The sequence below is a fragment of the Staurois parvus genome, unplaced genomic scaffold, assembly GCF_062004578.1.
Source record: "Staurois parvus isolate SC_StPar_1 unplaced genomic scaffold, SC_StPar_1.0 ptg000388l, whole genome shotgun sequence".
Classification (NCBI taxonomy): Eukaryota; Metazoa; Chordata; class Amphibia; order Anura; family Ranidae; genus Staurois; species Staurois parvus.
In genome coordinates, this window is record NW_028318184.1 from 4,040,693 (window position 1) to 4,112,781 (window position 72,089).

Sequence of the window (72,089 nt, forward strand, 5' to 3'; positions counted from 1 at the left end):
AATAGTTCCCCCAATCTACCAAAATAATCCAAACAATGTAAACCAAAAATAATATAACGCACCTAAAATAACATGCGTGATAATAAAGTACAAAAAAATCACATCAGTAGCTAACCCTCAAGGGGCATACAATCTAAGGTCCCTAACTCACATTCATACATACACATATTAGGGCCAATTTATACAATTCACCTACCAGCATGTCTTTGGAGTGTGAGAAGAAACTGGAGTACCTGGCGGAAACCCACGCAGGCACAGGGAGAACATGCAAACTCCAGGCAGGTGGTGCTGTGGTTGGGATTTGAACCAACGACCCGAGTACTGCTAGGCAGATGTGCTAACCATTTAGACACTGTGCTGCCCATCATTAGGTATATGATTGGATGTTGGCAGCTGTACCTCCATTTTTTACTCTTTATATTATTCTAGGGACTTAGATAGGAGCGCAGGAGGTTACTTCACTCTTATAAGTTGTGGCTATGTCTTGATATTGTACCATTTAGAAAATGGAAAACAAAAATATATACAGTATATAAAAAAAATTCCAGTATATATACCATCATTTGTAGATGCTCTAATTTTCGCACAGACCAATTAATATACACCAGTTGCAATTTTTGTTTTTTTGTTTTTTTACCAAAGACATGTAGCAGAATATGTTTTGGCCTAAATTTATAGAATAAAGAAATCTAAAGAAATTTGATTTTTTTTTATTGGATATGTTTTATAACAGAAAATTGAACATATTGAGGGTTTTTTTTTGGTCTTATTTCATTTATATAATAAAAAAAACCCTCAGTGGTATTATTATTTATTTCAGGTACTTATATAGCACTGTCAATTTATGTAGCGCTTTACATATATATTGTACATTCACATCAGTCCCTAACCCTCAAGGGGCGTACAATCTAAGGTACCTAACTCATATTCATATACTAAGGCCAATTGAGACAGTATCCATTTAACCTACCAGCATGTCTTTGGAGTGTGGAAGGAAACCAGAGTACCTGAAGGAAACCCACGCAGGGACAGGGAGAACATGCAAACTCCAGGCAGGAGGTGCCGTGGCAGGGATTCGGACCAACAACCCTAGTACTGCCAGGCGGAAGTGCTAACCATTTAGTGCTGCCATAACCATTCCGTGCTGCCATACAGTACCATCAAAAGAAAGCTCTATTTCTATGAAAAAAAATTAACTAAATTTAATTTGGGTACGGTGTTGCATGACCAAGCAATTGCTAGTTAAATTTGTGCAGTGCTGAATAGCAAAAAAAAAAAGCAGCCAGATCATGATAGGGGTAAAACCTTCCAGACCTCAAGTGGTTATACTGTAGATTTGTTTTACCTCCATCATGAAGGGATTAGGCTTTGTGTTCAGCAAGGTCCCATTTGATTGGGGGGGGGGGATATTTTCTTGCCCCCTTTTTCTTTTAGCAGAACGACAGCAAATCTCTCTATCCCGCCCTATATATTGTTATTAAACTGAATCTGAAGCAGAACTTTTATGCTTTTCTGTGTTTTGTTTTCAATCTTTAAAAACAGTGTCAGTCACGTTAAAAATCCACATTGAAAGGATGCTCTAGGCTGTTTAATAGTTCATAAAGGGAACATTAAGTCTTTTCAGCATTTTCTAAGAGAAAATTAAGTTTTTTGGGAATATATTAATGCGTGTTGATGTTTTAAAACATGATTACATAGGATGAAAAAAAGACACAAATCCATCTACTTCAACCAAAAGAAAAAAAAAATGAAACCTCCATACAATCATATACCTTCAGCTGATTTAGAGGAAGGAAAAAAATCCTATGAAGCATTACCTTCTTGGGGGGCTGCTGGATTTTGTTGGGTCCCCCTAAACTCTGCACAGCCAGGCAACACGCATTTTCCACACTTTCTCCCAGCATCAGTATAACAGTCTTTGAGCTTGTATTTGTTGTTTTTATTAGGGGTTAACAACTTGGATGAGGTCTAGGGGTATATGGGATGCCCAAGGAACTGTAGAACTTTGAGGACAACTTCTTTGCAAACTGTACAAAAAGATCAACAACAGTTTTAGTAAGGAGCACTGAGTCCCCTTTGGTGAACCTCCCCAGATGAAATTCTCCTCATCCACCCATCTGTCCTGAGGGGATCCCTGGGTAAGCGATTCCAAGCGCTATAGTTCATTAGTCCCAGTGCGAACTAGTTGGGTATTGCACCTGACCGCCCTCCCCCTTCTTTGGTGGAGGGAGTGTAGAAATACTCGCATTGTCCTTTTCTTGTAGCTCAATGGGTTGCAGCTGCTTTCAGGCCTAACTCTGGGCTGGCTCCTTCCCTGCTGACAGGTTGTCTCTCCCAGGCAGACTGTAGGGCAGTGGAGATCTTTCTGTCTTGCTCCAGCCTGCAGGTAGGCCTTCCTCCCTTGGGATCCCTCCCTGACTCCATAGTCCAGCAACTTCCTTCAGTCCATCTTCCACCTGACTTCAACAACAACCCCTGATGTTCAGGCTCTCTCACATTTAAGAGAACAGGGAACCCCCAAAAAAGAATGGTACAGGACTTCAGAAGCAATTACAAAAGATACTGAGGTAAAATACAAAAAAAATTTTTATTGAACATAAAACAATGAGGAATTATTGTATATTTAAACCCACAGATAAAACATATGGATGGCTATGTTTCAAGGAAGGCAAAAACCATTAATTTGTATGTGTAGAACATCCTCATTTGTTCCACTAAGACTTCATACTTGGAGCACTGACGCGTTTCAGAATATTTTCTTTCATCAGGGGTGAACAGTGGAAGAGGATGGTGTAGATGAGTTCTATAATATAATAGGTCACAATAGCACGCAATTAGAACCTTTTTATGGTAACAGAGTGTGACATAAATGTACAGATTTGAGTAGCTGAAATGTTACCTGTAGCAATATGTATTCCTAAACATAGTTCATTCCTTGTTATTAATGATATATTCAGTCAAAGGTACTCAGAGACAGATGGTCATCATTTAGCATCTGAAGGGACCTAGCTTCCTCTGGAAGTGGCACCTGGGTGCTAATAAGATTTTGTCACCTATATGTAATCAGACTCTGCCGTCTTCCTGAAGCTGAAAAGAGAAACGCAGATGTTTCAGTTTCATGACACCGGGGGGCTCCGATCTGTCTAAGAGAGCTCTAAAAGTATATACATAAATCAAAGGAGTATGTTTCATCCCTCATAAAAGCTAAAATATTAGTTGCAGAGAGATGAAAATACTTCCTTCTGATGGGGCACTCTGTAGGCTACATCGACATATAAAAACTATATTTGTGGCCTATGTAGAATGCCAGAAAAATGCAGGAAATGGTTATGTGGCACTGGAGTGGGATAGCGGAACAGCGATTGGTACTGTCGCGATTGGATTGATGCGCTGGTGTCGGAAATTAAATCCCCGACTTGGTGATGCGAGCCGGTCTTGGTCCAATTGACTTTGGGAAGTTCAGCACCCAGAACAGCCTGTGGGTGGGTACAGGAATACCCGCCAGAGTCAATTGGCTAAGAACTCATGTTCAGCCTACGTCCATATCCCCATAAATTGAGAACCCGGACATTTGGACATGGTGATCCGTATGGAGCTGGTTTGATCGACTAACAGATTACGGACTCTATGACTTGCTCCAGTCGCAGGATAAATCTTGGTAAAAGTTTTATTTCTGTTTTTTATTCCCTTTTATTTTATAGTGAATAGTCTATGTGTGTCTTCTTGTATTTTTTGTAACTTTTTATATTTTGTACATATTTTTATGCACTGCCCACTTTCGGGATATTAAATATTAAAATGAATAAGTGACTTCTGTGTACTTAAGCGGGCTCATATCTTCGGAGAGATTAGATTGTATTGTAGTGCCTTTAGACGCTCGGTCAAGCTCATTGCCAATCTGTATGCAATTGCACTGCGTGTTGGCAGATTGCGTGCAGATTGTAAAGGTAACAGATCTGCCAGACGGAGATCTGTGTGTGTGGGGTGTCCCAGCAGACCGTTCTGCGGATAAACTGTTGGGTGGTGGCAAGCTACCGTTTGTGGTGTGTCTGGTGTGGGGGTGTGTGGACAGTGGAAGAGTGATTAACACCGGAGTTCTGGCTGTAGGATAGCTGGAGGAATCCTAGAAGGGTGTGTGTTTGCTAGGCTGCTCCTCAACCCTAGTTAGTGCATCAAATTGTATGTAAGATTTGTATCTGCCAGTGTGTGGTCAGCCATCTGGATTGGAGTGGAGTCTCCCCTCCGGTGGTGGCCAAGAGGTAGTGCGGGCTGCGAAAGTATATCACGGCTGGTCTTATATACGTAGATATATTCAAAGTTAAGTCCCCCTTATTCCCTCTTACCCCAAGTCACAGCCGCACGTGCGCGCCTCGGTTAGCTAGTCGCTGTGGGCGTGGCGTGCGGGTGAACTCGTGACACAGAGTTTGAAAGGATTACATATATAGTAGCAGTAAATACATACCATCCTATATACATACGTTAAAATTACCATATCTGCCAATACCTGCCAGCACCCACACAGATGATCGAATGTTGGAACCCCACTGGTCCAGATAATCCCAACACTGGGGTAGCTGTAAAACAGCCCTCTCCAAGCTAAGAAATGAAAAACAAATAAAAATGGAAAAAAAGTATAAAGTTTAGGTGATAAGCTTATGTTATAATATTAAATACCTGCATCAAATATCAAAAAGGCAATTCAAGGGAGATCTTGTAGGCAATAGATCCGTCCTATGGAATAAAATGAGGACGGTATAGATATATTGTTAATAGTTGCACCCAGGAGGCATGTAATTCATAAAAAACATGATAACCAATATACAGTTAGGTCCATATATATTTGGACACAGGCACAATTTTTGTTTTTTTCAGGTATTTACCAAAATATATTCAAGCTATAGCATTCGCTGGACAGATGAAACTAAGATTAATCTGTACCAGAATGACGAGAAGAAAAAAGTGTGGAGAAGGCTTCGAACAGCTCATGATCCAAAGCACACAATGTCATCTGTAAAACATGGTGGAGGCAGTGTGATGGCATGGGCATGCATGGCTTCCAGTGGCACTGGGTCATTGGTGTTTATTAATGATGTGACAGAAGACAGAAGAGGCCGGATGAATTCTGCAGTGTTTACAGATATACTGTTAGCCTGGATTCAGCCAAAGTTGATTGTTCTGCACTTCACAGTACAGATGGACAATGATCCAAAACACACTGCAAAAGCAACCCAGGTGCTTTTCAAGGAAAAGAAGTGGAATATTCTGCAATGGCCAAGTCAATCACCTGACCTCAACCTAGTTGAGCATCTATTTCACTTGCTGAAGGCAAAACTAAAGGCAGAAAGACCCACAAACAAAGAACAACTAAATACAGCTGCAGTTAGAGCCTGGCAAAGCATCAGAAAGGAGGAAACCCAGTCTTTGGTAATGTCCATGGGTTCCAGACTTCAGGCAGTCATTGCCAGTAAAGGATTCTCAACATATTACAAATGAACATTTTATTTATGATTACATTCAATTGTCCAATTACTTTTGGTCCCTTGAATAAGGGGGGATGGCTACTCTTAAGAGCTGTAATTGCTAAACCCTTCCTCCAGTTTGGATGTACATACTCTCAAATTAAACCTGAGATTGTACACTTTCAGACCATATCCATTATATAACTATAGCTGGAATATGTTTTGGTAAATACCTGAAAAAAATCTAAAATTATGCCTGTGCCCAAATATATATGGACCTAACTGTAGGTCTATCAAAGGTGACCAATTCAACCCAAAGAGTTCATTGAACAGCGAACAAAAATGGGACCATAGATTGTTATACATGGATCAATAGAGAATGGGGGGGTTTTCAAAACCTACAAACAAGGGAAATCGCCTGGTGCCCCAAACAGGGCATAAACCGTGATCCCCATATCTTACTCATCTATTACAATCATCCCCCAGGTCAAACAGATATAAAAATGTAAAGCATACTATATTAGAAAGCAATAAGTCCATGTTGTCCCAAATGTTCTCACCTGGATAGCTGAAAGAGTATAGGCCAAAAAGCAGTGGCATTAAGAGTCCTCCTAGGGTGTGCATGTATGTTTCCATCATCTAATACCTTACTCCTTATAAAGTGTGTCTCAGGACTCCCGCACATGAGCACTGGACATCAGATACCGTGCATGCGCACTTGACATCAGATACAGCACATGCGTGGCTCGAGTCTCCACAGCAAACTCTGACTAACCACAGAAATCCTGTCTACCTAGAGGGCAGTACATCTATATAAATCATGGTCCAATACACTGCAGCAGGGGAAAAATAAATTCCTTTCTGATCCCCCATGTTTTTGTGTGTAGTTTGTTAATGTATGTATGTAGTCATCCATATTTGTATTTGAAAGCTCTGCTACCTGCTTGATAGTATCTAGACATTGACCATGCTTCACTACTTCCTCTTACATGACTCTGTTAGATTTGACTCAAGAGTCTTCCCACTGTCTGTGGATCTTGCTGAGTCAGCAGGTTGTCATACTGTCTGTACTAACTAGTTCGCAGGATGGGTTTTGCACAAAATGATTTTTGATTTTTGAACACTCGCTGTGTGGCTGATATCTCAGCAGTTCCTCATTGGGGAATGGGGGGCAGAATAATTAAAAAGATGAGTTTTTTATGCAATCAATATAGCAAGCATGTAAAAATGTAAAAGTCCCTTTAAAAGTACTGTAAGATAAACTCTGCAATAATTCAAAATATGCATGCTAAAAAACCCACCAGCTTTAAAAAAGATTGTAGCCCCATATGTGTGGGGTAAAAATGAGGTAAGCTTTACATCTAAAGCTGGCCATAGATGGATTGGAATTTGGCCGGTTCAGCAAGGATTTCAATCAGTGGATAAGTTGGAGAATGCTGGTCTCCTAATCCTTAGTGCTAGCTGCTTTCTTGCCTGTGTTTACACCTAAGTGCAGAGTTTTCTATTTCTTTTTAATGAAGAAAAACGACCTGTCTATAGCCAGCTTTAGACAGACGAAGAATGGGCAGAATCTGGAGTTTCCTCCACAACTACAGGCTCCCTAGTTACCAACATTCCCAGAAAAAAGAATAGTTTAGTTGAAAATTATGTTGCATTTTGTGTGCCGCATGCCAATGCAATTTATATGCTGCCTATGGCTTTGCACAGAACATAATCAGGGGACAGTTTACTAAAGTGGGGGGGGGGGGGGACTGTCCTACACAAATAGGGACCCTCGAGAACACACAGGAAATGTGTTTGAAATCATGTCTATAGCCCTACAGAACAGCCAGTGCACAGTCTACATGAGCTTTTATGCTCCACCTCAAGGAGGAAACAGGAAACTTTATTCAGAGAATAGACATAGAGTATGCCATGGATGCAGCTACAAACATATAAACACTGCCATCTAGTGGCTGAAGAATATATTTTACTGAGTACTGATGTAGTTGTCATACAACATACATGAACATTGTATTCCAACACCCCCCACCAGGGGTGGACTGACCATTTGGAAATTCGGGCACTGCCCGAGGGCCCGGGGTCAGTAGGGGGCCCCATGAGATGCCCCTGGTACCTTTTTCATAGGCTTTTTTGAATTTGGGTAAGGGCACAGGGGCCCCATGATCCCCTATTGCCCGGGGGCCCCATGAGTTGTCAGTCCGCCCCTGCCCCCCATTCAACAACTATTTCTTTTATTAGTCCCATTTCAGATCTCAGTTCAATAAATCTGTTTCTTGTAAGCAGTTTTGTCAAAGCATCTGCAATCATGCTATTAGTTTCACAATACATAACGAATAGTTACATTTTGTTCAACCAGATCATGAATGAAATGATGTTTTATGTCAATATACTTTGTTCTTGCATTGATCTGCTCATTGGTTGGAAGTCTTTGCACCTCATCCCATGAATCTGGCTCTGGTTTTAATGCTATGTGAGCAACGCAGGACAGAGCTTTGACTGGGATGTCTTTATTGCTTCTGGTGGATTTCCTGATTGAAGCCTCGTGTGGCCTGGCTTCTTCTTTTACAGTATTTGCATTGTCTGTGTTATTTTTATTTCTGTGTCAATTTGTTGCTTATCTTCATGTGACACTGACGTGGATTCTCCCTCAGTTTGAAGCATTTATGTTAGTTCATGAAATGTTGCACACACTGAAGTTTCATTGACAATTACACTTCTACTTATGGTTACCTTGTTTGTGTCTTGGTGTAGAAATCTGTATCCCTTTTGATATTCACTGTAATACTGTAACAAGTATACCTTCCTTTGTACAAGCATCCCATTTTGTAAAATTTTCTTTTGAGATGTGTACATTAGCTTTGCTTCCAAAAATGTTTAGCTCAAATTTGGGGCCTTTTCATTCCGCAGTTCATATGATGTTTTTTCAGTTGATTTTCCTGGTAGTCGATTTTGGAAATAGCATGCAGTCACAATTGCCTCCCCCCAGTATGTGGTTGGCATATCTGCATCAAACAGCGTGGTTCTTCTATGGTTCACATTCTTTCTGCAACCTCTTTTTTTTCTGGGTTGTATGGTACTTTAGGTTGAAATATTATGCCATGCTTTCTGAGAATCGCCTGTATTATCGCCTGTATTATCGCCTGTATATTCAGTTCCATTGTTTATGTGCAATACACTCTGCATTTTGCCAAATTTGTTGCTTACTTGAGCCAAATACTATTCAAGTTTCTCTTGTACTTCAGGTTTTGTTGTGTAGCAGATATAGTGTAGTATACCTGGAGTATTCATCTATAAAAGTGAGAAAATACCTCTTCTTTCCTGGAGTCAATTTTTCCATTGTACCGCAATGATCTGCATTAATTCCAGAGATTTTTTTTTTAGCTCTGCTGTTATTCTGCTTTGGAAGGGATTTTCTTGTTATTTTTCCTTTCATACAGCTGGTGTATGTCATTGTTTGATCACATGGACTCATTTTTATTCCACTTTCACAGTCATTCTCAGTTCATTGCTTTATTACGTCAGGACTTCTGTGCCCAAGTCGTCTCTGCCGTGGGTGACTACAGTTTGAATGTTTTCCTCCTTGTCAGTAGTAACCATCTCATTGCAGGTCAGCCGATACAGTTCATCTGTAATTTTAGCCTTTGTAATTAAGATATCCCCTTTTGTGATGGCACAACTGTCACCTTGGAAGGTCACTACATTGCCTTGTTTTGTGAGCTTCTTCACTGACAAAAGATTCATTTCAAGAGCAGAAAGATACCTGTGAAAATGTCCTGTATGGCTTTCAACGAAGCAGCTGGAAACCGCGGGAAGGAGAGGAGGAGAATCAACTTCCAGCTGCTTCATTGAAAGTCATACAGGAGATTGATGCCTGTCACCACAACCACCGCTGCCCCTCCCACACACCCCTGGCCCCGGAGCTGCTTGCCGCCTCCACCGCTGCACAGAACGCTTTTCTTTCTTCCCTCCCCCTCCCTCCCACTGCCGCTGTGTTACCGGACTTCCCACCGCTGTGTTCTTCTCACTGCCCAGCCCAAATTTTGAGGGCTGCAGCCAGGGATGGATGACAACTCTCCTCTGGGGGGGGATCAGATCCCCCTGACCCTCCCCCCCTTATAAACGCCCCTGTACACATCTGAAATCTAACAGCCAGGGGAGGACTGACAACTCATGGGGCCCCCGAGCAATAGGGCATCATGGGGCCCTTGTGTCCTCACCCACACTTAAACCACACCCAAAATAGCCTATGAAAGGTACCAGGGACATCTCATGGGGCCCCCTACTGACCCTGGGCCCTCGGGCAGTGCCCGATTTCTCCAATGGTCAGTCCACCCCTGCTAACAGCTCAATGAATAAAGGAATGTGTTGAGTAAGACTTCTCCGAGGTATTACATTCTGATCCAGTCATGGCTTTGTGAGTTACATTTTATTATGTTATTACATTTGTTAATCTGTTTCTCTTTAATGTCTATGGGTACCTAACCAATCCAGACTCCTGCACCGACACCATGAGGATACATAATACAGGCTGAGCTGGTGCTGCCCATAGCCTTCCATGTACTGTCCCCAATCCAGAGACATGAGCTGGGAGTCCCTCCATTCTCCCCCATTAGTAGCAGTGTGTCATGGTGTGTGCACCACAAGGCTCAGCATTCCCTGCCAGTCTCCTGTATGGCTGCACCCGGCCATCGCACCTGTACAGCCCCGGCCAGCTGTCACTGGAAGCAGCACGCCACGCCTCTACCTCGTCCCTCCGCACAGTGATTGGCCGCTGGTGACAGGTGAGGGCGGGGCCGGCCGCTGCTAATATAAAAGCGGCAGGAGCGTGCAGATGCGGCGACCGCAGAGATCGGATCATCCCCGGCCATGGAGTTCCTGAGGTCGCTCTTCCATCCGGAGGAGATCTACAACCTCATCAGGTACAAGATGGGCGGCATGGCCAAGGTGGAGCAGGTAAGTCTGGGCGGAGGGGGCGCTGTACACCTGTCCTAGGAGGGGGCTATAGGGGGCACTGGAGCACAATTAGGAAGGGGCCAATTGTTGGTTCTTGGATTAATTGACTTTTTTTCACCAGATTTGTTATGTTTATAAAAACGTGTGTGTCTGTGTGCGTGCGTGTGCCCAATTATAAAATCAGTTATAGGGGGTCACTTTTAGGAAGAGGCTAATGATTGGTTATCAGATTATTTGCTGTTTTAATTTACCAATCAGATTTGTTAGATTTAAAAAAAAAAAAAAAAAAGGGTACAATATGTGCCCAAGTCTAATCCACCACCATTTACCCAAAATTTAGATTGTTCTTCATTACATTTTCTGTATTTATTATGTTTGCTGATCACTTTTAGAGCTCATTCCCCACCTATCAAATGCCCTCTGAAAAGTGATCCACTGTGGATCTTTTTTGAAAGGGGCGGCGAAGTCTGATGCATTTGAGAATGAATCCTTAAAGCTGAAATCCATAGAATAAAAAAAAGTTATGCTTGTGATGGATCCCTTTCCACATTGCAAGGGGTAACAGTGATGTATTTAGCTGATTCCTGGCTTTGCAGGGTGCTGGTTCTGTGTCTGATGCTTACTCCCGTACAATGCAGGACTGTAAGGGTTAACAGCTCCTTCCCAGATGATGAATAAAGGTGGGAATAGATGGGCAGAAATTTGGTTGGTTCAGCATGGACCGGCCAGATTTCCTTCCTTGTGTAGCCGTACTCCTTTGGTCTAATGGGAATGTTGGAAAACTTTTCTTGATCAAGGGTTGCAGCCTAGCCCCATTCACTTTCATGGGTTGCTTTTGGTGACAGTACTGCCCATTGAACGCCACCAAGGATATCATTTTGTCATAAAGCTCAGCTTGTGTACAACAACCCCGTCCATCCACTGTGCTAGATTAAGGGGGGGCAACCAAATTGCATGGTACCGCAGTTTCATGCGCGTACATTTTCCAAGTTCCAGTGCATATTGATGACTATTCTAATGAATTGGCTGCAATACCAGGCCAAATGGAAGTGCACCACAGATATGTTCAAAAGCACATTCCGGTGTTAACTCGCTCTAAATTTGAACTCCCGGAATTCCTCTTTACCATGACCCCACCTCTGCAGGCTCCCTCTATCCATGCAGCCTCTTCAGGGTTACTGTCTTTTTAACCCCTTAGTGACCGATGGTAAAACAAATGTTAATGCCTGAACACAATTTTGCAACTTTGACATGTTGTTTTATTAAAACTGCACATATCATTGCAACTGCTTTGTGCATCTAGGTGGATTATATCTTGCTTTTTCAGGACAAATTTCTTTTGGTGGTAAACGGGAACAGAAATCTCCTGACTTTTATTATCTAAGGAAAAGTGACCCAAAATAGTAAAAAAAAGCATATATTTTAAAAAATGTATCTGTTTATTTTTTTGATATTACCATAACGTATCACCAAGAGCAACCCAAAATAAATTGTCTAGCTCCTGACGATTGCAGCGATAGCTATGTATGTTATTTATTGTTTGTACCCATAGGGCCCAGAAACAAGAGTGCGCATTTTTCTTTTTCATATCCTACCTAAAACATACTGACACTAACTGACACTGATCCTAATTTAAAAATGTTTTTATTGTAAATCCTACCCAAAATATACTGACCCTGATCTTTGACCCTTACCTTGACCCTAACCCTTGCCCTGACCTAGATCAAACTTTGATCTAGCGATTTTTTATTTTTATTTTTTATTTATTTTTTTTTATTTTGAAATTGTATTTTTTCACGCTTTTGTTTGTGTGATGTATCCTTGTCTCCATTCAGAAGAGAAAGAAAACACAGGGTTGAGCTGCACAGTGACTGATCACGGTGATAGCTAATCAGAGGCTATCACCATGATCAGGTGATTGGGAACTGGGAGTCCCGGTTCCATTTGTCAGTGCGAGACTCGGACTCTTGGTGAGAGCCCGATCTCTGTGCTGGGAGTGAGCTGTGCTGTGTTCTCCCAGCACAAAGAAAGGTACAGTACACATGTATCAAAAATAAAAATGTATCAATTAAATAAAATAAAGCTGCACAGAGGATATCCTCTCTATGGACCAGATTAAATAATGTGTTGCGCTAATAAATTTTGTATGTGCAAAAATACAATTAAGTTATGAATAATCTAAATATAATGCATAATACAATACCCAAAAGTCTCAGAAATTACCAATAAAGTGCAAAAATATGAAATCAAATTATCATTAAAGTGCACAGGGTATGAAATTAAGTCCAATGTAAAAACCAAAAGTGTGAATTATACAACAGTACCCTTGAAAGTGTGCAATGCAAACACAGTGATCTTAATTCCACCAGTGACACCCAACACCATGTGGGCTTACCAGGTGCACTGACCCCATATTCAGAGTGGTCAGTAAACGCTGTGGTTGTTATGTCAGAAACGGAAACCTCCATATCAATCTAGCCAGCGGTGGCTCAAAACACCGCTCCTTGGATGAAAGTCGAATATAGTTGCATAGGAACAGAAAATACACACCTCATAGGGGTTGATTGTCTAAAGGCAAATAGACTGTGCACTTCGCAAAGTGCAGTTGCTCCAGTGCTTAGTAAATGGGGTAAAGCTTCACTTTGCAAAGAATACCCAATCACGTTCAGGGAAAATAAAAAAAACAGCATTTTGTTTGCATATGATTGGATGATGGAAGTCAGCAGAGCTTCTACACATTTACTAAGCTATGGAGCAACTGCACTTTTCTCTTTGCCTTTAGTAAATCAACCCCTTAGTGTAGATGATTTGAAACATCATTTAATAACTCAAAATTGCACTTACAAGCATAAATATGGTAAAAACTTTCAATAAATTAATCAACTTCTGGTGAAGTTGTATATGATTATGTTTTGTGCTGGCCTAGGCAAGACTAAAATTGGGAGCCCCCCCCATCTAAATTGGAGTCAGTGGTGGCAGAATGATGGATTGGGGAAAACAGTCTAAAGTTTTCCATGATCACAAAGATGAGGGAAGACAAGGTGGCTATCCAGGGCCTCTGAGGGACTTGTACTACCCTGACCTCCTGGAACTAAAGTGCAAGTAGTACAGACAAGTCCCAGTATGAACCCCTCAGAACTGAGGACGTGATCCCCCAATCTCCACCTAGTGAAGGAATACAAGTCCCAGCATGAATCCCTGAGATCTAAGGATATGACCCCCCCCCAAATTACCAGACTGCAAGTCCCAACATGAACCCCTCAGGATGTGACACCCCCCCAACTCATACAGGACTACAAAGCACGTACCCCTGAGATCTAAGGATGTGACGCTCCCCCCCAATTGACGGACTACATGTCCCACCATGAACCCCTGAGATCTAAGGATCTCAGGATCTAACTATTGGTTGGGGGGTGTCACATCCTCAGCTTTAAAGGGGTTAATGCTGGGAGTCCTTTACTTTTAAAAGTCACCCCTCCCCCCCCCCAAAAGTGAGACTACAAGTTCCAGCATGAACATCTGAGATCTAAGGATATGACCCCCCCCCCCCCAAATTGCCAGACTGTAAGTCCCAAAATGAACCCCTCAGGATGTGACAACCCCCCCAACTCATGAAGGACTACAAAGCATGTACCCCTGAGATCTAAGGATGTGACCCTCCCCCCAGTTGAAGGACTACATGTCCCACCATGAACCCCTGAGATCTAAGGATCTCAGGATCTAAGTATTGGTTGGGGGGTGTCACATCCTCAGCTTTAAAGGGGTTAATGCTGGGAGTCCGTTACTTTTAAAAGTCACCCCCCCCCCCCAAAGTGAGACTACAAGTTCCAGCATGAACATCTGAGAGGATGTGACGACCTTCTCCCATCCCTCCGAGGGTGTCATCTGTCCTCTGCTGTCAGCCCATTTGCCATCCTCTCTGTATAGGTCTCTGCCTGGCTCCCTCAGTCATGACACAGATGGTTCCATCCTTAGAGTCTCAGAGTTGATACTCAAATTCAGTTCCCTTCCCTCTGAGGAATGCCACCACATATGCTGGAGGAGATGGGCAGAGCTAACCACCAGGAGCAGAGGGGGAGGAAGTAAAATCCTCCTCTGCTCTGAATGCTGGGGCCTCTGCCTCACTCTCCATTAGGTGATGTAATGTCACTGGTTGCTAGATGCCAGGTGGTCCAAGCAACTAGGGGATAGTAGTGCCAGCGGTGGAACAAGCGAAAACAGGCCTTGGCTGGCCAGGACACTAATACATGATTACTGTCTGTGAGTAAAGCTGCACTGCGGCAGCCTTTTTGGGGGGCATCAGATCAAACCATGTATTCCTTCTGCCTGGGGGTGCATCTGCCCCCCTGAAAAATGCAACCCTAGGCAAACGCCTTGTTTGCAGGGCCAGTGCTAGACTATTTTGCGCCCTAGGAAAGACCAGCTACCCCCCAAAAAAATAAATAAATACAAATTTGTAAAAACAGTAGAAAATATCAATCAACAAAATATAAAACTGTGAAATTTATTTTAATATGCTAAAATAAGTGCCATAGAATGCCACCAGCACCAATATTAAAGACAAAATGAGTGTCATGGATGGACTATCTGTGGCTGGCAGTGGCAGGGTGACAGTTGCAGTGAGTGGAGGATGATGGATCCACACTGACAGATCCCAGGCTGGAATTTCCCAGGCAATGGGGGCGGTAAAATGCTGGGACAGCAGGCAGCCCACACACAGAGAACACCTGAACTGAGTGATCCCACACGGTGACAGATCCGACACAACACACCACCACCAACACTGACACAGATCAGCAGGCACTAGAAGAGCAGGGTGTGGGATGGTGATGATGTCATGACTCACTAACATATTGCACATGTGATGGATGGCCGGCCAGGTCACACTCACAGAGACACGAGATATCAGAGTCAGACATTAGCTTCCTCTGCAGGCTCAGCTCCTCCTCCAGTGATGAATGGGAAGAGAAGGACTGGAACTCCAGTGATCAGCAGCCTCCAGCCGGCTTGCAGTAAGGGACAGAAGAAGCGGCAGGTCAGCTGCTTAACTGGACCCAGACACTGGGCATCGTCCTCTGTTTCTTCCTCCCCTCAGATGAAGGATCATCCATGATGTGGCTGTGTCCCGCACAGAGAGAGTGCCGGCCTGTGCAGCGCCTAGGCGCCCCAAGGTGGCAGTGCGCACTAGGCGACTGCCGAGTTTGCCTAGTGGAAGCACTGGCCCTGCTTGTTTTGTTTTACATATGCCCCTGCCAGTGGGGTCAGTGGGAAGAATAGTGCGCCATCATTGATGTCAATGGAGGAATAGTGTGCCATTGTTAGTGTCAGTGGATGGAATAGTGTCCTATCATTGGTATTAGTGGGAGGAATAGTGTGCCATTGATGGTATCAGTGGGAGGACATAGTGCCCCATTGTTGGTGTCAGTGGAGGACATAGTGCCCCATTGTTGATGTCAGTGGAGGACATAGTGCCCCATTGTTGGTGTCAGTGGAGGACATAGTGCCCCATTGTTGGTGTCAGTGGAGGACATAGTGCCCCATTGTTGGTGTCAGTGGAGGACATAGTGCCCCATTGTTGGTGTCAGTGGAGGACATAGTGCCCCATTGTTGGTGTCAGTGGAGGACATAGTGCCCCATTGTTGGTGTCAGTGGAGGACATAGTGCCCCATTGTTGGTGTCAGTGGAGGACATAGTGCCCCATTGTTGGTGTCAGTGGAGGACATAGTGCCCCATTGTTGGTGTCAGTGGAGGACATAGTGCCCCTTGTTGGTGTCAGTGGAGGACATAGTGCCCCATTGTTCGTGTCAGTGGAGGACATAGTTCCCCATCGTAGGTGTCAGTGGGAGGAATACTGGGTAGGAATAATTACCTATCATCTCAAAAGAGATTAAAGAGAAATGTATTCTACAATTACAAAAAGTGAGCTGTACTGCGTATGTTTTTTAAACATTTTGTCCTGACATAAACTTTAAGCGTTAGGTGTAGAAAGGTTAAAGGCAATCCGCCAGGATAAGATTATGGGAGCTGCCCTTACTGACTCATATTTTTAGGTTACAACTGTCATCCTTATCCTTGTCTTACTATTTAGTGATTATATTATTATAAATATATCATATATGAATATTCAATGTCAAAAGTGATATGTACATTCCTGTTCCAGGTTAATGAGTCATCATGTAGTAAATAAAAAATGAGTGTCAGCTTTTCTGCATGCATTTAAATATGTCAGCAATGACAGCCCCAGAGTTCTTCCAGATGGGTCTAATACAGTCTGATTTTACACTTGCATGCTCGCCAAAGCACATTTACTGTGGTGGCGCAGCACAGGCATGCAGTCACGTGTGTGTGTGTGTGTGTGTGTGTGTGTGTGTGTATGTACATATACTTATATATCACAACACTTAAACTTATAATATCCCAGAAAAGTGATCTACCTTCACCCTTGAAGGCTAGTTAAACAATATATATGTGACTTTTCTATGAGCAAATACATCAAATCAAAAGATAAAACAAAAACTAATATAAAAAAATTATAAAATTATAAAAAAAAATAATTATATATAAAAAATTTATGTCCAAAAATCCCACCGTGTCCAAAAATAAAAATAAAATGATAAATAAAAATTCAAAAAGTCCCAAAAAATAATCCTCACAAGTGTAATACAAACACTCAAACTTTTTTTCTCTTCTTCTTTTATCACCAAAACCTTCTTAATACCCGCAACACTTGATATTCATGCACCTCAAAAAAAGAGAAAACTCGACATAGTGTCATACCTTAAATAATGTAAAACACACGTGCCACTCGCTGTGCAGCATGCAAAATACAATAAATGTGTATACTCTAACCCAGTGTCAAAACACATACAATTAAGTGAAATGACAATAAGAGTGAAAACACATTCACATAAGATATGCCATGCAATGTGTGAAAAACCACTCCACAGATAACACTGCCAGTGTATCACACCACACCCTATATATATATATAAAGTGGTAACCAAACCACCACTCTCCAACTCTAATATGGATGGGTAATTACCCTATAGCAGAGACAGCAGGGCAGATTAACCACTCTGGGTTACAATCTCCTCTCATTGATTTCCTCCAACGATTATGATTTCCTCCTCCACTTTCCTCCAGAAAACCAGTCACCATATAAAAAGTATTCTTCTTTATTAAAACTCACATAAATTTTGTGGTAACAGCTCCTCCTCACAAGCAGTATGGACATGGGCAGGTTTAGGGAAACATAAACCTAGACATAAACCCTGGAGACGCCGCCGTGTGAGGAAGGAGAGCGGGAGGGAAGGAGCGAGACACGTGACCCGCCGAGAGACAGCTCAATCCGGACCGTACGGTGTGTGGTACGGTCCGGATTGAGCTGTCTCTCGGCGGGTCACGTGTCTCGCTCCTTCCCTCCCGCTCTCCTTCCTCACACGGCGGCGTCTCCAGGGTTTATGTCTAGGTTTATGTTTCCCTAAACCTGCCCATGTCCATACTGCTTGTGAGGAGGAGCTGTTACCACAAAATTTATGTGAGTTTTAATAAAGAAGAATACTTTTTATATGGTGACTGGTTTTCTGGAGGAAAGTGGAGGAGGAAATCATAATCGTTGGAGGAAATCAATGAGAGGAGATTGTAACCCAGAGTGGTTAATCTGCCCTGCTGTCTCTGCTATAGGGTAATTACCCATCCATATTAGAGTTGGAGAGTGGTGGTTTGGTTACCACTTTATATATATATATAGGGTGTGGTGTGATACACTGGCAGTGTTATCTGTGGAGTGGTTTTTCACACATTGCATGGCATATCTTATGTGAATGTGTTTTCACTCTTATTGTCATTTCACTTAATTGTATGTGTTTTGACACTGGGTTAGAGTATACACATTTATTGTATTTTGCATGCTGCACAGCGAGTGGCACGTGTGTTTTACATTATTTAAGGTATGACACTATGTCGAGTTTTCTCTTTTTTTGAGGTGCATGAATATCAAGTGTTGCGGGTATTAAGAAGGTTTTGGTGATAAAAGAAGAAGAGAAAAAAAGTTTGAGTGTTTGTATTACACTTGTGAGGATTATTTTTTGGGACTTTTTGAATTTTTATTTATCATTTTATTTTTATTTTTGGACACGGTGGGATTTTTGGACATAAATTTTTTATATATAATTATTTTTTTTTAGAATTTTTTTATATTAGTTTTTGTTTTATCTTTTGATTTGATGTATTTGCTCATAGAAAAGTCACATATATATTGTGTGTATGTACAGTTGTGTTCAAAATAATAGCAGTGTGTTGAAAAAAGTGAATAAAGCTGAAAATCCTTCTAATAGCTTTTATTTCCATACACACAAATGCATTGGGAACACTACACATTCTATTCCAAATCAAAACATGAAGAAAAATATATCAAATTTGTGTTGTTCCTCTAAAAAAAATTGAAGAAAAGTGATAATTAGACTGTTCAAAAAAGTAGCAGTGTTTGTATTCTTCTTTACAAACGCAAACATTCACTATATAAACTGAAAAATGTTTGAAGACATTGCTTTCCTTTGAATCACTTAATGAATATTTAGTTGTAGTCGCACTGTTTCTGAGAACTGCTGTACATCTGTGTTGCATGGAGTCAACCAACGTCTAGCACCTGTGAACAGGTATTCCAGCCCAGGATGATTGGACTACATTCCACAGTTCTTCTCTATTTCTTGGTTTTGCCTCAGAAACTGCATTTTTGATGTCACTCCACAAGTTTTCTATTGAATTAAGATCCGGGGATTGGGCTGGCCACTCCATAACATCAATCTTGTTGGTCTGGAACCAAGATGTTGCACGATTACTGGTGTGTTTGGGGTCGTTGTCTTGTTGGAACACCCATTTCAAGGGCATTTCCTCTTCAGCATAAGGCAGCATGACCTCTTCAAGTATTCTGATGTATTCAAACTGATCCATGATCCCTGGTATGCGATAAATAGGCCCAACACCGTAGTATGAGAAACATCCCCATATCATGATGCTTGCACCACCATGCTTCACTGTCTTCACAGTGTACTGTGGCTTGAATTCAGTGTTTGGGGGTCGTCTGACAAACTGTCTCTGGCCACTAGACCCAAAAAGAACAATCTTACTTTCATCAGTCCACAAAATGTCTCTTTAGACCAGTCAATGTGCTCTTTGGCAAATTGTAACCTCTTCAGCACGTGTTTTTTTTCAACAGTGGGACTTTGCGGGGGCTTCTTGCAGATAGCTTGGCTTCACATAGGTGTCTTCTAATTGTAACAGTACTCACAGGTAACTTTACACCTTCTTTCATCTTCCTGGAGCTGATTGTTGGCTGAGTCCTTGCCATTTTGGCTGTTCTTCTATCCATTCGAATGGTAGTTTTTCGCTTTCTTCCACGTCTTTCAGGTTTTGGTTGCCATTTTAAAGCATTTGCGATCATTTTAGCTGAGCAGCCTATCAATTTCTGCACTTCTTTATATGTTTTCCTCTCTCCAATCAACTTTTTAATCAAGGTACGCTGTTCTTCTGAACAATGTCTGGAATGACCCATTTTCCTCAGAATTTCAGAGAGAAATGCACTGTAACCTTCATGTACAACATTTGCTGCCTTCCTTCTTTTAAATAAGGGAAATAATTGCCACCTGTTTTTCAAAGAATGAATGACCTCACTAATAGAACTCCACACTGCTATTATTTTGAACATGCCCCTTTCAATTAGTGATTCAATTACACAGAATCAGCAGCATGCATGTCATGACTGTTGGGTCTGTTAGATTTATATTACTCTACTACACCTGCTAGAAAATTATTTGCCATGTAGAAATATCATTTCTACCAAAAACAGTGATTAATCAGGTTAGTGATGTCTCACTGCTATTATTTTGACCGTGTATGTGTGTGGTGTCTTCTGGGCATGCGCGCCCCCTGCTGCCCCGTGCTGTGATAGGACACAGCATCACAGCATGGGTTTGGCATCTGATTTCAGCAAATGACACACAGAGTTCTGTTCTGTTAACCCCTTCCCAGCCAGTGTCATTAGTACAATGACAGTGTACAGTATTAGCACTGATCACTGTATTAGTGTCACTGGAGATGTCAGTGTCAGTCAGTATAGCTCCCAGCCAGCATCAGCTAGTGCCAGATTGCTCATCACACTACCACATTCACACTATAGGTAGCCGATCATGACCATTGCCAGTATAGCATCATAGCTGTGTAAGTTCCAGTACAGGGGCGGACTGACCATTTGGAAACTTGGGCACTGCTGAGGGTCCGGAGTCAGTAAGGGGCCCCATTAGATGCCCCTAGTACCTTTTTCATAGGCTTTTTTGAGTTTGAGCAAGGACACAGGGGCCCCATGATCCCCTATTGCCTGGGGGCCCCATGAGTTTGCAGTCCGCCCCTGTTCCAGTATATATACCATAGTTTGTAGAAGCTATAGCTTTCACACAAACCAATTAATGTACACTTATTGGGAGTTTGTTTTACCAAAGCAGAATACATTTTGGTCTAACTTTATGGAGTAATTTGATTTTTTTTTTCTTATTGGATGTACACTCATTGGCCACTTTATTAGGTACACCTTGCTAGTGCCAAGAAAATCTCCCACACCATTACACCACCACCATCAGCCTGAACCGTTGATACAAGGCAGGATGGATCCATGCTTTCATGTTTACAGCAAATTCTGACCCTACCATCTGAATGTCGCAGCTGAAAGCAAGACCCATCAGACCAGGCAATGTCTTCTAATCTTCTATTGTCCAATTTTGTTGAGCCTGTGTGTATTGTAGCCTCTGTTTCCTGTTCTTAGCTGACAGGAGTGGTACCTGGTGTGGTCTTCTGCTGCTGTAGCCCATCTGTTTCAAGGTTTGACGTGTTGTGCATGCAGAGATGGTATTCTGTATACCTTGGTTGTAACGAGTGCTTATTTGAGTTACTGTTGCCTTCTATTATCTAGAACCAGTCTGCCCATTCTCCTCTGACTTCTGACATCAACAAGGCATTTTCCTCCACACAACTGCCACTCGCTGGATATTTTCTCTTTTTTGGACCATTCTCTGTAAACCCTAGAGATGGTGGTTTATGAAAATTCCAGTAGATCAGCAGTTTTTGAAATACTCAGACCAGCCAGTCTGGCACCAACAACCATGTCACATTCAAAGTCACTTAAATCCCCTTTCTTCCCAATTCTGATTCTTGGTTTGAACTTCATAAAGTCGTCTTCACCACGTCTACGTGTCTAAATGCATTGAGTTGGTACCAAGTGATTGGCTGATTAGCAATTTGTGTTGCCAAGCCATTGAACAGGTGTACATAATAAAGTGTCAGGTGAGTCTATTTTACAATAGAAAGTCTTTTTTCATTTATATAATAAAAAAACATGTGTTTATCAAATACCACCAAATTAAAAAAGCTCTATTGGTGTGAAAAAAATTGCTATAAATTTCATTTGGGTACAGTGTTGCAAGACTGTGTAATTACCAGTAGCGCAATGCTGAATAGCAAAATTTGCCCTGGTCATGAAGGCAGTAAAAGCTTCTAGAGGTCAAATGGTTAGGGTTAGTGGTCAATAGTGTAAGTGTTAGATTTAGTGTCATGACTTGTTCACAGAGGCTGATGTGTGATGTGACGTTAACCAATCTAGCCCTAAGCGTAAGTCAGCCACTAGGGGAGAGGGCAAAATATGATGAGCTTGAGGCCACATAGATCTTTGGAATCCCTTTATAGTCTGCATGTGACAGCCCCTTTCAAAAATAGGATTATCAAACAATGGAGACAGTGGCTAGGATCTGTCAATAAATTATAGACAGATCTAAATTTGTACCAAATGTGTATTTACAGTAAGCTGTGAGGGACGAGATGGAAGAGTAGGATTTGTCATAGCCCCAGAGTAGAGCCTTAAGATCGAAAGGGGATAATTCCTGCTTGATGACCGGGGAGACTTTAGTGGACGAAGGCGAGAACCAGTCCAGAATGTGTGCCAACATTGCAGCAGCATAGTAACTGTCGAAATCCAAGAGGCCGACACCACCCCTGGATTTGGAAAGCTGGAGGGTACAAAGTTTGTTTATGGAGGGCTTGTTTACACCAGACATAAAGGGAAGAGAGCGTTCGGAAGAACAAACGAAGGGAGGGCAACTGGAAGGGTTTTAAAGAGATAAAGAAGTTTGGGGAACGTATCCATCTTGAGAGTATTCACTCTCCCAAACCATGGGATTGATCTAGTGTGCCAGGTCCTTTCGAAGTTGGGATAGCATCATGCTAAAATTGAGCAAAAACACATCTGCCAATTGGGCAAGAATCGCAGTTCCCAAATATATAAATGAGCGATCGGACCATTGGAACAGAAAATTTATGTGAAGGAGGCGATTAGTAGAGGGTGAGAGGGAGATATTTAAGGCTTCCATCTTAGAGATATTGAGTTTAAAGTTAGATAAGTCACTAATGCCAAAATGCACGAAAAAGAGATGGTAGGCTAGTATGTGGGTGTTGGATGTATAAGTGTCATCGGCGTAAAGAGATATTTTATAGTGATTGTTATATATGGGTATTCCAGTTATACAAGGGTTTTGTCTGATAGCCTGAGCTAGATGTTCAACAAGAACAAATAAGAGGGGAGAAAGAGGACACCCCTGACTGGTGCCATTGGCTATCGAAAAAGGTTTAGAGCACGCTCCATTAACCAAAACTGACAGGGACGGAGGAATATAGAGCCATGATTTTGGTAATGAAAGTGGGACCCAGACCAATTAGTTCCAAAGAGAGATGTAGAAAAGGCCATCTAACCCTATCAAAGGCCTTCTCGGCGTCAAAAGATAAGATACAGGATTGGAGATTATGTTTTTTGATGTAGGATATGAGGTTCAAAGTTTTAGTCGTAATATCTCTGGCCTCGTGGCCAGGGACAAAACCGACTTGATCTGGGTGAATAAGATTGGGAAGTAGAGGGGATAGCCTGGACACCAATATCTTTGAATAAATTTTCATGTCTATGTTCAATAAGCAGATGGGCCTATAACTGTGTAAGATGGGAAACCGCTCTCACTGTTTGAATACTGTGTGAAGTAAATTAGAGGACGTCCTGACTGACGTTATGCAGTTTGGCCACAAGATGTCACTGTTTCTAACACAGCCTCAGACTGCATAGCTAATTCTATATTCAATAAGGGGTGGGGTTTCGGGAGGAGAGTGAACAGGAAGAGAAAACAGAAGCCATACTGGAGAGAGAGAGGAAGGCTGAGTGATCGGAGAATCTGTTGCCATCCAGATCTGAAGACTGCCCTCCGTAATCAGAAATCCCATGGAGTGCAGCTGATGGTGTTCCAGACGCTAATCCTGTTCAAAGAGGGGAAGATTTACTGCCAGGAAGCTGATGAGGACAGAGGAGCAAAGCAACATACATTGCTGATAATATTGCATGCTCAGTGGAGGGACATTGTTCTGTTCAGAGTCACCAGCGGATGGAAGCAGACCCGGGTCGGTAAGATCGTGCACGCACCTCATTTCAGTGTTGGCGCCCATAGGACTGAGACAGGCCCATAGTTAGTTAGGGTCTCTGTGTCAGGCCACAAGTGTTGTTACTGATCATTGGAAGGACTCCACAACTTAAAGTGACATTTCACATTGGAGAACTGATAAAATCCTACAAACTCAAGCCAGACTGGTGTTTTGCTCGGAAGGAATACTCAGGCACGTGCTATAGGATCAGTTATGGGAGGGAGAATACTGTAAATCTGTGTACGATTGTAAGCTGTTGTGCTGCACCGCAGGCTAGCCCATACCATACACCCATACACTGATTCCTGCTCTTTTAGGGTAATAACAGGTAAGATGTGGCAGCTTATTAGTGCCCACCAGTAGGTAAATTACTAAACTTTCTACCTTCATCCATCAGAAGGCGCCGTGCTGTGCAGCACAAGGGTCTCAGCCTTTCGGCTGACTGTATGTAAATTTTATTGTATATTCCAGCATTTGTGGTTTTGTTTATTTGCCACATCTAAGTAAAATTCTGTTGTGGCAAAAGCTGGTGTTGGAGTTGCTTTCCTCATTCGTGACTTCAAGGTATCGTGGGGAGCCCGCCCCGGTACACGGCTTACAACTGCCACAGCTAGAGGGGTCCTTCCCTGGTTTAAGAATTAATGCTATGTTGGCCAAAAGTAGTTGAGAAGATGGAGAATGGGTATCGTCGATGGAATTGAAAGTCTGGGTCATGAGAGGAGCAAGAAGATCCACAAATTTTTATAAAACCGAGGAGTAAACCCATCAGGACCCAGACATTTACCATTTTTCAAGGATTTAATAGTGGTAAGAATCTCTGGAATGGAAAGGGGAGATTCCTGCTCCTCAGCCTGTTCTAGATCTATGATTCAGAGCACTGTTTCCTGTATATAAGAGGACAAAACAGTTGAAGCAGACTGAGGAGATGAAAGAGAGAAAAAGGGCACAGAGATTATAAAGAGAAGAATAACACTGATGAAACGTCTCCGATATGGCAGCCAAGTTATGTAGTTTAGTATTCATGGGGGACATAATGAACATCGAAGTACTAGGATGTAAAATCCTAGATAAAGGTTGACATTTATTTGCTAGTGCATAATGAGTTTTACGTGCTCTATCTCTAGCTGCTAAAGAGTATTGTTCAGTGAGATGTTGAAGCTCCCGACGAGCATTATAACACTCAAGTAAAGTGGAGGTGTCCAAATCTCTTTTTATGGAGGATTTCCAAGCGAGATATAGTGGAAAGAAGTGAGGAAATGTCTTGAGCGCGTTGTTTGTTCCATGGTTGATAAATACCCCGTGGACAGTACATTTAAGAGCCTCCCACTTAATCAACCCATGAGTGTCATCTTAAGCATGAGTACACACAAAAAGACGGATGGTCTGTATGACGTCTTCCGCTACACATACTGAATTGAGAAATAAATTGTCATTAAGACGCCAAGAGGAAGAGTCACACACAGGGGGTAGTTTACCAAAAGTGAGTGATACCAGAGCGTAGTCCTATATTGGCAGTCAATGAATCAAGCAAAGTTTGAGAGATGAGGAAATAGTCAATCCTACTGCAGGCGGTATGAGAGGGGGAATAATAACTGTAATCCTGTTCAGAGGAGTGTAAAATTCGCCATACGTCAATTAAATGTAGTTTATGCTACAGGGCTTTAAATTGCTGTAGCGAGGAACAGGAAACTGAAGACCTACTCGAAGTAGAATCCACTGCTGGGGCCAACGCCAAATTCAGGTCTCCGCCCAATATGATATTGAGTGCTAAAGGTCTCAAGTTTCGATGTGATGGTGGTGAAAAAACGTGCCGGGTCCTGGTTAGGAAGATAAACATTAGCTAATGTATAAATCTCATCCATTTTCAACTTGAGAAAAATATAACGGCCCCCTTTGTCTATGAGTGAGTCAACAATCTCAGGAATAAAAGATTTGTGGAAAGCTACCAACACACCTTTAGATTTAGACACAGGATTAGTCCTATGAAACCATAGAGGATAATTAGAATTAATGGGCGGTACAGACCCTTTACGGAAATGCGTTTCCTGCAAAAATACAATTTTAGTTTTTGCTCTTGTGGAAGTGATACAGAATTTGTCGCCTCTTTTCCAGAAAGTTGAACTCTCTACAATTAAGAGAAGGCAATCATAAATGTACTTTGGCCATGAAAAATCAATACAACAATGTAAACATTTCGAAGTGAGGACTCCAGATTTACCCCATGAAAGGGAAAGGAAAGAAAAGAAAAGGAAAAGGACAGAAAAAACATCAGAAAAAGAAAAGAACCCAGAAAGGTCACAAGCATATGGTATTAGCCAGTATCTAGCATGTTAAACTAACTATGCAGTCCAAAATGGAACAGAGACCCCAACAATGTGAGAAGTATCAACACAAGGCAATGTAAAAAATGTTAGGGTGAAACCCTCAAAATGCAGTGACAATAGATAAGTGAACCCGTGGGCCTATGTGGGAGAATTGAATGCACATAACACAGCCCGTCCACCCGGGTAATAAAAAAACAACTATAAGATTTGTGGGGCATAGGGGGGAGAGGGGAAGAGAATCAGTTAGGCTATAAGGAATGAAGGAGTTGGGGTGTGTGGAAGTAGTATAAATACCAAACTAAATGTTCCAACCACATTCTCCATTGATGTGCCTGTATCAGTTTCACTGCATGGAGAAGATGGTGGGAACAATCACACATGAATGCAGTTAGAGGACCCCGCTAAACAACCTGAGATGGCCCAGCAGGGGCCTAAGAATTTAGTGCACACAAAGAGCGAACTTAATTTTGAGAATGCATGAAATTGGGTAAAGCACATACAAAATGGGTATGAAAAAGGAAGCGACTGTGGCGCCTAAGGAAGGTGATTCCAACAACCTATGTTATGAAGAAACATCCATCTGAACCAAATAAAGTCTGTCATCCGGCGATCCATGGGGAGTGGAGCGGGAACCCTTCTTCCTCAATGGATGATGCCACTGCTGATCAGAAGAGGTCAAGGTTAGGCCCAGAGATGTGGTTTTCAGAGGCCAGTCAGGCAAAGTGATGGCAGGTAAATCCAGCTTTCCCAGAAAATCCGGTAAGTCTCCCAAAGAACGGAAAAGAGCAGTCTTACCATCAAGGATTACTTTCAGATGAAAGGGAAAGCTCCACGAGTATTTGATGTTCTTAGTGAGTAAGGCTGTAGTGATAGGTCTAAGCGCTTTACGCATGGTCAAAGTGAGGCGAGACAGGTCGGGTAAAAGCATGACAGGGGTGTTGTTGCATAAGATTGTATCCTGCTGCCTTGCCACCTGAAGAATTTCGGCTTTAACCTCATAGAAGTGGATTCTACAGATAACATCTCTAGGAAATGATGCGTCCAAATTTTTGGGGCCCAGGGCCCTGTGAATGTGATCAATGTCAATAGGAGAATCTTTGCGTTTTTGCAGAAGCTGATTAAAGATGACATGAGCTGCTGATGAAAGATCTTTATGGTCGACCAATTCCGGCAATCCACGAATGCAGATGTTATTGCGTCTTCCTATTTTCAATGTCATCCTGTTGATACAATAGATGAATAAGGACTGTATGTTCATTCAGGGTAACCTCATGCGCATTCAGAGCTCTACTATATTCATCCGAGACCTGCTCCAGGTCTTCCAGCCTGGAACTGATATATTTTTTAAGATCAGCAATCTCTTGTTTATAGGTGCGTTCCAGTCTGGCGATCAGTAAGTCAAAGTCCCGCTCAGTAGGCAGTGATTTTAGATAGGCCTCCATTTTGCAGCCATCCCTGGAGCATGCTGATGTTAGAGAGGCATTTCTAGAGTGGGCAGAAAGCCTATCAGAGCCCTGTGGTGACGGAGAGTGGCGCGGAGACCATTCCTGTGAGGCCGAGTTAGGGGATAATGGCGCGGCGCCATCTTGGAAGTCGGTTGATGGGAGGCAGAGTGGGCAAAGTAAGTATTAATGGGAGTGGAGTTGTTACCCTTCCTGCCTTCCGTGGTGCCGTGCTTCCCCACCGGTGTAAGTTGCTTGGCGTTCCAATGCTTCTGAGGCCACTAATAGACCCGGGTGGACGGGAAACCTGCTTGTGTAGGATGTTAATGCTCCATGCGCCAAGCCAAGCTAATTTAAAAAGAGGTGCAACAGCTATGTACTCAAAGCTAACAGAATTAAAAATTATAAAACTTCTGTATGAATATTTACCGGATTACTTACCATGTGATCATCAAATAAATACAACTTTCTCCTCATAGTAAACCTAAACAATATTTTGACAGTTTGTCAATAATAAACAGTCGTGTGCTCTTTTCTGCTGCTTTCACAATTCAATAAAGTGTCCATTTATGTGCCTTATTGAAGACACATAAAGACATTCAAGTCCTCAGTGCAGATCTTTAGTGATTGACAATCCAAAGTGCTCATCCATACCCAGTGAAAAAAATCACTCACCAAATTACATGCAACCTCTACAGTGCCTTGAAAAAGTATTCATACTCCTTAAAATTTTGCACATTATGTCATGTTACAACTAAAAACATAAATATATTTTATTGGGATTTTATGTGATAGATCAACACAAAGTGGCACATAATTGTGAAGTGGAAGGAAAATGATAAATAGTTTTCAACATTTTTTACAAATATCTGAATAGTGTGGCGGCATTTGTATTCGGCTCTCCTGAGTCAATACTTTGTAGAACCAAAGTCTTGCCACAGATTCTTAATTGGATTTAGGTCTGGACTGTAACTGGGCCATTCTAACACATGAAGATGCTTTGATCTAAACCATTCCATTGTAGCTCTGGCTGTATGTTTAGGGTCGTTGTCCTGCTGGAAGGTGAACCTCCGCCCCAGTCTCAAGTCTTTTACAAACTCTTACAGGTTTTCTTCTAAGATTGCCCTGTATTTGGCTCCATCCATCTTCCCATCAACTCTGACCAGCTTCCCTGTCCCTGCTGAAGAAAAACATCCCCACAACATGATGCTGCCACCACCATGTTTCACGGTGGGGATGGTGTTCAGGGTGATGTGCAATGTTAGTTTTCCGCCACACATAGCGTTTTACTTTTAAGCAAAAAAGTTCAATTTTGGTCTCATCTGACCAGAGCACCTTCTTCCACATGTTTGCTGTGTCCCCCACATGGCTTCTCGCAAACTGCAAATGGGACTTCTTATGGCTTTCTTTCAACAATGGCTTTCTTCTTGCCACTCTTCCATAAAGGCCAGATTTGTGGAGTGCACAACTGATAGTTGTCCTGGGGATGGATTCTCCCACCTGAGCTGTGGATCTCTGCAGCTCCTCCAGAGTTACCATGGGCCTCTTGGTTGCTTCTCTGATTACTGCTCTCCTGGCCCAGCCTGTCAGTTTAGGTGGATGACCATGTCTTGGTAGGTTTGCAGTTGTGCCATACTCTTTCTATTTTCTTTTTCTTTCTGATGGATTGAACAGTGCTCCATAAAGCGTTTTTTTTTTTTTTTTTTTTTTTATAACATAACCCTGCTTTAGACTTCTCCACAACTTTATCCCTGACCTGTTTGGTGTGTTCCTTGGCCTTCATGAAGCTGTTCACTAATGTTCTCTAACAAACCTCTGAGGGCCTCACAGAACAGCTGTATTTATACTGAGATTAAATCACAGTGGACTTTATTTACTAAATAGGTGACTTCTGAAGGCAATTGATTCCACTAGATTTTAGTTAGGGGTATTAGAGTAAAGGGGGCTGAATACAAATGCACTCCACACTTTTCTCATTTATTTGTAAAAAAAAATTTTAAAACCATTTCTCATTTTCCTTCCACTTTGTGTTGGTCTATCACATAAAATCACAATTAAATACATTTACGTTTTTGGTTGTAACATGACAAAATGTGGAAAATTTCAAGGGTTATGAATACTTTTTCAAGTCACTGTATAATATGAGGGCTCAAAGCATCTTTTTAGTATATATGATGCTGCTCTTTAAAGAATAAGTAAACCCAACATTTTCTATTCCTGATATGTGCCTGCTGTACCATTTACTTGTATGAAAAAGGTATCCTGTTCTCTTTCCATTGCTTCCTTTGTGTGAAATGTGTCCGATCAGCTCATGCAGCCAATCGGCCACAACGTTGATCAGTGTATTCTGACAGCTGTCAGAATTCAAACACACAGCCGGGAGGATTCTCCCATCCATGTGTGGATGTAGGGAATCTGTGTTTTTTTTTTTTTTTTGTTTTTTTTTTTGTTTTTTTGATAAGCCAACTGACTGATAGCAAAAAATATATAAATCCATTTATGGCCAGATTTAGGCTTCGTATTTAGAAAGGAGACATGTTTCTGACACAAAGAATAGAAACAATCTACCCCTGTGTTTAAATGCTTGAGGAAAATAAAGGTGATTCAAAATGGCCAGTGGCCATGTTAGTACACCAAGGTGGAAATTATACAACCTGTCGCCCATTAAATCCAACTGCTCTGATGACAGTATGTAAAAAAAATAGAAAAAAAACGAAAAAAATAAATTTTTTATTAATTATTATAATTCTTTTTTTATATACTGTCACCAGTCCGTATCCCTGATAACCACCACACCAGTATGATGACACTGTAATGCACTGGTGACAGTATGTAAAAAAAAATTTAAAAAATGTGCAAACAAAATTTTTTTTTTTTAATTTCTTAATTTTCCAAAAGCTTGTGACAAAAAATTGCAACTTCAAAAACTCGTCATACCTCCTACTAAATACATTGGACTGCCTGCTTTCCATAAAGGTTGATTTTGGAGTGTATTTGTACTGTCCTGGCATTTTCGGACCTCAAGAAATGAAATTAGGCTGTCAGTACATCAGGAACAATCAATTTTCAAATATATCCCATAGTTTGTAGCCTCTACTCTACAACTTTCCTACAGTCTAAATAATAAACACTGATTTGGGTTATATTTACCAAAGAAATGTAGCAGAATACATTTTGGGCTAAATTTATGAAGAAAGATTTGTTTGCAAAATTGTATTTTTTAACAGAAACTAAGAAAAATGTGTTCTTTTTGCAAATGTGTGGCTTTTTTTCTTATATATAGCAAAAAATAAAAAACCCAGTGGTGATTAAATATTAAAACTTGTGTGAAAAAAAGATATATATTTCATTTGGGTACAGTGTTGAATAGCAAAAAATGGCCTGGTAATGAAGGGGTTAAAACCTTCTGGAGGTCAAGTGGTTAAAGTCTTACACTTTGTTTTCTTTAGAAGGCAGGGGATGTGTTGTGCAGGCCATAGACGGGTCGTTTATCAGCCGAATTTTCATCCGAAAGAAAAAAACGGCCGATATTCACACCATTAGTGGGGCAATGTCGTCAGCCGATTTTCGCGGTTCTTCTCATTTTCTTTTTATCGGTCATGCTGGAAAATCTACGAAAAATGGCCGTTTTTCGTAAGCATTGGTGGCAGCAACTACCGATTTTTCGTTTATCAGACGATAAACGTCACGTCTATGGCCTGCATCAGGCCTCAGACTACTGCTTCCTCACAAAGAGCAAGGGGTCTTCTCTGCAGCATGTTGGCAGGGGACAGGCATTTCTACTCAAGCTGCTTTCTACAGAAAGAATTTGAACACCTTTTTTTATTTTCAACGTAATACATTTATAGCTTCATGAATTGAACTGTATGTATTTCCCGCTGCATAGAAGCCCAGTGGGCGCTACTGGCAGTTATTAGGCTGCTCACAGAAGGCTGTGTACATTTGCTTTGTAAAGGTTCCATCCCGTCTCTTTCCCAACAGGACCCCATGAGTGAGGGCCTGCAGACCTGCTACAAATACCTGACTGAGACGGGCAGGAGCTATGCCCCAATCACCCAGGCCTTGGAAGGGGAACTTCAGTGAGTGTAATTTCTGTTAAATATGAATTTGTCTATTGTAAAATACAATTTTTAGAAAATACAATTTTTGGAAATTTTTTTCTTTCAGTCGCATAGGCATCAGGGCCATCTTTAACAAAGGGCAAAAGGGGCAGCTGCCCGGGCCCAGTCATTGTTGTGGGGCCCAAAGGCCACAAATAGTATACATGCCCCTTCTTCTTTTTTTTTTTTTTTTTTTTATTTTTTTATTATTGTCCCGTGATGGCTTTGACCTGGAATCGCAGCATTGGGCTCACTAGTGTTGCTTGGAACGCAGTGCTTCGGCACTTTCGGTGAGTGGAACGCGCGTTCCAAGCGGCCATCTTGTGACTGGGTGAATAGATTACTGTCATCTACTGCTTAGCTGTGGAATTTCTGGTCCATATTCCTGGATATACTGAGGTTTTGAACACCTGTGGAGGCACTTAAAACATGCTTTTTTACAACTGTTACACTTCACTACTTTGAATCTGTTCTTGTTCAGTGCCTTAAAGGGGACCTTGCATCAGTTCACTGCCATTGAGAGCAAAAGTACTTATTAACTATCCTCTACACCAGTGGTCTCCAAACTGCAGCCCGGGGGCCAGATGCAGACCTTTGCCATTATCTGGCCCTTGGGGCACTATTCTTCCCACTAACACCAACATTGGGACATAATGTCTCCCACTGATATATACTACAGAACATTATTACTTTCACTAACACTAAAGATGGGGCACTTTTCCTCCCACTGGTACCATCATTGGGGTACTATTTCTGCCACTGACATCACAACGGGGCATAATTCCATCCACCAATATAAAATATGGAGCACTATTAGTCCCGCTAACACTAAAGATGGGGCACTTTTCTTGACACTGATACCACTGCACTACTCCTTCCACTGACTCCAATGCTGGAGCACCAGTCCTTCCCTGACACCAATGCTGGAGCACCGGTCCTTCTACTGACACCAGTATTGGGGAACATTCTTTCATTGATACTAATCCAGATTCCGATAAGCCCCCCGCCCGCAGACCTCCACAGCCATTGGCTAGGGTTGTGGGGAAGAGGCCCTTGTCCCCATCAACATGGGGACAAGGTGCTTTGGGGGGGGGAGCTCTTCCTACCCCAAAGCACCCCCCCCATATTGAGGGCATGTGGCCTGGTATGGTTCGGGGGGGGGGTGCTTGTCACTTCAAAAATACCGCATGACTTGATAAAATTAACTGCGGTAGTTTAGTAGCCTTTTTTAGTGAATTTACTATTTTTCAGTGCATTCTGGGCATTTGGGAAGGTCTTCTGAGGTTACCTTTTAAAAAGCTTCTGAACGCAAACATGCATATATGCTGCTAAATGTGTTATGCAAACGCAGCAAAACTGACATTTTATAACCTACGTTTTCCAGCAGTTAGTTTCCATCATTCAGAAGAGTTTTCCAAACTCCCCGTGTACATGAGCCCTAAGAAGCTGTCTTCTCTCTGTACTCCTTAGGCACATATTCTGTATATTCTATCTGGTTGTGAAAGCTATGGACACTGTGGAGGATGACATGACGATCAGTATGGAGACCAAAATCCAGATTCTGAAAAACTTTCACAACCTATTGTACCAGCCTGATTGGAAGTTCATGGACAGCAAGAAGAAAACTTGCCAAGTGCTTGAGGATTTCCCAACAGTGAGTAAAGTTTGGGTCTCATTTATGTGAACTGTTACCATGCTGCTATTGCATTATTTTTCATTTTAAAGCATGTTTATTGAACTATTAAGTAGATTGAATCAGTACAGTATATAAAGTATTGGTTGCTAGTTGTGAAGTGTCCTCTTACAGTAGTGGTCAGTGTATTGCCTCCTTACAATGGTGGTCACTAAGATTTGCTTAAATTGGTGGTTAATGGTGAAGTACCCCCTTAAATGTTCATTGTCGTGTTTTCTTAAATTAGTGGTCAGTGGAGGAGAAGCCCTGTCTCATCGTCCATCTTTGCATTTCCAGAACGCATGCTATACCACCCATCTATCCATTTTCAGGATTCCTATGGACTCCAGGTCCACAAGACCTTCTGCCAGGACTTTTAAAATCTATGCCAATACTTTCAATTGTGCTCGCAGCTGAACTGCCAGAACTCATACTCTCAGAATTCCTGCCAAGACTTTCAGTGGTGCTCGCAAATGCCCTACCAGGGCTTCAATGGTAGTTGGAAACTTTGTGCCAGGTTTTGGAGTTCCCTGAAATGACACTGGGCATTCCTCATCTGACCCTGAAAGTGGCTGATGCTGTTTCTTCTTGCCAGATACCCTGTTATATACACAAGAGCTATACTACACCACTGCCTGTTTCAATTTTAGCCCAGATTGAACTTGCTACATTCTTGCCTGCTGACTGTCCAAGAATGTAGCTTTTGCCTGATCAATCTCATGCCTGCTTCATGCTCATAACCTCTGTTTTGGATCTGAAAAACACATTTTTCTAAATGTTTTTTGTACAATATCCGCACATTAAATTCCCTGTCATCACTCACCCACTGAAGGGGCGCTTCTGAAGGCTGCAACCTGATATTAGCCTGCAGCAAAGATCTCTGAAGACCTCTAGGGCTCCTGGCCTATCTTCACTATTTGCCAAAGTCCAGCTGGTGGTTAGACTGTGTGTCAGGTGAGACTGTCCCACCTGCCAGGGGATATTGCTGTAACAACCCCTTAACCAATTCAATACCGGGCAATTTTACACCTTCCTGCCCAGGCCAATTTTCAGGTTTCATGTTTCAATGAATGAAGCCATCCATTGTATACAACTGTCATGTGACCTGCTGTGATTGGTCACAGCAGGTCACATGGTACCGGCAACGGGGCCGATACTCAGATCTATCATCGGCTGTGTCCAAGGTACACGGCCGGTGACAGATCATGCCGCTCTGCAGGGGCGCAATCTGCGCATGTGCAGGAGGACGCCATATGGCGTCCACCCGGAACGCTGATGACATTTGCCGCCCGCCATTCAGCCATAGGGCGGGCGGCAAATTGTTAAATTGGTGGTCAGTGGAGAAGGCCCCCATAATAGTGGTGGTCCGTATAGCACCCCTTTAATTGTAGGCTAGCGGAAACATGTCCCCAAAGGACCTGCTAGTTTGATAAGCCCTCTGAAACTGGATTCTTTCTACCTCTATCACTCTGACACACCCCAATTCAATAAGATGAACAACACCACAGTAAATTGACACTATGGGGGAGATTTGCTAAAACTGGAACACTCAGAATCTGGTGCAGCTGTCCATGGTAGCCAATCAGCTTCTAACTTCAGCTTGTTCAAATAATCTTTGACAATAAAGCCTGAAAACTGATTTTTTTTTTTCTATGCAGTGCTGCACCAGATTTTGCACACTCCAGTTTTAGTAAATCAACCCTATGTATATTAGAAAATGGATTGGTCAAATAGAAGCAAGGCAATGTAAACTGTGACCAAAATGTAACACACTGTTCCTATACAGAGTAATTATATACAAATATTGCAAACAGAAAGCAACACCCAAGGTAACAGGGCCCAGGTTTCACCATATACTCTGACCACCTTAAACTATTACAGGGTCACGAAGAGTGCAAAAGGGCACCTTGACAAAGGATAGTATACTATCTTCACTACTACACTGAACCCTGGAGTGACCCTGCTAATTCCAGGTCTGCCTACAGGACTTTACTTTCCCCAATCTGGTCTGGAGCAAAATTTGGCCTTGAGCACCCTTAAGGGGAAAATCTCGACACTGGTCAACCTCTTTAAGGGACCGCTGGCCTCACTCTTTAGTAAAAGCCCTAGGGTTCAGGTGGTGGCTAACATCGATGCCCCTATTAGTACACCTGTGTAGCCTTAGTATCTCAATTTTGGTCCTGGTGGCTTTACAGAAGCCTCACTTTGAGTCTACTTTGGATATCCTCTTGGATGACCTTACTTGTAAGGTGTTTTTTCTCTAGCATCAGCAAGACCAGTCCCAGAATTGGTGGCCTTATCCTGTAAATAATCCTTACTTATTCTTCATAACGACAAGGAGGTTTTCTGCTTAAGGTGCCTCCTTCCACCTTAAGCAGGACATAGTCCTGCCTTCATTGTCCTGCTCCAAAGCAATCTAAAGAGATCACTCTACATTATTTCAAAGCAGTACTATTGATGCAAGCTTATCTCTTGGCCACTGTATCCATCTGTACCTCAAATTCTGTTTGTCCTGCCTGTGGGCTCTCACAAGAGCTGCCCTGCATTTTTATTTCACAATCTTTAGATGGCTTGGCCAGGTTATCGATAAGTCTTACACCTTGAAGGATTGGAATCCTCCTTTCCTTGTTAAGGCTCACTCACTTTAATCAGCCAGTGCCTCTTAGGCTTTTCAGCACCGGGCATCTGTTTCTCAGATTTGTAGGGTCACCACTTGGTCTTCTTTACACACATTTGTTCAGGACTCTGTCAGCTTCAACTGTAAGGTGCTTCAGAATGCTCTTTGATTTGGAAACCTGATATCCTTTTATTGGGGCCTATTGACTTTGTTTGCTGTGTTCTCACCCTTGGTTGTAATGCTTGGAGATGTCCCTTGCTCAAGACATAAAGGAGGCTGTGTCCTGTTCAGTACTATGAACAAATAAGTACTTTTCACTTGCCTGTTTCTTGGAATACAGCACAGCACTCCCTCTACTGTGCCCTGCTTTCTTTTGATTGCTTGCTAAAAGACTGAGAATTGCTGTTATTGAGAGGGGTTACAGTTAGGTCCATATATATTTGGACACAGGCACAATTTTTCATACTTTTGGTTCTGTATGCCACCAAAATAACTTAAAATGAAACAATACAAATGAATTTGAAGTGCAAACTTTCAGCTTTAATTCAAGAGGTTGAAAATAAATATCAAGTACAAATTTTAGGAACTGCAACCATTTTTATACACAGTCCCTCCATTTTCATGGGCTCAAATGTAATTTGACAAATGAATATAATCATAAATAAAATGTTAATTTTTAATATTTTGTTGAATCCTTTACTGGAAATGACTGCCTGAAGTCTGGAAGCCATGGACATTACCAAAGACTGGGTTTCCTCCTTTCTAATGCCTTGCCAGGCTCTAACTGCAGCTGTCTTCATTTGCTTATTTGTGGGTCTTTCTGCCTTTAGTTTTGCCTTCAGCAAGTGAAATGCATGGTCAGTTGGGTGGAGATCAGGTGGTTGACACGGCCATTGCATGATATTCCACTTCTTTTCCTTCAAAAGCTCCTGGGTTGCTTTTGCAGTGTGTTTTGGATCATTGTCCATCTGTACTGTGAAGTGCTGTCCAATCACCTTTGCTGCATTTGGCTGAATCTGGGCTGACAGTATATCTCTAAACACTGCAGAATTCATCCAGCTGCTTCTGTCTTCTGTCATATCATTAATAAACACCAATGACCCAGTGCCACTGGAAGCCATGCATGCCCATGCCATCACACTGCCTCCACCATGTTTTACAGATGACGATGTATGCTTTGGATCATGAGCTGTTCCAAGCCTTCTCTGTCGCAAACGTGCGCAACACACAGTGAAGGACGCAGACTCCATTTTGCTAAGCATATCCATTTCTCCCTTATTCTCCTTCCCCCTCCCTTCCTGAGAGGCCCAGGGACATGTGGCCAGTATGTTTGTGAGTTAGGAATGTCACAGGAGGGTCATAGGAGCTGTAAAAGCCCCCAAGAGAGTTGGAGTCTCTCTGTCCACGTAACCTGCCAATTGTAACACCTCCTAAGAGATACAGCAAGCTTTCTCAGGAGTTGAAAGATTCTAACCTCATAAAACTTAACTCTGTGTAGGTGACAGAATCAGATAACTTCTGGTAAATGCATTTTTCCCCTATGTCTCATATCTTGGAATATGAGAGACATACATAAAAACCGGACACCTCGTCAGATGGCCAATAAGCAGGCGAACAGTTTGATGGGTCATTCGCCTTGTCTCGGACACTCAGGGAAGCAGAAACATAGATCCCGTGAACCGTGCAGTATATAATTTCTTAATTCATATCTAATTCCTCAGACTTGTCTGCATAATAATCTACCCGCGGGTGGACTGTCACTTGTGCAGATGAAAAGTTATAGGCAAATATGAGTTATGGGAGATTTTTGCTCAAGTTGAGGCATCCACCCATATTTCCACGCCCTAAGTGGAGATTGGCCCTTGACTGCAGAGCCACCCCCCTGCTGGGGACTTTAAAATAGGCTGTCAGGCCTAAGAGGAAAGAAGTTTGAAGACGTCTCCCATTTTAACATGAATACCACCTGGAGAGACCCGTGCCCTTTTGCTCTGAAACTTGGATCTGCTAACTCAGGACTTTGGCAAGTACTTTAACCCTTTCACCTCTCTCTGATATCTCTTTGCTGTGCTATGGTTCTTTGTATAATTATATATATATATATATATATCTTAGTTACATCTTTGTTCTGTAAATATTTTTATTGCTCCTGTTTGACCTTTTAGTAATAAATCTTTCTTTCTGAAAGTGTTGAACTGTTTCTATAGCTCTGTATTGCAACTCACAAATTCCTGCCTCTAAAGAGATGCTACTGTGGTTGTTTAAACCTCTGTATAACTGGCCTGCAGACCGTTTTATACAGACGATTATCTCAATCATTATAGTGTTATAGCTGATAACGCCAAGTTTCCTCTTTCTCTGTACAAAAAGTAGGTGGTGGCAGTGTGAAGGGTTAATTGCGTAATTAACCTGATCTAGTAACAATTGCTCAGGCTGCCAGTACATCGATCTGTATCCATTAGCTGAAAAATCATTGTGCGGGGTGCAGCTGGGTGTAGCATTGTTACGCACATCACATTGCGGTTTTAGATCGGCTAGCCCTTCAGTCTCACGTTTGGGTGAGAAGGTCTGGGGTCTGATGCCGCGATCGTGACATTCTCCACACTTTTTTATTCCCGTCATTCGTCTTTCCTCAATGTACCAAACTGTTGATTTGGTCACTCCTAATGTTGCTGCTATCTCTGATGGATTTGTTTTGTTTTTGAAGCCTGACAATGGCCTGTTTCACTTGCATGGACAGCTCCTTTGAACACATGATGTAGGTTCACAGCAATAGATACCGAATGCAAATACCACACTTAGAATCAACTCCTGACCTTTTTACCTGCTTAATTGATGAAGAAATAAAAAGCAGTAGCCCACACCTGGCTGTGATTCAATTGTCCAATTACTTTTGGTCCCTTGAAAAAGGGGGGATGGCTACTATTAAGAGCTGTAATTCCTAAACCCTTCCTCCAATTTGGATGTACAGTTAGGTCCATAAATATTGGGACATCTACACAATTCTAACATTTTTGCCTCTATACACCACCACAATGGATTTGATATGAAACAAACAAGATGTGCTTTAACTGCTGTTAGTTTCATTTCAAATCCATTGTGGTGGTGTATAGAGCCAAAAATGTTAGAATTGTGTCGATGTCCCAATATTTATGGACCTGACTGTACATACCATCAAATTTTCAGCCCATATCCATTATATAACTATAGCTTGAATATATTTTGGTAAATACCTGAAAAAACTAAAATTGTGCCTGTGTTCAAATATATTTGGACCTAACTGTATATGGGACATCCTAACAACTTTGTTTGGCAGTGTCCACGGCTGAATATGGCAGCATATAGACTTGTCAAGACTTAAAGGTGCCAAGGTACTGTACTGCAAAAAAATATCTGTTTTCTTCTGTTCTCAGATCTCTTGGGAGTTTAGGAACTTAGCTGTGGTTTACCAGGAAGTGATTGTCAAAGCTGTTCGTGAGGTAGCAGTTGGGATGATGGAGTACCTACAGAAGCAGGTAGAATCTGTACAAGATTGGGATAAGGTAAGAAATGGCATCGCTAGTGAAAAGGACATTTACAAATCTTATCTGTTTCATCACTAGATGAGTTTGAATAACCACATTGTGAGTTGGAATGTACAATAGAGGCATTTTCCCTGCCGTGCTGATAAAGTAGACTTGGTCCCACAATAAGACTGAGAGAAGATGTCATCAGCGACAATGGAGAAATGAGGGAGAGCATGGATGTGGGCTAGCTAGAAAACAAGTGTGCCATATCGCTGTGTAATATGTTTTTTAGCGTTGTATACATGCTGCAGCAGCAAGCACGCCAGAGAGGAAGAGGACCTGGAGCCTTGTGGTCATTAAATGTTTAAAACACCAAAAAAAGTGTCTTCATGGCAAAGGGCATGAAGGACCATGGGAAGAAAAGGAGAGAATCTTTCAGTGTCCGTTTGATAGTTAGCCTTACCTTCTTAAATACTGATGTTTTAAATATAAATGAATTAGAATAATAAAATAATATATTTATATTCACCACTGGGCACCAGAGATAGACCCAGCTCCATCAATAATCAGAACTCACACCTGGTTTGACACATCATCTCTATTATTCTACAACATAGGTCTGTGTGAAGATACTTATGATGAGAGGTGTAGCTGTTATTGAGCTCTGCCAGCATAGAGCACTAAGGTGTGAGGACAGGTGTAGCAATTGTGCATACAAAGATGGATGCGGTCCTCCATCTTGCTAAGGATCCTCCATCTTGTATCTCTCTCTCCCCTCCAATTCCACCCTCCCTCTGTTGAGTGACATGTGGTCTGTATGATGCAGAGATCACAGGCAATCAGGCTCAGCGGGAGAGCTCCAGGGCTATAAAATCCCAACCTAGCTGGTGCGCGGATGTCTGTTAGCTTCTCAATCTGGGATATCGTAAAGCCATAAAACCAGTCCTTCACTGAGCTTCAAAGACATTCCAGGTAGTCTTAAAACGGACTCACATTTAAAAATCCCCTTTTCCCCTATGATTTCATATCTTGGAATATGAAAAACATAAAAACCAGGCATATATTCAGATGGGTCACTTTAATACAAGTCGCCTGATATCTTACATCCCCGAGCTGGAATCTACAGGAGAGCAGAAAACGATATCTCCTTAACCGTCCCAGCAGGTATGTCATAGTTCATATCTAGACGGTCGGCAGGTGATTCTGCATATTAATCTACTTGTGGATAGAATGTTACATGTATCCAGGGAAAGTTATTGCCCTGGTATCAACTTGTGAGGGATTTTGGTTCTAGCTGGGGTCTCCACCTCCAACAGCCTCCCTAAATGAGGTGATTGGTTCTCTGCTTCAAGGAGGCACTCTAAGTGCCTAGAAAGAAAAGCTGTTATGCTTGGAGCAGAAAGCTAAGTTAAGCTGAGTTGAGCTAAGTTGAAGAATTCTCCTTTTTAACACCAGGAACCAACTTTTGGAGAGAAAGGCCCTTATGCTCTGAAACTTGAAAGCTGCTTAGCCCAGGACTTTTGGCAAGTACTCCTATCACTCTAAACTTTTTTCTGTTATCTCTTTGCTGTGTTATTGCTCTCTGTATATTTTTATATATATATATATAGGCTACATCTTTTTCTGTAAATATTGTCATTGCACCATTTTGACCTTTTTTAGTAATAAATCCTATTATCTGAAAAGTGTTCAACTGTTTCTAAAGCTCTTTAATGCAAACTAAGAACTCCTGTCTCTGAAGAGCGCTACTGTGTGTTTTTAAAACATCTGTGTGCGGTGTCATTGTGTATATAAACGATTATTCAAACATCATAGTGTTATTGCTGATATTGCAGAGTTTCCTCTTTCTCTGTACAAAAAGGCGGTGGTGGCAGTGTGAAGGGTTAATTGCGTAATTAACCTGACCCAGTAACAATCGCTCCCAGGCTGCAGGTACACAGATTGTGGTCCATTAGCTGGAAAATCTTTGTGCAGGGTGCAGCTGGGCTGGCATTCTTACGCACTTGACAGCGCAGTTTTAGACTGGCTAGTCCTTCGGTCACGAGTTTGGTGAGAAGGGCTGGGGTCTGACGCTGATATCGTCACAGCCCGAAGCTGCAATTTCAGTGAGAGAATGGTATTTTAATGTATTAATGACGTTCAGGGGTACAGAACTATCAAGAGATAAAAAGGTATGAGGCTGCAAGTGGGTTTTATATTGGCAGTAGAGGCTCTGACAAGTATAAAAAGATAAAAAGGCTGATGTAACTTAGAGCCTTCTGCTGAATTGCTAGAAGTGGTACTTATATTTAACATTGTATTTCCCTGACTATAACATGTTTTTATTTATTTTTTAATACTGAAAATAATTAAAACATAAGATACATAAAAATCACTATACTGTATGTTTCCTCTAAGGTCTTTCATATTTCTTCCCACAGTACTGTGACTATGTAGCTGCTTCATTGACACGTGGCCTGTCAGTAATATTTTGTGTCACAGGGCTGGAGGATCCCATAGTAGGGGAGGATAAGAGGCTCTCCAGCTCTTTTGGTCTGTTCATGCAGAAAACCAACATAATCCGTGATTTTTTGGAAGACCTGCTGAATGGCCAGGAGTTCTGGCCAAAAGAGGTGAGTACAGTCTTATTTCCAATGCCAAAGAAAAACTGGCACAAAATAGTAAAAAAAAATTTTTAAATTTAGCTGTATTTCTTGCTAATACCATGACCTATCATCAGAAGAACGACCAAAATAAGTGTTCCTGTTCTTGACGATTACAGTGATACCATAAATGTGTATGTTATTTGTTGTTTGTACCCGTAGTAGGGCCCCGAAAAAATAGTGCACATTTTGCGTTTTTTTTATCCTACCTAAAGCACATGAACAGAGTGACAATGATTTTGAATTTAATGGTGATAGAACAGAAGTTGTAAAGCAGTTTAATCTCCTCCTGGGCTTTCATAAACAAGGAAGCAAATAGTAGTAACAAAATACTCCGCAGAATAGCACTTGGTAGATACACAATGAAGACTCTCGACAAAATATTCAAAGGTAAAAAAATTTAACTCAAAATGAAGATCAGACTTGTCCATAAACTACTTTTCTCCATTGTTAATTACGACTGTGAAAGCTGGTCACCACACTAACAGGACATGAAGAAGATTGACTCATTTGAGATTTGGTACTGGAGAAGTATTTTATGTCTTCCATGGGCAGCCCATGGAATTAATAGATTGATTTTGGAAGAGATCAAACCGGTAATGTCACTACAAGACCAAATGATAAAGTTACGACTGTAATATTTTGATCACACTCTCAGAGATCACCGGAAAAGGAAATAATGCTTGAAAAGATTGAAGGAATTGGACAAAAAGGGAAACCTGCTACAAGATGGTTGGACACATTGACCATAGCTGTGGGGACAACAGTAGAAGATCATGCAAGACTAGCACAAAATCAACTTTTCTTTGGAACTTGGACCCAAGTTGACGTCACTTAGAAAACACACTGACACATACTATATTATAAGTGCTTTTTTTTTCCCCTTCCTAAAATACCCAAACCTTTGACTCTTAGCATGACCTTTAACCCTAACCTTGTCCCCAACCCTGACCTAGATCAAACCTTGATCTAGTTATTTCATCTTTATTTTTTCTAGATTAAGATTTGATGTATGTTTTTTTTCTCCATTCAAAATGAGAAAAAAAAAACAGGGGTGGACTGTACAATGACCGATCACTGTGATTGCTTCTGTGCACCAGCTACAAATGGTGAATTAAACAAACCGTGAACAGTGATCACTCCCAACACTTGCTACAAAAAATATGAATGTGTAGCATGTAATACCATATATACAGTTGTGTCCAAAATTATTCAACCCCCACTGAAATTGAGTGTTTTGGCCAGTTTGACATTGCTTTTGATCATTCAGTCATCTTGCTTACATTTACATTAAAGAGGCACTTGTAGGTCAGACAAATATAACATAACAGTTATAATGAAATAACCACAAATGTCTTTTCTGTGCTCACAGCATTATCAGTTTTATTCAACCCCCAAGTGACATTCAATCTTAGTACTTAGTACAGCATCCTTTTACAGTTATAACAGCTTTTAAACGTGAAGCATAGCTTGACACAAGTGTCTTGCAGCGATCTACGGGTATCTTCGCCCATTCTTCATGGGCAAAGGCCTCCAGTTCAGTCACATTCTTAGGCTTGCGCACTGCAACTGCTTTCTTTAAGTCCCACCAGAGGTTCTCAATCGGATTTAAGTCTGGTGACTGCGATGGCCACTCCAAAATGTTCCAGCCTTTCCTCTGCAACCATGCTCTAGTGGACTTGGAGGTATGCTTGGGATCATTGTCCTGTTGAAAGGTCCAACGTCTCCCAAGCCTCAGGTGTGTGACGGACTGCATCACGTTTCCATCCAATATCTCCTGGTACTGAAGAGAATTCATGGTACCTTGCACACGCTGAAGCTTCCCTGTACCTGCAGAAGCAAAACAGCCCCAAAGCATGATTGACCCTCCACCATGCTTCACAGTAGGCAAGGTGTTCTTTTCATCATAGGCCTTGTTCTTCCTCCTCCAAACATAGCGTTGATCCATGGGCCCAAACAGTTCTAATTTTGTTTCATCAGTCCACAGAACACTATCCCACAACTTTTGTGGTTTGTCCACATGGCTTTTGGCATACTGCAGTCGACTCTTCTTATTCTTTGGAGACAGCAAGGGGGTACGCCTGGGAGTTCTGGCACGGAGGCCTTCATTACGCAGTGTGCGTCTTATTGTCTGGGCTGAAACTTCTGTACCCACATCTGACAAATCTTTTCTCAGTTCCTCAGCAGTCACACGGGGACTTCTCTCCACTCTACGCTTCAGGTAGCGCACAGCAGTCGAAGTCAGCATCTTCTTTCTGCCACGACCAGGTAGCGTTTCAACAGTGCCCTTTGCCTTGAATTTGCGAATGATGCTTCCTAAGGTGTCTCTTGGTATGTTTAACATCTTTGCAATCTTCTTATAGCCATTGCCCTTCCTGTGAAGAGAAATCACCTCTTCTCTTGTCTTCCTGGACCATTCTCTTGCCTTCACCATGTTTGTAACCACACCAGTAAATGTCTAGAAGGAGCTGAGTATCACAGTCATTTTAAAGCTGCCTAATTGGTGCTTATTATGCTTGATTGCTGCTCGGTGACATCCACAGGTGTTTTCAATACCTGATGGAAAGCACCTGTATGAACCTCTGTTCTTCAGAGTGGTAGTCTTTAAGGGGTTGAATAATTGTGGCAATGAAGAAACCACATAAGAACCATTTACTACTGTATTACATAAACAATTGATGTCATTTTAGTTGCATTTGGGTAGTTACAACGTCCTTGTAGGATTTGATTCTGAATACAATTCCAAATGTACACTATAGTCCCTAAACCCCTTTACAGCATTGGGGGTTGAATAATTTTGGACACAACTGTAAATATAAAATTGCAACTAGAAAAGTCATGTGACAAACACCCTTCTTGAGGCTGCCCCCCACCAAAACCTTAAAGAGCGTAAAATGGTACTGGAAGTTCTTTCTGCGAAGCCATGAGAGAGCCTACCATATATCTCCTTTGTGGCACTACATATGCTGCATATTCCAGTCCTGCTACCTTTTACTACTTTATGGAGCTACTTATTCCAGTGCTAATGTTGAGACATGTAGGTGTGCTGGAGTATTTTCATATAGACATAGACACTGTCAGGGCTCCAGGGTGTGACCAGAGGTATGTGAACTGACGCAGGGAAACGCAGGCTTCAGATAAGTTATAAACAATATAATTTATTAAAGACTAACAATACAAACATAACGCAGTGCACCAAACCCCAAGCTAACACAAATACATACAACAAGGTGAAACAAACCCAAACCTAGACTGATACAGATACACAGGTACATACACATATAGAGCACAACGTAATCAGGCAGGCCGGGTCGATAACTATCGGGCAGGTAGGTACAGGAGGAGCAGGCGGAGAGAATGGTCAGGGTCACAAGCCAGGGATCAAAACAGGAGAAGTCAGCAGAGGTCAGGATCAAGCAGGGTCAGCAACAAGTCAGGCAGAGGCAGGAACAGGAACGCAGGTTACAAGATACAGGGGCCCAAGAAAAACACACACCAAGGCCCAGACTGCAGGTCTGGCCATCCCTTAAATACACCTGCATAATCAGCTTCAGGTGTTTGGCTGGCTGCAGGGTTGAGTCTCTGATTGCTGAGAGCACCCGCTGGCCAGCCCTGGTACTGCAGCCCACAAGGCAGGTGAGTCCCACCATTACTGGCAAGTCCATTCCTGACAGACACCTTTTAATTTCATATGACAAGGTTTCACAATCCAGAAACCAGCACATTAATTAGGAAATTAAGTAACTATTTGTTACACACAAAATATGATATAGATCTTATACATATTTCTTAGAGCTATTGTCTTATTTGCATTCTGGACCTGGTAAAGTAGACGTGTTTCGTGTCTGATTTGTATCTTCTTGAACATTAATGTAACCACTTTTTATGTAGATAAGAATTATGAAAATTGTATGAAGTCTGGGATTTTTAAGTTACTGTGTCATCCGCTCAAATGAAGAGTTAGGAGCTCACTGGCAGGGATATTTCTGTACTTGCAGTGTTTTTAAACAGCCGTAACATGGGGAAATGTGTATTTATTGTGTAGATGTACTGTATGTGATCTTACCTGTCACAACACTGGAGGTGGCTGGGGGCCATCTCCTGACCTAGATGAAGTACTAGTTGTGATGGTGGAATAGATTTCAGACCTAAGATCAGCAGTTGAGGTCTGTTGTTCTGCCTGTACAGGTGTGGAGTAAATATGGGAAGAAGTTGTCTGACTTTACCAAGCCGGAAAATATTGTGCCAGCTGTGCAGTGTCTGAATGAGCTCATCACCAATGCCCTGAAACATGTGCCTGACCTCTTGCTGTACCTGTCCCAACTGCGGAACCAGAAAGTGTTCAAATTCTGTTCAGCACCGCTGGTAAGTGCCCCAACTTCTGTGACCATGTTAGATAGTGGATGGTAGTCTAAACACTGTTGGAGTGAATACAAATTAATTTTCTTAAGCCATGGATGGTCTTACTTAATGCCCCTGCAAAAGTTAAAATAAATAGCTTTCACGGCAATGCTCTCCTCTCAGACTCTCCACTCTGCTATCCAACTTTGGTCCTCTTCTGGGTTGATAAACACTCAGCTTCATTCAACTCATTTCCTGAACTGAGGCCATAACGGACCTACCCCCTTGTGGTCTGGACTTACAGAATAATGCTGCAGAGAACTGTGTGCAGGTAATGTGGCATTTTTCTTTGCAGTATTTAGGAGTCGGACCTGCCTGTCCCTGGAGTCAGTGGTGTATTTAGGTTTTGTGCTGCCCTAGGCAACACAAAAATCGTCTGCCCCCATGGACACCGACCAAACCCCCCCCCCCTCCCATGGAGAGAGCCTGACAATGACCAACAACACCCCTGTCCCCCTCCTGGGAGAGCCTTCCACTACCTCCCAGGTGATAGAGAGAGACACTCATCTTCACAACTCCAGACATCCCCGGGAATGAGAGTCAGGCTCTGCATACACCATCAAGCAGCCCGCAGCCTCTCTCAGATCCCATCTGGTTCCCATGATGCGAGTGTCCCTTACTCCATCCCTTCTTCCGGGGGAGGTGCTGTCCCCCTGAAAAATGCCACCCAAGGCAAATGCCTTGTGGTAAATATGCCCCTGCCTGGAGGACGAAGTGAAGAAAGAGGAGTCTTGCCAAAACTTGACCCAACCAAAGAAGGAAAAAAGGTATACTGTATATGTAAAATGTGTTTTGTTTTTTTTTATTAAATAAAGGTAAGTTGGCTTAGGCTTCATGTAAATAAGTACATTTAATCATGCATCATAAACACGCTCCATATTACTTGTGCCAGGGATGTCCTGGAGTTGCATACAGACACCTATGAATGGGTGAAAGAGGCTGTTTGCAGCTACGCCTAAATTAGAATATGCAGATAGATGTGATGTCCTGAATGCAGGCAGTGTGTGTGTTGGGGGATGATGGCGACACATAGCCTCATACAACCGGTTTCACCCATTCATGTCTATGAGTGGCTGTATGAGACTTCAGCATATCATGGGCACTTGAATTTCACAATGTATTTATGCCACATGGGCAAATGTCCCCACATAATGTAATGCCACCCCAGAAGGAGTTGCTTGTTCAGTCTGGTCCTCAAAGTCCTCAACCCTTCTGATACACCCGCTGAGTGTTCAGATCCGCAATCTTGCAGGGAAATCACTAATAATAGTAATAGGTGCTCCGCAAGAACACACTTACACCCAATGATTGTAATGAAAAGGAAATCTGATTGTATTATAAGAAATAGCAATAAAGGATCAAATTAATAGTGACTAAGCTTTCATTTGAGTATACGAATCAATTAGCACAGGAAAGTCATTCCAAATATAACCAACACAACAAACCCTTTTCTCCTGCGCTAGGAAAGGACTCAGTAGGCCCAATAGGAATGTTCTGGAATTTTCTGTAATATGCACTGCTTGCTGCCCTCAACAGACCGGGGTGGTCCAAATACACTAGATGCAAATGGAGAATACAGAAAAATGGTGCACCGAGTGCATTATCGTTTAAAATATTTATTGAAGAAACAAAGTAAGTATCATACTCGCAATAGACATAAAAACACTGGCATGTCAAACTGAACAAGATGTATGATCCAAACAACATCTGAGTCCATACAATGGAACCCTGGATGACCAACTGGCTAACACATTTCGAGGACACAACCTCTTCCTTAGAGGTTTGCTCTGAGGAAGAGGTTGTGTCCTCGAAATGCGTTAGCCAATTGGTCATCCAGGGTTCCATCATATGGACTCAGATGTTTGGATCATACATCTTGTTCAGTTTGACATGCCTATGTTTTTATGTCTATTGTGAGTGTGATACTTACTTTGTTTCTTCAATAAATATTCCAAATATAACACCTGCTATCCAGATTAGGGTGTAGACTATGACAATGACGCCCACAGTGCAACAATGATCAGCAGGGATAAAGGGTAACCAGTGTAAGGAGACTAGTCTGTCAATGTGCACTAGCAATGATGGTGCTCAGCCTAGAGCAATCTGGTAAACTCTATAACTGCTTAACAGGAGGACAATGAGACTGAGCCAAACAGGCCCATTGTGCAGCAATCTTTGTTTGTTCTGCCAGCTATCGTTGGCACCCTTCAATAGGAGTTTTTGCACTTTATAATTGTCCCAGCGGATTTGTATAAGGAGGACGCAAGTAGTAATGGTGAAGTTGTCTTTCCACTGAAAGAATAGATAGAGCTCAGCAGGGATAGTTCAGCACAATAACAGGCTTGAACTAGTACGAATGCAAAGTCAATCTTCTAGAGATGGAGATGGATAGAGGGAGTAGTCTAAAGTGATGCAACACTACATGTAATTAACATCCTGCAGTTCTGCAAACAGTAATAGCCTTGGTCCGATATCCCTCTCTCTGTCGCAGCTGACAATGCTCTTGGTGGAAGGGGATTCCTCAGTGTTTCTCCGAGGCCTTCGGCGAACAGCGGTGTGGGTGGTGAACAGTATCTTCAGCACTTCAGTAGTGACAACGTAGAGTCTGCAAGTGGTGTCCGAACCTGAGTTGCAGTGGCTTTGGGTACAGGTTCTCCCTTGACTAAGTTCCTGATGGGCAGCAAGTTCTGCTACAGAGGTCCTCTCTCACTCACCACGTTAAAAGCCCCAAACTTTCCTGGGCAGAACAATAAAACGATACACCTCTCCTTCCCTTCAGTCTTGTGGCCCATTGGGACCTGTAGTTCCGGTTCCTTGCAGTGCTGCTATTCCTGCTCTTGCAAACTACTGTACATCTCAGAGTGTAAAGAGATAGTCCTGCCTTGTCTGCAGCATATTGGCCAGTAAGTGCTGCTAAGGAGTGGGAAGTGTGTGTGGGGGGGGGGTGAGTGCCTTGCCATCCTAGACTACAGGGCTGTGTGTGTCTATTGATGCGAACAGTGTAGGGAGATACAACTCTTGTCCCTGCATTCAAGGGTGGCTCTATAGGATTCGGCAAGAGAAAGGAACTACCCTGAGACAGAAAACCTGGGGTGATGATCATGTCACCAGCCTAAACTAGAACATAGACAAGGATTACAATATAAAGAAGCTGTAGCTCAGCAAGTGATGAAATCAGAAGATGAAAATGCTTAAAAACTGAGGGTTTAATATAACTAAGAATGTTAAATTTTAATATCAACCTCCTGCCATTAAAATACAATAAACTCAGACTGGGAGAGGTGAGGCCAGTACAAGCAGCCAATCAGGGGCTTCTGCAGTGCACATGTGCTGACAGTGAACATGCTGACAGGAGATAAGAGCAGAGAAGTTGACTTATAAGTGTGTTGCTGCTTTTTCATTGCCGAGTCATTGTGCTGAGAGTGGTGTCACCCTCCTTGTTGTGCTGTTTAGTAGCAGTATATGCTTTGTAGGTGTGGCTCCTTTGTTGTCCAGCAGGATGGGGGTGTATTCCTGACCACCTTGTTCTGCTTGACTGCTGCGTGGGTCAGGTATACTGTCTAAAAGGGGTACCTGGAACACAAAAATGGAATTTGAATTTTTTTGGGTAGTTAATACATTTATTACTGTATTATTGTTTGAATATAACCTTTGACCATATTCGTGTGCGTTTTAGATGATGGCTATTGCTACATTGGCCACCTGCTACAACAACCAGCAAGTGTTTAAAGGAGTGGTGAAGATCCGGAGGGGCCAGGCTGTGACTCTGATGATGGACTCTACAGACATGCAGGCTGTAAGAGCCATCACGTACCAATATGCCGAGGAGGTATGGATATCTTATATTTTTCAGCACAGTCTCTCCCTCAGGCAAAAATATGCAATATGGATATACATTTGTGAAAAATAAAAAATAAATTAAGCAAATTGGTAACTTTTTCAGCACATTTGATCTCAACAGCGCCTACAAATAAAAGTGATACTTTTTTCAATACCTTATTTAATAAAAATATCAATCAATGTAATGGTACTGTGGAAAAACAAAGAACATTTCTGGTCAGCCAAAAAGAAAGTGTTAGTGACTGGCAATAACCTGTATATAAGCCCCCCACTTCTCATCCCTCCTGAGCCATATCAGGTCATATTCCCTCCCACGCTGCGGCATAAATATAGGGGTGTGCTTTCATTAAATTAGATCATAAAAATGAATACACCATGATAGTTTTAGGTGTCGTTTGCTAAAGTATATTCAGGGTTTTTTTTTTTTCCAGAAAATAGGTGCAGGAACTCACCACCATCAATGCTCCCCCCCTCCCCCCAGATTATCGCACCATGCACACTCTGTTATAGTGTGGGTATGGCCAGTATGCACAGTGGGCAGGTCTTAAAGGGGCATTGTAAACCTCTGCACCACACTGCCCACAGCTCAACTCTGCCTTGTGCTAAGCTCACTTTTGCCCAGTCCTAAGTTTACTTCTGTACTCCATCAACTACAACTCACCTCTGTATCCCCATCCACAACTCACTGCGCCCTGGTCCACAACTGACTTCTGCATCCCCTGTCCACAACTCACTTCTGTACCTCCCACAACAACTCGTCTCTGCACCTACCATCCACAATTCACCGCTGCACCACAAACCACAACTCGCTTCAGTGCCCTCGTCCAAAATTGTTTGCAGCTCACTTCACTTCTTAGCTCTACACCCTCATCCATGACTCACTTCTCCACCCCCCCCCCCCCACACACACACACACACACACCTCACCTTTGTACTCACCATCTACAACTTACCACTACATCTCCATTCACAAATCACCTCTGCATCCCATCAAAATCTGCAGCTCACCTCTGCACCCTCCACCCTTCTGCAACTCACATCTGCACTCCCACCCATCCAAAAAGCACATCTGCACCCCCTGTTCACACTGCAACTCTACTCTGTGCCCCCACCCTTCCGTAACTCATGTCTGCACCCCGTCTGCAATTCACCTCAGCAACCCCACTCATCCGCAACCCACCTCTGCACCCCCTACCCCACTTCCATGATGCAGCTCACCTCCTCACACTCCCCCCTTCCCCCCCATTTACAGATCACCCCTGCACCCCAGACCATAGCTAACTCCTGTCCACAACTCACCTTTGCAACTTTTTCTACATCTTATCTCTGCAATCCCCCAACAGCTAAGCTTTGCAGCCCTCTTACATAGCTCCTTACATCTGCACCTCTCCTCATCTCTGACCTCTGTATCTCCTCAGATTTGCACAAGACCCCCCTTCCCCCCCAATTATCCCCCTTCCCCCCCCAATTATCCCCCTTCACTGTCTTGCTTACATCTTTGCCAAATATCAGGCTGGCTTTATGCACAGAGTGTTCTTTCACTTTTGGCTGCCCCTCTTCCCCCTTGACAGCAGAAGCTGTGGGATCGCCATCCAGACATCGGTAGCTCAACATGTAATGTCCCACCTCCTGCCCATGCGCACACAGTCCCGAGCAACTGTTCTGGCTCTGGGTGCAGCTGCTGGGAGGTTCTGTGGAAGCCGCCAGGAGATATGAACTCTGCGCTGTCACTTGTGAACACAGAACTGAGGCTTCTGTGTTTTACAAGTAACAGTAGACAACGGTGAGCACATGGCTAGTGCTGGAGGTGGTTGAATGGATTCCTGCCACATTCTGGCAGCAAAAAAGGCCTGAGTATATCACACTTATCTGTAGGCACTATTTGAATCAAGATCTAATGTTTGTTCAAATATGTTGTAAAAATATAATAACTTTATGTGATATGGCTACCAGGTTTGTAAAAGGGGCAGCTACATAAATATCCTTTGATATTTAATCACATGACATTATCTTCTTCTCATTTTGCAGATCTACCGGCAGATTGCCCTGACAGACCCGTCATCTGAGCAGACACAAAATATCCTGGCTACCATAAGGAAATTAAGTATGCCCAATGGCATCACAGATTCAGCCCAATAGATCTTTCCTGAGCCATGCTGCTGGTGGCCCTCAGCTGGCAGTACCTGAGCAAGGTGCAGGTGAGACCGTCCACATGGGCCAGTGACCTGAAACAAGTCACCTACAATGCACCCATCTCAGCTCTCCACCGTAGTAATATTAGTCTTAATCACAGGATTGCAGGGCTGGGTCCATTCTCAGGACACCAATGCAGCTGAGATCCTAGAACCTAAAGTCTGCCACAAATCCAAACTAACACTAGTGCCATAGAGTAACAGGTAGCTCCAGCCACACAAACAAACTGCCCATTCACACTGTGTGGGCCAAAGAACCTATGTGAATAAGCCCTTCATTTTTTTTTTTTTTAACTATTTATCTTTTTTTTTCAATTATTAACTTATTTTTTTTTTTATACTTTTTTTTTATTTTTTTTCTCACAACGCTGTTGGAGGTTTTGTTGAAATATCAGGGGTCTAAACAGACCCCTGATGTCTCACTTTTGAGACCGAGAAAGGGACTGAGGACATAGATTCCTCCATCCCTTTCTCTGCAGCCTCAGCTGCACTGGACAGCAAATGAATGGGAAGCACTCTGTACAAGAGCTCCTGTTTATTCACAAACTGAAGCATAGTAACATATGTTTACTATGCCTGAGTTATAAATAAACACAGTCAGTGATCGATACTAATCACTGGCTGTGTTCATTCACAAAAGGAGCGGCCTGACAAATATGACATTTACCGGCCTCTTCCCTGCTCTCTATTGTGAAAGCAGCAGCAGCTGGCGGGAGAGGAGAGCAGGGAAGCCAACAGTGTTGTGGGGCAGGGCAAAGGGGGCACATGGGGGGGGGGGGGTTAGAGGAGGCACAGATCAAACAATCAGTGCAGTGGGGGCAATTACAAGAACTGATCCCCTGTATCTCTCCCTGCAGCAGCTGAAGGAGGGAAAGGAGGAGAAGTCAGCTTCTAACTGTTGCAGGGAGAGATGCACAGGGGATTGGTTCCTGTATATAACCTCCTGCTGCACCGATCACCCGCTCTCCTGCCAACATCTGAATTCTCTGCTGGCCAAGGCTTGGTACAGGAGGACTGGTGATACCCCCTTATCAGCGGCCCTGTATGTGCTACTGAGGATGTTTTGCTATGCATTGGAAAGCAGGCACAGGTTTTACCAAGGCCTTTTTTGACTAGAGTTTTTTTTTTTTTTGTCCCCTTTTTCTGTTAGCAGAACACCAGCAAATCTTCGCATCCTTCCTTGTGTATTGTTGTTCCAGCTAATCTTTAGCAGACTTCTTATGGTTATTTTTTATTTTAATTTTTAAAAATAGCATCAGAGTCATTTTTAGGAATTCACGTTTAAAAAGGAGAGTCTAGGTTGTTGAATTGTTCTTAAAGGGAATATGAAGTCTTTTCAGCATTTTCTAAAGATATTGATCAAAGATAAAAATTATTGTGTTTATGTTTTAAAACATAAATACATAGGTTGAAAAAAGACACAAGTCCATCTAGATTAACCAATGGCAAAAATGAATAGAAAACCTCCACATACACAAACCTATACATATAGTTGATCCAGAGGAAGGCAAAATACACGCAAACGCTTATAAAACGTGGTTAGCTGCATTTCCAAGCGTTTGGAACTCTGATAAAATCTACTCCTGAACGCAAGTTTGGTGCGTTCAAAAAAACTACTGTAAACGTAACTGCCTGTAAACGACGATGTGTACATGGACACATAGGAAAATATTAGGGTAAGTTCAGGGGCTGCTAAAAAAACGCAGAAAAACTCCTGAACGTCAGTTTATCAGCTGCAGTGTACATGGAACCTTACATGCCTGGATGTTTGAAGCCAAAACAGCTTCTTTGCAATTACTAAGTTAAATGAAAATTCCCTTAAAAAGAGGACATGATTTTTCTCCATTTCTCCTTTAGTAACTCATTAAGAGTGATTTACTAAAGGCAAATAGACTAAGTACCATACAAGGTGCAGTTTCAATCTGCAAGTGTAGTTTTGTAAATGAGATAACGATTCACTTGCAAGGAATACCCATTCATGTGAAAGGAGAATTGAAAAAAAGCACTTTTGTTTGCACACAATTGGATGATGGAAGTCAACAGAGCTTCTGCTCATTTCTTAAGCTCTGGAGCAACTGATCTTAGAGTGCAACTGCACTTTGAAAAGTGCGCAGTCTATTGGCCTTTAGTAAATCAACCCCATTGCGAGAAAAAGTAGTAAAGCATGGCCATTGTTTAGCTATTGCCAAGTAGGTAGCAAAGCATGCATATTTAATTACAAATATGGATGTCTGCATATACATATATTGGAACAAACTACACACAGAAACAAGGTGGATAAGGAAGGAATTTATTTTTCCCCTGCTGCGGTGTATTGACCATGATTTTTATTTTGCCTTCCTCTGGATCTTCCAAACACTCCACTGAAGTGTTTCGTCACATCCGGACTTTGTCAACAAGGACAAAGTCCGGAAGTGACGAAACAGGTCTGGGGCACGTGACGTATTGACGTTCCCGGAAGTGCCGTGGTGGCCATTTTGGATTCTTGGTCTGTATTCCTGGGACTCTTAGTATACTCCTGGCACCTTTCTAGAGCTGAAGTGTCAGTGTTTGGAAGTATTGTGGCGGTATATACTTTTTTATAATCAGGAAGCTGTTTGATACCACAATATGGCTGTATACACATCGTCAGGACCAGGAAGCTGTTTTTATTGGTTTATAATGTAAGTGGCTACAATAAAATTTGTATGTTATTTGATTCATACGCTGATCCCTGGTCTGTTTGTGAGGTCTAAGGGAAGTGTCTGGAGAAGAGGATGTCAATCTGAGGATATTCCATGCCTAAAATTTTGGATTACATGTTGATTATATTGAATTTAGGGTATATGAAAAGCATCTGGGATTCATATTCATTGTGTACGAGTGGGTACCTATTCATCAAGATCTGGATGTAATTTGGACAACTTTTCATGATTTGGGACATTTATTTGGACTTTGGGTGTATTTTAAGTCGGTTGATATATTATAATTAGGGGACAGTTTGCAAAAGAGAACTGTCCTGCGCAAACAGGGACCCTCAAGACTACTTAAGAAGTGTATCTTCTATATAGGGACACATCTATAAAACTTGACAAATTCCGACAAAAATTAGGGGATACTACTGCAATGATACTACTACGACCAGGAATAAAAAAAAAAATAAAATTGTAAACATTATTTTCTTTTTTGGCAGGTACATTTGAAATATTACAAATTACAATTTATGCAATGCTTTGTATATTGTAAATCCACCTCATACTCTGCCCTCGTGGAGCTTCCAATTGCAGGTCCTTGCCTCACATCTATAAAGTGTATACACATTATAGAACCAGTTTAGACAGGAGTCAAGTAACCTACCAGCATGTCTATGGAGTGAGGGAGTAAACCAAAGTACCTGGAGGAAATCTACACAAGTAGAGGAAGAACACTGAAACTCTGAGCAAGTAATGTCATGGTTAGGATTCGGACCAATGACCTGGTGCTGCAAGAAAAAGGTGCTAACCACAAAGCCAGGGGTGTCTGACCCGAAGGCTATGAATGTGTCCCAACACAAAATTGTAAACTTACCCACTTTAGGACTGCCCCATAGCAGATATACTGCTACAGGGCGGCCCCCCTGTGCAAAATCACATATATGAATATTTGCACTTCCACCAAGGGGGCACGCATGCACGCCCTGGTGGGCCACTTCGGCTGTGATTATTCACAGCAGAAACCGATCTGCGGGTGCTGGGCAGCGAATGTCGGTCGGCACCCGCAGATCGTCGGGCAGAGACACAGAACAGAGCTCTGCCTATGTAAACCAAGTCCGTCCCGATGGGGAGAAGTGATGGATCTTGTGTCCCTGCAAAGCAGGGAATAAGATCCATCACTTCCCTTAGTAAAAGCACCTAACACAGTAAACAAAATACATAGCTAGGCACACAGTTAACCCTTTGATTGCCCTAGATGTTTAACCCCTTCCCGGCCAGTGTCATTAGTACAGTGTCAGTGCATATTTTTAGTACTGATCACTGTATTACTGTGCTACTAGTTCCCACAAAGTGTCAATTAGTGTAAAAACGTCCACCGCAATATCGCAGTCCCACTATAAATCACTGATCACTGCCATTACTAGTATTAAAAAAAAATTCTAGTATATATCCCATAGTGTGAAGACGCAATAACTTTGCTCAAAGCAACCAATATCTGCTTTTTGGGTTTTTTGTTTTACAAAAAATCTGTAGCAGAATACATATTGGCCAAAATTTATTAAGAAATTTGATATTTTTTTTATTGGATATGCATCATAGCATAAAACAAAGAATATTGGTGTTTTTTCCAAATTGCTGGTCTTTTTTTGTTTACAGCACAAAAAAATAAAAACACAGTGATGATCAAATGCCATCAAAACAAAACTCTATTTGTGGGGAAAAAAATTACAATTTAATTTATGTACAGTGTTGCATGACCGGACAATTGTCAGTTAAAGTAACGCAGTGCCATATCGCAAAAAATGGCCTGGTCAGGAATGGGGGTAAGCAGGGGCGGACTGACAACTCATGGGGCCCCCAGGCAATAGGGGATCATGGGGCCCCTGTGTCCTTGCTCACACTCAAAAAAGCCTATAAAAAAGGTATCAGGGGCATTTTATGGGGCCCCCTACTGACCCGGGGCACTCGGGCAGTGCCCGAGTGACTGAATGGTCAGTTCGCCCCTGGGGGTAAGTCTTCCAGAGGTCAAGTGTCTAAAAATGTTGATTTTACAAAAATTATTTAGTAAAAATGCCTTTACGCTTAGTGAACTCGTGCAGTTGAAGAAAAATTTGACAGTGTCTCTTTAGTGGGCTTTTATAAGTTTTATCTTCCCAAAGAAAATTCTCCCACTCTTCACAATCACTCTTTATTTTTTTTGGTTTTGGCAGCATCTATATTTGTGAGCAATTATTTTCAAGGATGAAGCACATGAAGGGCAAAATTAGAACCAAAATACACTATATTGCCAAAAGTATTGGCACGCACATGAACTTTAATGACATCCTAGTCTTATTAGTAGGGTTCAATATTGAGTTGGCCCACCCTTTGCAGCTATAACAGCTTCAACTCTTCTGGGAAGGCTGTCCACAAGGTTTAGGAGTGTGCCTATGGGAATGTTTGACCATTTTTCCAGAAGCACATTTGTGAGTTCATGCATTGATGTCAGAAGGGAAGGCCTGGATAACAGTCTCCACTATAATTCATTCCAAAGGTGTTATTTCCTTTTGAGGTCAGGACTCTGTGCAGGCCAGTCAAGTTCCTCCACCCCAAACTCGCACATCCATGTCTTTATGGACCTTGCTTTGTGCACTGGTGTGCAGTCATGTTGGAACAGGAAGGGGCCATCCCCAAACTGTTCCCACAAAGTTGGGAGCATGAAATTGTCCAAAATGTCTTGGTATGCTGACATCTTAAGTGTTCCTAAACCCAACCCCTGAAAAACAACCCCACACCATAATCCCCCTACACCAAACTTTACACTTGGCACAATGCAGTCAGGTAAGTACCATCCTCCTGACAACTGCCAAACTCAAACATGTCCATCGGATTGCCAGACAGAGAAGCATCATTGATCACTCCAGAGTCACTCCTGCTCTAGAGTCCAGTGGCGGCGTGCTTTACACCACTGCATCCAACGCTTTGCATTGCACTTGGTGATGTAAGGCTTGGATGCAGCTGCTCGGCCATGGAAACCCATTCCATGAAGTTCTCTTCACACTGTTGTTGTGCTAATCTGAAGGCCACACCAAGTGTGGAGATTCTGAAATCTGCTTCTGAATATTGTGTAGTCTTCTATCTAGCCAGCAGGTGGAGCTTTAGGCTTCTTTTGATGTTTTTCTCCTTGTGCATACAATCTGCTTTCAAAAGGTCAAAATTAGAGAAAGGCTTGGCTTCAGGCCAAATGTGGGAGGAAGCTGCTGTCAGCTCTATCCCAGTCAGTTGCAACCTAAAATGACCCCACACACAGCAATATTAAGTAAGTGACACTAACCTATTATGGCCATGTGTCCATATTAGGTCAATGATGTCATGAGCTGCTTTGTGTACATGCAGCTGATGGGACAGGGAGTGCCCAAGCCTCCACTGATTGGCGCTGCAGCTTCCTTCAGGGTTTGGTCTAATATGGGTTCAAAACCAAGTTTATCCCTACTCAAAAAAAGGGAATGAGTCAGATTAGTGATGCATCCATTATCAGACCCCTTCTTTCCAAGGTTTCATTCAGAGAAAGCCAGCCCCAAAGCAGGCTGCTAGTGTTGTGTTGCCTTTTTAACTAACCCATAGTCCTCTGGTAAAAATATATAAAACATTTTATATGCATAAACTACATATATAAAATATATGTACTTGAATGCAGCCCAGTGGCTAAGTGATTAACACTTCTGCCTAGCAGCACTAGTATTGTCAGTTCAAATCCCAGCCACAAAATTACCTGCTTGTTCTGCATGTTCTCCCTGTGCCTACGTGGGTTTCCTTTGGGTACTCTGGTTCACTCCCAAGACATGCTGGTAGGTAATTGGCTTCTGTCTAACTTGGCCCTAGTATGTGTATGTATGAACGTGAGTTAGGGATTTAAATTGTAATCACCTTGAGGGAAGGTACTGATGTAAATGTACAATATATGTAAAGCACTGTGTAAATTGATGGTGCTGTAAAGGTACCTCTATTTAAAAAAAAAAAAAAAATATATATATATATATATATATATATATTACAATCTGTACAAGCTCCTTTGGATCTACCATAACCTATGTAGTTTGAGGGCCTGCCAAATTGGATGCAATGGTTAGGTTGGTCTTCATATCACATAGTTTTGGTAAATCTATAGGAAATTCCTACAACTTCCTACAACTTCGTGTGGTTAAAGGCTAGCGCCTTTAACCACACAAAGCATCATACTCCGACCGCTCCAGCCCTGGCAGACTGATCATACCAAAACTCTCAAACGACGCAGTCGTGCGCTGGAGCGATTATGGCGCAGAACCAGATCCCAACTAGCATTCACCCGCTATAAATCTGCCTTCCACACCTACACCTCCTCCCTTCACACTGCCAAACAAGCATACTTGACCCTCATCAATACCCTCTCCTCCAATCCTCGCTGGCTCTTCTCCGCTTTCAACTCTCTACTCTTTCCACCCCCACCTCCACCCAGTACCTCACTCACCGCCCTCGAGATTGCCAATCACTTAAAAAACAAGATTGACACTATTCGCAGGGACATCGCTGATGCTCAGACCTCCACCCCACCTACCTCCTCTCACACAGCAACTCCCTCAACACCCTTCTCCCTTGGCCTCACCACTGTTCAGACCTCCACCCCATCTAACATCCATCTAACCCCATCTAAGATCCCTCACACAGAAGCCCCCTCAACACTCTACTCCTTCGACCTCACCACCACTGAGGAGGTCACTAAGGTCTTCTCTGAAGCCCGCCTCACCACCTGCCCCCTCGACCCTGTCCCCTCACAACTCCTATGATCTCCCTCCTCCTCCATCCTACGCTCCCTCACCCACATCTTTAATCTCTCCCTCTCTTCTGGCGCATTCCCCTCCCTTCTGAAGCACGCACACATCACTCTCATACTTAAAAAGCCCTCCCTGGACCCCACCGACCCGAACAACCTTAGACCCATCTCCCTGCTGCCATTTACATCCAAACTTCTTAAGCGCTTAGTCTATACTCGCCTAAGCTCCCACCTCAATGATAACAACCTCCTCGACCCCCTACAATCCGGCTTCCGTCCCCTACACTCCACCGAAACCAGCCCTACTCAAACTCACAAACGACTTGCTAACCGCCAAAGCCAATGGCCACTATTCAGTGCTCCTACTCCTCGACCTCTCCGCGGCTTTCAACACAGTCGACCACCCCCTCCTCCTCAAGAAACTACACTCCCTTGGCCTCAGAGACTCCACTCTATCCTGGCTTTCATCCTACCTATCACAATGCTCCTTCAGCGTTACCTATAACACTAGCACCTCCGCCCCCACTCCCCCTCTCTGTTGGGGTCCCTCAAGGTTTTGTCCTCGGGCTCCTTCTCTTCTCCATCTACACCTCCTCCCTTGGCCAACTGATATACAGTACTTTCACGGCTTCAACTACCACCTCTATGCCGACGACACGCAAATCTATCTCTCGACCCCTTGCCTCACCCCTTCAGTCTCTGCCCGAATCACCAGCCAACTGAACGGCATATCAGATTAGATGTCGCTTCACTTCCTTAAACTGAACCTCTCTAGAACCGAGCTCCTAGTCTTCCCCCCAGCCCTCGCACCCCCCCCACTGACTTCTCCATCACATCCAACCATGCCACCATCAAGCCCACCCCGTGAGCCAGAGTACTTGGTGTCATACTAGACTCCAACTCATCCTTCCAGCCCCAAGTCCAATCGCTAACAAACTCATGCAGACTCATGCAACATCGCCAAAATACACCCATTCCTAACCCCTGAAACTACTAAGCAGCTCATCCACTCCCTCATCATATCACGACTCGATTACTGCAACTCCATCCTCACTGACCTGCCTCACCACAGGCTATCCCCGCTTCAGTCGATCCTGAATACAGCGGCCAGACTCATCCACCTTACCAACCGCTCCGTTTCTGCCACCCCCCTCTGCCAATCCCTCCACTGGCTTCCGATTGCCCAACGGATCAAATTCAAACTGCTAACACTGATGTACAAAGCTGTCCATAACACTGCCCCAAACTACATCGCCGACCTAATATCCAAATACCACCCAAAACGCACCCTCCGCTCATCACAAGACCTCCTTCTCTCTAGTTCCCTGATCTCCTCCTCCCATGCCCGCCTCCAGGACTTCTCCAGGGCATCACCCATCCTCTGGAACTCCCTACCCCAATCCATCAGACTATCACCCACTCTCCTCTCCTTTAGGCACACCCTAAAAACCCACCTCTTCAGGGAAGCCTACCCCACCCTCTGCTAACTGCCGATCTCCTCCACTCTTCCTACCACTCCATCCCCCACAGCTTTTCCTCCCGTACCACTATCCCCTCCCTCCTAGATTGTAAGCTCCAAGGAGCAGGGCCCTCGAACCTCTCATGTTTCGCACTGTACTGTCTCATATATTGTCCCCCATTGTAATGTACACCGCTGAGCGAACTGTTGGCGCTATATAAATACTATATAATAACAATAATATCAGCGGCCTTACCATGATCCAGAGTGCTGAGTTCTGGGGTGCTGACAGAGTCATCTTGGTGCAGAGCACAGTGTGAACTAATCACTTTGTGTGAACAGATGGTGAACTGCAATATTACTAGTGAGCTGTCACTTTGGGGATTTACTGTCTGCTGTTAGACTGAGACCTTTAGGAACTGATCATACAGATGGGATTTTTCTTTTGTGCACCATGGTGCAACTGAGCCCCAACACTAGCCGGCTGAAGAAATAGGACTAAAGACCGCCCCTTTACAGCTGCTATACAGAGGCCATTCTCCTAGAATGCGCTCTAGGCTAGTTATAGTATTATTAGTCACGTTGCAGTTAATGCTTATATGCACTGTTTATTGCTGTCTTTACTGATTTATGTGTTAATCCCAATCTAGTGGTATGGAACTCTAGTATAAGTTACTTTGGCATACTGATTTTACTATCTGGCAGACTGTGTCTGAACCTACTTTCTGTGTGTTTCATGCTCAAATCACCATTTATTGTAACCCGTACCAATACATTGAGTTCATTTACCTCTAAATGGTCTTGTGTCCGTTTTCCTGGTGCTCATTCACAGCTGCTTCACAGGTATCTATATTCATGTTCTTATATGCGCTTGCAGTAACTTTTACCCAGCTAGGTGTTTTAGAGGGGCTGAGGTTGTTCTTAGAGTCGAGGGACAGAACCCAAATTACCATTTGGCTGCTGCGGGGCTAGTGCTACATACGTTTTAACCATTTAAACCCTAAGTTTAACCCGCACATTTAAATGAAATCCCCTCACCCTTGACCCTAATGGTGACCTCTAACCTGACCCTTACAGAGATGTCATTGGTGAAAGGTAATGAAGACTATATTATCAAAATGAAGCAGCATGAGATCAATCGACGATAATGGTTTGTGCTTCTAACTGCTCTCCTTACACATTCCCTTCAGATTGACAGAGAAGCTGTTTTCCACTTTCATTTCCAGCGTCCAGTGGCAGGTGACCATTTCAGATCAGTTGTAGGGCCTCTGAACAATTGCCAATTTTTTGGCTTCCTTTACAGGTAAAGGATGAAGCAGGATCTTAAAACTTTGATTTTCATACCCAAGGTTAGAGCAACTTGTGCAAAACAGCAGATTTGTCTTATGTAAGGAGCTATTTGGAGCCAATCCCAATTTTACTGGCTCTTCTGTGCATTTCTCCTCTTCTTTTCTACTGTCACTTGTATGTCAACTGTCCCTAGGCTGTGTTTCCACCCTGCTCTGCTTGCCCATACCTGTGTTTTATTTGTACTGTGCCTATCATTATTTAGTGGTGTCTCCCCATGGGCCAGGTGCTGGAACATTGTCAAACATTGTAGTCTAACTTAAGACATACAACGCTGGCCTTAATCTCCCTGTCTTCTCTTGGATTACCTAGCCTCAGATAACCTTGCTCATGTTTTGATTCTCTAAATCCACTGGACCTTTTGATAGCTGGTGTGTATAACCATTACCCTTTTGTTATTGACCTCTTCCTCCCTGTTAATTCTTATATGGTAGATGCTCTGTTCCCTATGTCTAGCAGCCACTATGAAAGGAGTACAGAGGGTCACAACCTGGAAGTATTTTGTAGGAGAACATGCAGTCCCATGTTAGAAGACTAGGTAAGTTCCCTTTCCCTCCTTGAGATCTGGTTGATACTCGGCACTGCAGCTCAGGTCTTTCTGTGTACACCTGTCCTAATCAGGGAAGTGCTAAGAAGGCTGTTTGACATTCAACCTGTGCTTAATCAGCAGGCTAGGCTGGCCATACATTATTCAATATTCTTGAGAATTTTGCTTTAGATTTACCAAAAATTATATAATATGAGGTCAAACCCAAACAACACTTTTAATTGTATCCAGTTAGGCAGGTCCTTGCACTACATAGTTGAAGGTAAATCTAAAGGAAATTGAGCAGAAACTGGACAGAAAATTGTAAGAAAATTGTATATTGTACACTATACAATTTTCTGTCCAATTTCTGCCCAATTTCCTTTAGATTTACCTTCAACTATGTAGTGCAAGGGCCTGCCTAATTGGATACAACTGAAAGTGTTGTTTAAGTTTGACCTCATATTATATGGTTTTTGGTAAATCTAAAGCAATTTTCTAAAGAAAATGGTAGAGTGTATGGCCAGCCTTATGCAGGCCATAGATGGGTCGAAAACCGGCCTTTTTTTAAAAAACAAAACAAAAACTCGGTCATTCAATAGGCCAACGTTATCACCAACGGTAAAAAAAATCGACCGATTTTCGTCCCGTCTACGGCTGGCATTTAATTACTTCTGACCCTGCAGAGAGCTCCGCTATTATATTTGACATGAAAAAGTATTGCGGTTGCAACATTGTATCTATTTGTATCCATTTCAGATACAGATGTTTTTATGCGGATACAAATAGATACATTGTTGCAACAGCAATACTTTTTCATGTCAAATATAATAGCGGACTGGAATTCTTCTTTTTCTTCTTCTTCTTCTTCTTTTTCTTGCAGGTCACGGCTCACGCGCAGATTTTTTATCGGTAAAAAGTTTGGCCGATTTGCCCACCATTGCTGCAAAAATCGGCCGATTTTTTGGAAGATCATTTTATAAAGAAAAATTTTGTGGGGCTGCACGTGTTTATATAGAGACGCTGAAATACTGGACTTTACATCACATTTTGTACCACCTCCCCTTTCCTTTAGATTGTAAGCTCCATGAGCAGAGCCCTCCAATTCCTTCTGTACTGAAATGTATTGTAATTGTACTGTTTCCCTCAGGGGCGGACTGACAACTCATGGGGCCCCCCGGGCAATAGGGGATCATGGGGCCCCTGTGTCCTTGTCCACACTCAAAGCACACCCAAAGAAGTCTATAAAAGGTACCAGGGGCATTTCATGGGGCCCCCTACTGACCCCGGGCCCTCGGGCAGTGCCCGAGTGCTCAAATGGTCAGTCCGCCCCGGTCTCCCTTATATTGTAAAGCGCTGCGCAAACTGTTGGCACTATATAAATCCTGTGTAATAATAATAGTCGTCATTTATGCAGAGAACACAAGTCTTTTAAGTCATTTTCTCTTTGCACTTCCTCTCTTCTCCTTGAGAGCACCACAGATTTGGGACCATTTTGCTATGTATAGTAAGTCGACAGCATTAAATTCCATCACCTCGTCACAGGACCTGCAGCTGAGGTTCAGGAGGACCAAGGCGTCTTCCATAGTATATCAATCACGTCTCAATATCTCTTTTTATGGCTCTGCCCAGCTGGGCGCACACCCAGATGGCATATGTTTCCCAAGCTTCCATCACTACTCACAAATGCTATTCCACCTTGCCAGTGACTTTTTGGTAGGTACTGCAAGGAACTACAACTTGGCAGCTCCAGGGTGTTTGAATCCCATGCCTTTCTCTCTGGGCCCCTCACACACTGGTCTTTATATGGGCACAGATTACACTCATGACATCACCAAGCAGGGACATATCTAAATGGGGACCTGACACCCACTTACAACCTTACCTACCAGATTACAATAGGGGAAGGGCCATCTAGTGGCAGCCAAGCAAGCTACACTTGACAACATGCTGACACTGTTGCCACTATCTCCACTTTGTTCTGACCATCTGTCTAAGAACCTATGCTACTCTAGCATCTTTCCTGCCTGTTAGTCAGTTGCTGTTCCTGGTGACACATTGGCCCACCATACACTGCAGACCCTTGCTGGTCCTGACAGCTTTTTTGGCATGAACTTTTTGCCAGGAACCAGGGTTACCAGCACATTCTTTTAAATTGTATCATTTAAGTGAACTAGTCACTGATAAACATTTATATCAAATTCCTAATTCGGCACTTATATTATATTGATGGCAAGCTTGCAAAATATTTGGTTTTTATGATTAATCATAATTAATATTAAAATGTGTCTTGAACCAATGATAGTGTTAATTTCTTCAGTTATAGCTGAGACAGGAGTTAGTTGAGCTAACCAGCTAAAAGCTGAGTATTCTATAGAAGGGCATAGCTGGTTAAAGGACTGTAGAATGTCATGGAAGTCAGGAGTGAACCAAAATAGAATTGTGTATAAAAGTGTGTATTTAGTTTATGTTTTATAAGTTGGTAATATGTGTTACATACGTAGATTTTTGGGTTATACAGCATTATTGAGATATTATGTTGTAAAGATACATTCTTAGTTCATATTATCATTTAAACAGAGAAACTTGTCTTAGAGCAGGCTGATGCAACATTGTCAGCTTATGGTCATTACATAAGGGCCTGTCAGTCAGAAGACCATATATGTAGTCTCCCCTCCCTTCAATAAAATTGCTCTGCTAAGCAGTATTGTTTGCCATACAAGGTTCTAGGATCACGAATTATGATTGTAAGCTCGAAAGAGCAGGGCCCTCGAACCCCTCGTATATTGTTTTGTTACTGTATTGTCTCATGTACTGTCCCCCACTATAATGTACAGCGCTGAGCAAACCTTTTGGCGCTATATAAATACTATATAATAATAATGCATACAAGCATCATAAAAAAGCATCTGAAGAGAGCGCTTCAGATACACACACACACATACTCACAAAAGCTTGGCATAAAGATGCTATGGTTATTCACCAGAACTGACAAACTGGAACAGGTGCATTCTCTAAGACAAGGACTCGTCACTTCCGTCTTCTTGCTAAAAGCTCAGAAGAAGAAGCCCCACATGGAAGAGTACGTGAAGGACAAGTCTCATGAAAATAAGGACGACACATCTTTATAACTTCTGTTTAATATTTCTGTTTTACCTACAAGGAACTGTTCATGATACACTTTACATTGTTATTTTAAGCCATTGTGTGATAAAATAAAATCACACTTTATTTTTTACTTCACCGGCTCTTTAATTATTTGCAAAATCGCCTATAGAGACTAAAGAAGTATTATAAGTGTCTCAGAAAATTCTTCAGTCACAAACCTGTGAATTGAAACGGACACATTTCTTACTCACCCAAGATATTCATTTTGAAGTATGTGAATATTTCAGCTTTCAAAGTAGATCAACAGTTGGTTATGCCTTCCATTCCCCTGCCTTGTGATACATGGCAGTAAACACTTGACCCACCAACAAACGCAATACGTTATTATCCACCAGTCATTATCTGTCATCAGAGCCAGCAGCGAAAACTTACAGAATTAACCATTATTCAGCATGACCGCACACAAAACAGCCAAAGTGTTCCCTTCCTCAGGCTTTGAGATGCAAGGCAATATGGTGGATCCCACTGGATCATTTCATTTTGCCTCATAGATTTTGGCACAATTTTTTAGGGGGCTGATAATTTGCCAAATTGTATCTAAAGCCTAAAACATGTATCATTTTCACATTCATAGTATTTGTGCCAGTAGTATTGCCTTGACGGTATTTATGGTAGCGTTTCTCAAATTTATTTTATACCAGAGAAACCCTTGAAATAATTATCAGGTCTCAGGAGACCCTTTCTGAAAATTATATCTACAGCTTATAGTAAATTAGTATGATCAGTGTGAGAACCGGTTCTTTACAATGGTGGGGAATAGCAAAAAGACCTTTTATTGGTGATCAGTGGGACAGGAGCCCCTTAAGTTTGTATTATTTGGAAGAATTCCCCTCTTAAATCAGTGGCTATTGTGAGATGAGCACTCGGCATTGGTGGTTAGTGGGAAATAGGCTCCTTACATTGATGGACAGTAGGAGAAGGACTCCCCTACATTGTTGTTCAGTGGGAAAGAGACCCTCTTACATTGCTGTTCAGTGGGAGAAGAACTCCCTTACTGTGGTATTCAGTGGAAGAAGGACACCCTTACCTTGGTGGTCAGTAGGAGGACTCCCTTCCATTGGTGTTCAGTGGAAAAGAGACCCTCTTACATTGCTGGTCAGTGAGAGAAGGACTCCCTTACCTTGTTGGTCAATTGGAGAAGGACTCCCTTACATTGTTGGTCAGTGGAAGAAGGACTCCCTTACACTGGTGGTCAGTGGAAGGACTCCCTTACATTGGCGGTCAGTGGAAGAAGGACTCTCTTACATTGGTGTTCAGTGAGAAAGAGATCCTATTACATTGCTGATTAGTGGAAGAAGGACTTCCTTATCTTGGTGGTCAGTGGGAAAAGGACACCCTTACATTGGTGTTCATTGTGAAAGAGACCCTATTACATTGCCACTCAGTGGAAGGACTCCCTTACCATGGTGTTCAGTGGGAGGACTCCATATCATTGGTGTTCAGTGGGAAAGGGTCTCCTTACCTTGATAGGCAGTGGGAGAAGGACTCCCCTACATTGGTGCTCAGTTGGAAAACCTTGGTGTTCAGTGGAAGAAGGACTCCTGTACATTGGTGTTCAGTGGGAAAGAGACCCTCTTTCATTGTTGGTCGGTGGGAGAAGGACTCTCTTACCTTGGTGTTCAGTGGGAGAAGGACTCCCTTACATTGGTGTTCAGTGGGAAAGTGACCCCAATACATTGCTGATCAATGGAAGAAGGACTCCCTTACCTTGGTGGTCAGTGGGAGAAGGACTCCCTTCCAGGGGCGGACTGACAACTCATGGGGCCCCCGGGCAATAGGGGATCATGGGGCCCCTGTGTCCTTGCCCAAACTCAAAAAAGCCTATGAAAAAGGTACCAGGGGCATCTCATGGGGCCCCCTACTGACCCTGGGCCCTCGGGCAGTGCCCGAGTTTCCAAATGGTCAGTCCACCCCTGCTCCCTTCCATTGGCGTGCAGTGAGAAAGAGGACCTCTTTCATTGCTGGTCAGCGGGAGAAGGACCCTGTTGCCTTGGTGGTCAGTGTGAGAAGGTCTCCCTTCCATTGGTGGTCAGTGGGAGAAGGACTCCCTTCCATTGGTGGTCAGTGGGAGAAGGACTCCTTTCCATCGGTATTCAGTGGGAAGGTTCCCTTATATTGGTAGTCAATAGGAAAAGGCCCCCTTAAATTGGTGGTCATGATGACTCATTACAGGCAGTTAAATGGATATTTGGTATCAGTGGTAACGTACCTGAGAATTGAGAGGAGAGGATTCATTGGCCCCATGCCATGGAAAATTGGCTTCAGAACTATGCAAACAGCATCACTGCTCCCTGCTCCAGGGGCCCCTAGCAAACTTTGGAGAAACCCTGAGGGTTCCCCGGAGTCCTGTCTGAGAAAGCCTAAGAAAGGACAGCCCATGATATACTGTACATTTGTCTTACTGTTTAGGGTTGGCAATAAGGGGTTAAATCAGGGTTAAGGGCCAAGTTTACAAAATCATCTTGAGGCAAGGCTTCAGAGTTGTATTAGCTAACGTTCAACAGTATCTATTGTTTTTGGGTTATGATGAGCTCTTTTCTTGGGGGGGCACAGGAGTATAACATACAGTTATGTTCAAAATAATAGCAGTCAGACATCACTAACCTGATCAATCACTGTTTTTGGTAGAAATGATATTTCTACATGGCAAATAATTTACTAGCAGGTGTAGTAGAGTAATAGAAATCCAACAGACCCAACAGTCATGACATGCATGCTGCTGATTCTGTGTAATTGAATCACTAATTGAAAGGGGCATGTTCAAAATAATAGCAGTGTGGAGTTCTATTAGTGAGGTCATTCATTCTTTGAAAAACAGGTGGCAATTATTGCCCTTATTTAAGGAAGGAAGGCAGCAAATGTTGTACATGCTGGTTACAGTGCATTTCTCTCTGAAATTCTGAGGAAATTGGGTCGTTCCAGATATTTTTCAGAAGAACAGCGTACCTTGATTAAAAAGTTGATTGGAGAGGGGAAAACATATAAAGAAGTGCAGAAAATGATAGGCTGCTCAGCTAAAATGATCACAGATGCTTTAAAATGGCAACCAAAACCTGAAAGACGTGGAAGAAAGCGAAAAACTACCATTCAAATGGATAGAAGAATAGCCAAAATGGCAAGGACTCAGCCAACAATCAGCTCCAGGAAGATGAAAGGTGGTCTAAAGTTACCTGTGAGTACTGTTACAATTAGAAGATGCCTATGTGAAGCCAAGCTATCTGCAAGAAGCCCCCGCAAAGTCCCACTGTTGAAAAAAAAGACATGTGCTGAAGAGGTTACAATTTGCCAAAGAGTACATTGACTGGCCTAAAGAGAAATGGCGCAACATTTTGTGGACTGATGAAAGTAAGATTGTTCTTTTTGGGTCTAGTGGCCAGAGACAGTTTGTCAGACGACCCCCAAACACTGAATTCAAGCCACAGTACACTGTGAAGACAGTGAAGCATGGTGGTGCAAGCATCATGATATGGGGATGTTTCTCATACTACGGTGTTGGGCCTATTTATCGCATACCAGGGATCATGGATCAGTTTGAATACATCAGAATACTTGAAGAGGTCATGCTGCCTTATGCTGAAGAGGAAATGCCCTTGAAATGGGTGTTCCAACAAGACAATGACCCCAAACACACCAGTAAACGTGCAACATCTTGGTTAGAGACCAACAAGATTAAATAATAAGGGATCCTCCTGCGCTCATGGGAATAATTGACAAAATACAGCTGCTGTCACTTAGCTGATACCAATAAGTGCAAAATAAAATTAAAAATTAGTGAAGCGCTTGTATCACATGAATACAATCATGTATCTCCATATAGTGTAATTATAAATCAAAGTGACCACTATATATAATAAATGTGTGTTGACTCCCTCTAGTGAAAAGAAAAATAGTGTCAACCAAAATAGCTAAATAACACACATTAGGAAACTAAATATATAGTGCATAAATCAAATATAATGAACAGAATATATATACGTGAAAACAGAATATTGGCCACATACAATGGTGTCTAAATTATACATAAATGATATATGCCATAGGTGAACAAGACAATATCAAAGGTGAAAAAAATATTCCATGCATGTGACTGTGCTTTAAGCTGGAACACACACGTGATCTCCACTTCTAAGTGCAAGTACTCTCCTTCAAATGGCAGCAATGCCTGCTCACCTCCCTTCCTCGACCCACACAGGGCCTCAAAGCAGTTACCACCTCAGTGGTGTATTCCTCTGGCAGACTCCTTATTCCTCCTCCTCTCTTATGCAACTCATAAAAAGACAAGAAAGCCTTCCATAGTGTAGTAAATTTAATAGGCAAAGTTAAAAATTACAAAGTTTTCCACTCACATGCTCCTTTCCATAAAAAAGCGTTTTTCCCAGCCTGTGGGTAGATATGCATGCACCTGGGGGAATCCAATATGGCCACTGTGTCCGGACATACGTCACCAGGAAGTAGACAAACCGACGCGTAGCGTCACGTGCGTCGTGACTTCATCACGTGCATCACCCTGATGAAGTCACGACGCACGTGACGCTACGCGTCGGTTTGTCTACTTCCTGGTGACGTATGTCCGGACACAGTGGCCATATTGGATTCCCCCAGGTGCATGCATATCTACCCACAGGCTGGGAAAAACGCTTTTTTATGGAAAGGAGCATGTGAGTGGAAAACTTTGTAATTTTTAACTTTGCCTATTAAATTTACTACACTATGGAAGGCTTTCTTGTCTTTTTATGAGTTGCATAAGAGAGGAGGAGGAATAAGGAGTCTGCCAGAGGAATACACCACTGAGGTGGTAACTGCTTTGAGGCCCTGTGTGGGTCGAGGAAGGGAGGTGAGCAGGCATTGCTGCCATTTGAAGGAGAGTACTTGCACTTAGAAGTGGAGATCACGTGTGTGTTCCAGCTTAAAGCACAGTCACGTGCATGGAATATTTTTTTCACCTTTGATATTGTCTTGTTCACCTATGGCATATATCATTTATGTATAATTTAGACACCATTGTATGTGGCCAATATTCTGTTTTCACGTATATATATTCTGTTCATTATATTTGATTTATGCACTATATATTTAGTTTCCTAATGTGTGTTATTTAGCTATTTTGGTTGACACTATTTTTCTTTTCACTAGAGGGAGTCAACACACATTTATTATATATAGTGGTCACTTTGATTTATAATTACACTATATGGAGATACATGAGACCAACAAGATTGACGTTCTGGAGTGGCCAGCCCAATCCCCGGATCTTAATCCAATAGAAAACTTGTGGGGGTGACATCAAAAATGCAGTTTCTGAGGCAAAACCAAGAAATAGAGAAGAACTGTGGAATGTAGTCCAATCATCCTGGGCTGGAATACCTGTTCACAGGTGCCAGAAGTTGGTTGACTCCATGCAACACAGATGTACAGCAGTTCTCAGAAACAGTGCGACTACAACTAAATATTCATTAAGTGATTCAAAGGAAAGCAAA

At 42.5% G+C, this 72,089-nt stretch overlaps 1 pseudogene; it reads left to right on the top strand.

The window, feature by feature from the left end:
* The first annotated feature begins 10,328 nt into the window (after nucleotides 1-10,328).
* On the top strand, nucleotides 10,329-52,795 carry LOC149455817 (squalene synthase-like; annotated as a pseudogene).
* The last annotated feature ends 19,294 nt before the right edge of the window (nucleotides 52,796-72,089 follow it).